The 72,089-nt window shown below is 37.9% G+C and overlaps 1 protein-coding gene across 1 annotated transcript; it reads right to left on the minus strand.

The window, feature by feature from the left end:
- Positions 1–30,639: 30,639 nt before the first annotated feature.
- Positions 30,640–35,946, minus strand: LOC114247659 (toll-like receptor Tollo). The gene has a single exon (XM_028180666.2). The coding sequence runs from the start codon at positions 35,832–35,834 to the stop codon at positions 31,737–31,739; it is 4,098 nt and encodes a 1,365-aa protein (XP_028036467.2). The 5' UTR covers positions 35,835–35,946; the 3' UTR covers positions 30,640–31,736.
- Positions 35,947–72,089: the final 36,143 nt, after the last annotated feature.

A 72,089-nucleotide genomic window follows, 5' to 3' on the forward strand; every position in this document is an offset into this window, starting at 1 on the left:
GCTAATGTAGAATCGACACAATTTGCAAAAAAAAATTGTGCTCAATTTTGTTGGTTTTCTTGATTTTTCTCTTAAATTTTGCTGATTAGTTTTATTTAAGTACAGGAAAGTATTTTAGGAAATAATAAATTACGTAAAATAAAAATAAAAATAATTATGTGGTGTCGTGGGACACCAGGTAGGAACGAAGTTCCTTCGGCTAATGTAGAATCGACACAAATTGCAAAAAAAAATCGTGCTCAATTTTATGTAGGTTTTCTTGATTTTTCTCTTAAATTTTTCTGATTAGTTTTTATTTAAGTACAAGAAAGTATTTAGGAAATTCAGTATTTTAGGAAATAATAAATTACTTAAAATAAAAAAACATCGTAATTCAAATTATCAACTAAAATAACAAAATATGTCTCTTTATTTTTGTTTGACAACATAAAATTACATAGAAATAGAAAAATAGAAATAATAATAGAAAGAGAATGGATGAGAGAACGAAAAGAAAGAGGGAGAAAGAGAAAGGTATTATACACTACTCGCTTGTGTATGCGACTGTCGCGCCTGCGCACGTTTCATTTAACGGTTTTATTCCACGCACTTTTTTCTACGGATTTTTTCTCACGGTTTTACTATCACCTTTTTTTCAGTTCGGTCGCGCAGCAAAATCCCTATCCCCTCCAAGCCTGCCGTAAGGAACTTCGTTCCAATAATTTTAAATTCAATGACTTACTACATATTAATGTTTCCGTTATCAAAGCTTTACGTTGTAGATGTCTATGGGCCCCGGTAACCACTTAACATCAGGTGGGCCGTAAGCTCGTCCACCCACCTAAGCAATCAAAAGTAAAAAGCCAATTTTTATCAACTATATTGCTCCGCAATATTCTGACGTATCTAATTAGATCACAATTTATATTTGTGCAGCATCTGTATACTACATATATTTTTAAGGCATTACGTTTACAAGAATGATCGAATGTTTCCTCAACAAAATATCGTTATTGATTCCAAAAACAAAAAAGACGATGATACTTGCTCCATAAACCAACACCCTAGAGCGACCGATTCGATCGATGATAAAGTAGAATCATTTTAAATCCACTTCGAAGTATTTTTCGAAGAATATTTATGGCTCTAGATTAATACGTTAGGTCGAGTTATCTTCACAAAGTTAACAAGGGAATTATGGGTCATTTTAAACAAAGTTCGGTCGCCCACCTACGATCCTAATGAATCAAATTGTCGGCCACCCGTTAGATAAAATACAAAGAATGATACATTTTTAATTCCACAGAGTAAATTACTTTATAATATCTGAATTACCTATCTATTTAGCTTATTAGGTTCATTATACTGAAAAATTTTAAAGGACTAAATTTTGTATTAATTATCCTGTAACCAGAAATCCTAAAGTTCTTTCAATCTTCACAAGCGAAGAAGGTCCTAAGGTATCTTTCAATTAAGTACTAATATCTACCAAATCATATCGCTCAATGCTTTATCTGGTATCACTTGCTTTACCTATATAGCGTATTTTCAGGTATCAAACAAAAACAATAGTTAATAATAATAAATAAATATTTACTAACAATCACGCCACGTTAACTGGTCCCGTGCTAAGTTCGTAAAGAACTTGTGTTACAGGTACCAGATAACGGAAATAAATGTGAGATTTTTATTATACACATACATATATATATAATATACATCCATAACCATAGAAAAGACATCTTATATTTATCATACAAATATCTTCCGTTGGCGGGATTCGAACCCGCGACCTCCTTGTGTAGTGACCATGTCACTCACTAGTACACCAGACGGCCGTTAACATGACATAGATGATATAGGATTTCCGGCGTGTGTGGTATATATCCGCGATGATGATATATATCATCACTGCCCTTTCTCTCTGTGTGGGTTTCGTCAAAAGCGACTAAAAACTTCATCGGGGAATGGGTAACAGTGTTCTCCGAGTATAATAACAGCTTACTGCAAACTAGTACTTAATAGTGGTAGGACATTTTGCACCTGCAAAATGCATGACCCTGCACGGGTAAATACAACAGTCCTACTTATTTCTGCCGCTAACCAGTTGTGCTTGCCAATTCGTTGAGTACCACGGCAGTTATTAAATACAATTGAGCCTTTGATTTCAAATCTTGACTTTGGTGATGGCTTTTAAATTTGTTATGCCTATGGATGACTTTGTACCAAGGCCTTTTTTTTAACGCTGGGGAATCCATTTACGGATACCCGGTCGAGGGGGGTAACAGACCGGGTGGACTCCGGCGCCTTCAGAGAAGAAGAGGGAAGAGGAAGACCGGCGTCCTCCTCTTCTTCCAATCCCTGCCGGGAGACTACGCCTTGAGAAAGGCGCGCGAGGCACTGCACGGCGTCAGCCACGCAAGAGCTACACCGCAAAATCGACTACCGAGTAAACCCCATCGAGCCCCACCACTCCGACTCCACGAAGCCCACGGTACCGCACCGTTCGCGCCGAAGAGGGTCCTTATGACTGCTCCTAATGCTAGAGCTGCAGGCGTCTAATAATAGTGTTAGTGGACCGGAAAGATCCGTGAGGACAGATCTTTTTATTGCCTGTGTAGGCAGACGAGCGTACGGCCCACCTGATGCTGAATGGTTAGCGTGGCTCATGGATTTAAGCAATGTCAGGGGCAGAGCCAAGCCGGTCGACAGTGAGTGGCTCCTGCGCGAGCCCGAGTTGAGAAGTAGTCGGCGACGACAACGATGAGGTGATTATCATGACGCATGGCCTTGTCCAAGTATTGTTCAAGAATAAATGAAATAAACAAATCCGCTAATTTTAAAGTTGCTATTATTTGTGAGAGGTCAGTCATATTCAACGAAGAAAAAACGTTTACTTTTTATGTTTTGTTTATGTGTGATGCTTTTAATGTTTCATTAAAGACGAATTAACCCACTTAATTTTCGATGAATTTATAAAAACGTAATTCTCATGCTTCTGGTTTTAAGCTCGATCTGATTTTATCGCGTATAACTTTATACACTCACGTGTATAAATTTATCATCTGTTTTGATCATATTATTGGCAAACGATGGAGCTAATCAATTACATATCCATAACTAAGTTAAGTGACTTTCCGCTTTAATATAGCCACTAAGCCCTGTTACTAAAGATTAGATCCTAGTAAGTTAGACTTTGGGTTATGACCTTATGTTTCCGGATAATCGCCTCGTGACGTACATAATATTGGCTTCGATACTTGGAAGTTTTGATGTGGCGTATTAACTTGCAAATATAGAATCCATACAAAACGCTTATTGATCGAATGTTGCTCGGTGCAAGTTGCAAACTGAAATTTATGAGGATGCAGTAAGTAAGAGATCGGTTACTCCAGTTCACTTGAAGCACTTTGTTTATAGCCGGCCTCAGAACGCCTTATGAATATTGATAAAGGAGTTGCTCTCAGTTGAAACTTTTTGAAACGGGACGATATTAATATTGGATAGCGGGCCACGCTTTATTCGCTTCCTTTTTACTGGTGCCGAAGAAACAGCGAATTTAATATTTTATGTTTTTTTCATTGAAGCCAAAAAAAAAACAGAGTTGGACTGCGCAAATTGAAAACGTGTTTGAATTAAAATTTTCAAACTTGACTTTCTTTGTATGATGGGTTCTCCTTTAACTAAATCAATGCCATAGAAAAATATTCATTTAAATTTAAATAGACAGACCTGTCAATTAAAATACTATTAAGCTTTATGTATTAAGATAGCCAAAACGATCACCAGATAAAAAGATGCCTTATCGTATCTTATTTTGTATTATATTCGTACGATCTATTGAATATACTGTAATGTATTCAGCTATAAGAGCCCTTGTCAAACTTAGAACGTACCCTCAACCCCTCGCTGATTTAAGTACATGGCTATTTCATTTGATCTCTTCGGTGTTATCAAATATTAACGTATCATTACGCCTCTTCTCCTTTGGGTTTCGCCAGCGATTCATGTGACTTTATGTTTTGGATTAGAGCATATTAAATCAAATATTTTATTTTTTATGCTGACGATTAACAAGCTATATCAAACCTGCGATTGGCATCTCAAGATTTGAGTTTAAAGTCTAGTTCAGTAGTACTATGGCTTGTCAACCTTTTATAAATGCTTGAGTTAATAGGTATGCAATATAGGTGTTTCTACTTATGCGGAGGATTCACAATAGGCTCTGTTATTAGTTACCACTTAAATTTGCTTGTAAAAGTCGTTCATTTTTGGACGGAATTAGTTATTTTCCCGAAAAGAACTCTTTTTTTTTTCTTTTCTCCTTCTTTTTTTTCCCAGCTTCGCCAGGATAAGTAAGAGAGCACGGGTTCAGCCAAAAGGAGTGGGATTTGCTAACAGCTGCCAAGCGCCTCCGAAAGAGCCTCAACTCCTCAAGGGTAGCTAATTCGCGAATGCATCGACTACTGGATCGGTGTCGCTGAAAATGTCCGACGAGAAACTCAGCAGGCTGATGTTGTGGACTTGGTTTTACGCCAAACTCTTCAACGAATTCGACGACCACGGTTACCAGGATCCTTATGCCTTAATAAGTGGATCGTGGATGGATTCTTAAGGACATAATGACGATACAATACTTGAAACATCATCACTAAAAAAATTGTGCCTGACGTAAAATTAGAATTATGGTTGCAGCTAGGTCGCAACACTCGATACAAATACAATGACAACAAAATTTGAATAGCGTGTTATGAATGAAGTTCTAGAGATTTTTTTTTCATAAAAGATGACTGTTTTCCAATGGAATATCACTACCAAGCTTTCTGCTCAATCATAAAATCGTATATTCACGATTGGATACTAAAATTTCTAGCACGTCTAACCCACAGTACATCAAGACGGCAATTTCATTTGATCTTGTTGGTTTCATTAAATATTAAGGACGTTTAAACTTGAGTGAAAGACTGGCATGCCAAACTCGAGGTGGAGCTAAGACGCTGCATTGACTTTAAGCGTTGAAGCTATCTTGAGTTGCGGGAAGCAAATTGGGATGTGTAGTGAATGGCATGTTTTAAAGTTTCTGAAATATCGTGAGCGCTAGAATTTAGTATTATGTAGTACCTAGTATCCTTCGGCAACGTCCGAGACAGCATTCTCAACAGAATATAAATTTACGTAGGTCTATAGATTAATGCCTAATTTACTTGCTATTTAATATTTCCTTTTTTACCAAAGAATTAATCAATCGAATGTAAAATATAATTTTGAAATGAAATTATAATTATTTACTGTTATAATGACATTAACCAGCTGCTAACTGTCGAGTTTCCAGTAAAGTAAAAATTTATTTATTTTTACAAGAACTAGAATGTAGAATTAGTCATTAGCGGTGGAATTTAAAGTAGAATATTCCCATAAACGCAACTATAAACAAGGAATCGGGAGACAAACATAAAATTTTGTGGATTCCCAACATTTGGGCTCGCCTAATGCTTTTAAAAGTTAATAAAAGGTGCGCCGGAACTATTCAGTTGCCTCATTAAAAATATCACACTGGGAATAAAAATAAGGTCGGTAAATATAAATAACCACCTTCACTATATAAATCTTGGTTTGCACTTGCTAGGGTTGACAAATTTCGGTCGAACATTTAAAAAAACTGTACCAAAATTTGATTACAATAATTTATTTCTGGAGTTTGCCATTAATAAGATATACGTTGCTTAGGCGTATTTTCCCAAAATGGGCCTTTTTTGAAATTTAAATATCACCCAATCCGCAATGAAGAGGGCTATGCTCAAAGATTTCTGGGCATACAGAAATGAGTAGATTTACAGGAGAGTTACGGTAACCTACATATCGCGAAGTAATGTACACAGAACAAATAGTCACTGGAGTCAAAAACTCATCGAGTAAGAATCGCGTGGTAAACGCAGTTTTTTTAAGAAGTGAAGTTACGATGGAAATATACTGGATGAGTAGTAGACGTTTGCAGGCTGATGTCGATGATATTATGATGATTTGGTAAATGTAAATTGCATGAAATAATACACTATTTTCTTTCGTTATCTTTCGTTTTTCAGGCTGAGTGAGCCCCATGAGCTCACCCGCTAGTCAAGCTGAAGCCAAAACAATCCCTACAAGCTACTGGCAGACAAGTACAAAAAATATTGGGATTTTAAAAGACAAACGCACCATATTTTCAAAAGAAAAATAGTATAACAAACGGTTTTCTGGCTGATCCTAATAACAACTTTAAATTTTGTTTTAAAAAAGTAAATGATTGTAAACTTTAATATATAATAATAATATACGTCTAATAAATGTAGGTAACATTTAATTTAATTAAATATACCTTACCGAAATGCCTGCGGTCAAGTCGATCCGCTCTGTCAACCCTGCAGCCACGGGTTGGCTACCCGCAATGAATACTCGAGTTTTCCACCTCAACAGTGGGGCGGAAATGTACAGTAATATGGGAATAAAATCCAAGATTTAATCTCCGCCCAAGTCGCCGTTTAATCTTGAAGCAGATATGGCAAGGGTAAATAATAAATGTACACGCAAACTCGGTAAATTGCATTGTCGGGGACTTTGTGGCGTCACGCGAAATAAGTGTTAGCGACCGTCATTATAATAGTACTTCAAGTTGAATTCAATTTACAAATAAATACTATTATTATTTTGTATAAGAAACGCTTTGAGAAGTGTTTTTTTTTAATCCAACCCAAAACGTCTCATGTGATGTCGTCTTTTTCTCGCTTATTATATTTTCCCTTTCAAGCATCGATATCACGAATGATATGATGCGACTTCTTTGTTCCTTGACCCATGATATTAAAATTTCTCTACGCGTTTTCTTGGCACTGCCTGTTGCATTTGTGTGCTTTTAATATAGATAATATTATTATATTTAAACTCTATAAATATTTGTTTTGATAAATGCTCACAAAATAACCGAAGTTATGAACCTAAATCAAATCGTAGACACAATCCGATCATCACTGTTAATATCACTCAATAAATTGAAAACATTATTAAATAAAACAAGAAATACAAACTCTTTCAATATTTTTGAGTATATAAATCAAGATGAAGTTTAAGGGGCCGATCATGTAGTAGCTTATGAAGAAGAAGATTATGATGTAAAAACAGTAAAGACACAAACTTAGGACTTTTTGTGATCATTAATTGAGTTTAGAAGCTAATAGAGAGCAGCGAACGAATCCGATTAAGTCAATTTATCAAATTGGCGTTTTGTGAAAAGTTTTTAATTGAAACTAAATTCCGGAAGGCAGCCCGCTGAGTTGCGGTCGCAAAATTGCAACAGGATTAAATAAAATATGTTTCGACGTCTATGAAGCAGTTAAATACAAATTTCAATGTTCTAGTTGACAATAGTTTTAGCAACCATTGCATACTTAAAGGTAATTTAGAAATACGTATTAATATTATAATACATGATTAATGATATGAGCGTATTTACTATTTATTTTAAGAGGTATGTAGGTAGTTAATTCTTATACGCAGTTTGCTTAGCGTTATGGGTTACGAAATTTCTCGAAACTGTACTCCAGCAGATATTGTCGGTGCAAATAGGAGTAAGACATCGGAAGTGAGACGGGGAAAAAATCTAATTAATTAATATTTTTTCCGGTAAATCTACCACTTCCAACAATTTAACAAGCCACAGTGGGATGACTACTTCAAGCAATCAAACAAATTCAATTGGATTCCGTCAAATTGACACACATAAAAGCAATAGTAGCTACAAGCTAAGTATCCTCTCATTAAACAACAAAATATATTTCATAAAAAATCAAATAAATCATTCAACATCCTATTAACACAACAAAAGCTTTTGACGGGTAAAGCAGAACCATGAGTAAACGAAACGCCTACGTAACCACAGAAGACAATACTCAATTACTTACCACCTACTGTTATATCAACATTGTTATGTAACAGTAATAAGAGAGTTCATAAATTAAGCTTAGCTACTTTTTCTATTAGATTATTCCTGGATATACCGTTGAAGAGGTCGAAATTCCTTTTTTTATTGTCTTTCTCATGAGTTTTCGACATATAGACTATAATTTTGGATGTCAGTGATCAGAAAAATATATCCTAGAAATGACCTACAGAGATTTTCACTAATATTATAAAAATGAAAGTTTTTACAGATCTACTGTAAATTCTATGAATCGACTGGTAGATAATAGAAATGGACCAGAGAGTGGTACAAGAAATGTTTTATTCGGTAAATCGTCTCATTCTTTTTGAATAATCAATTTAGGATGAGTGAAACCGCAACGCATCTACTCCTAACATATTTGGACCAATTATAAAAACAATTGGAATTAAATTTGAGGAAATCAATAGATTTATGTCCAACCTTATTTTTTGTCCTATGTCTCTGATATCGCGTATATTAAAATCTACCTCCAAATAATTGTAGGGCTAATCAACTAATATCTTGAATAGGAATAGGATAATAGAATGGAATAGGATGAATAGGCTTATCCAGTACTCTTAGTGAACCCAACTTTAAGTTGCACACACACCAATAAAAGAGTTTATTTATTCATTTTTATTGCATAGATGGTTGGACGAGCTCACAGAGCACTTGGTGTTAAATGGTTACCGGAGCCCATAGGCATCCACATCGTAAATGCCGCCATCCACTTTGAGATATGAGTTCTAAGGTCTCAGTATAGTTACAACGGCTGCCCCACCCTTTAAACCGGAACACATTACTGCTTCACAGCAGAAATAGGCAGGGTGGTGGTACCTACCCGTGCGGTCTCAAAAATCTTATAGATCTCATTGATGGGCCTTTCATTGTGGGTTCTCGTACTAAATTGGCACACTTACCTGGATAACTCTTTTTCAGTATTTTTCACGTACCTTACAAAAGCAGTAGTCAATAAAATCTATAATATCTCTTTTATCGGTGGGTGTACAACGTAAAGTTGGCTTCACTAAAAGTACGGTTGAGCCTATTATATTGTTGTAGAGGACGGCTCAAACGTTCAGTGGTTGCTGGAGGCTATAGATGTCCCACGAATTGCGCCACCCACCTTGAATTATGGGGTAATGTTAGTGTATTGACTGTACAGGCCTTAAATACTACTATACGCGACAGCTCCGTAACCAAACCGAACCAAACCGTTTTGTGATACTTACCCGTGCGGACACCTAATATTGCCATATCACTTTGTTTTGGTAATTACTAAATTGAAGAAGATATGTATTTACGATAGTATTAAACTCATTTTATATTCAAATATATATATATATATATATATATTAATTATTTACGTTTCAAAGCTGTTATCTGAAGACGGATGGTGGCATTTTTGATCAGATATATTATGAGATCGTACATATTTGGTGTGAACGTAATACATAGTCAATGTAAAATTGAATCGTTAATAGTCTTAAAGGAACTTCGTGGCTGGTCCACTGCACATGATTCTTAGTACATAAAACACTTTTTACTAATATGTGCAATTTCTGTTGATTACATTTGTTTTTTTTTTTCAACAAAGTTTACTGGCGTGGTAAATTCACTTAGAAGGATTTCAATGTCACTAACTTTAAATCGCTAGATTTATTATCTAAAGCGAGATAAGTTTTAACGTAAAACGTGTGCGGTACAAGACTTAAAAACGGACTGTAAAAAGACAAACAAAATTAAGGATCATATTACGAAAATCCATTAGGGCGACCAATAAAAATAGATACCGGTTCACGTGCGGACCAACCCTAAATTCAGTCATTCGAAATAAAAAGACGATTGTATGACGTTTACTCTCGATATTGTGATAAGGTTTGAATGTTAGAATGGAGTTTCCCCGATGGCTTGCAGCTAGTCGTAATTATAACCAGGCTTACCTAAGTTATGAATACTGTATTTAATGTTGAAAAATGAAAACCCTAAATGACTTCATCAACAGAACTTCGAATAAAAATAGTAGATATACAATGTATTTCTAGTTCACACAAATTATAGCTACAGTAATTATCTAATTAGCAATTTATTTCTTTGATGTAATCGTACATGAAAACCTTTCATTCATAATCTATTCAAGCATAATTTAGTTTAAGGGTTTCTTACTGTTATCAGAATCATTATATTATTTAACAGTTTAATTAATCAATTGTTTTTAAGCTCAAACGATAAGTTTGCTTTAAATCCACATGTGTTCAAATTTTATCTATTTTTATTTTAGTAAAAGGCATCACTTCTATATCACTAATAAAGAAAAAAAAAGGCATCACTTCAATATATACGTGCTCATTTTAATAAACAATACATTAGTAACAACTTACTCTGAAAAAGCTGTCGCTTTCCCATATACACTTTTCATCAGGTTTCGAATTAGAAAAAAAAAGATAAAAACAGATCTCGATTTTAATTTAATTAATTTATGCTTCAACACAATGTATACTAAAAATAAAATTGTACAGAACCGTGTAGTCAAAGTGATATCTTAAGAATCAACAAATCGCCGCCCACAAAACGCATAAAATTCAACAAGACCGTACCGTACCAATGACGCACTAAATTAACTACATTGACTTTTACTACAGACCTTGTCTACGACAAACTCATACACCACGGACTGAATCTGTCAAACTCACAATATCACAGTAATCACTTGTTAATGTACTCCACCTATACTTTGATCAGAACATTCTAGATACCCATTTTAATTGTGGAAGTGTCAATTGTGAACCTTTGTTAAGTACGTACTTCATTAGAAAAATTGGTACCCGCCTGCCGGATTCGAACACCGGTGCATTGCTAGATACGAATGTCTTGGACATCCTTTAGGCCACCACGACTTTCAAATCGTCAAATATATCTCAAATCTTCAACTATACAAATACCTCAACTATTCGCTTCAAAAGTCATACAAAAATGTTTTAAACCAACACAAACTATTAAGATACCAACCCACAATACAATTAATGATCAAGAACAGCCCATTAAACCGGTCACACAGACGTTTACTATCTACTATTCGTATTGACAACGAACCTAGTTCGGATTGAACACATTCTGTGTTACAACAAAGTCCTAGTTTAGGTTGTCATGACAAATGAGTGTTTTCTATTGAATTGTTTAGAAAACAAGATTTTTCCGGTTTAAAAGTATAATCATAATAGCATTATGATGCGGACGCTAACAATCGAAGCGATATAATTTGAATATCATATTCCAATCCAATTGACGTTTAAGACGGGCGATTGAATTCATACCAAGACGGCTTGTGTGCTTCGATTTTTCCTAATATATCTACTATACGTTAAAAAATCAATTTGTCTACCCAACGTTGTAACGTAGCCAGTATCTTGGGAACTGTGCCTCCTTCAAGCGCCTTGGAAGATTTGTTCTACTGTGTGAGTTGTTTTATGTTAAATTATTTTGATTTGTTATAATTATTTAGATGTTAAATGACTGTTAATATGAAAGAAAAAATCATTTACGTATTTATAATAAATTATTATGTAAAGAAAAAAATGAATTAAATGTAATCAAGTTTTTACTTAAACACATTTGGTAAGCTTCTATTTAACTATCATTACTATAAACATAGCTTAAACTTTATTAATATAGCCAATAAAGTAGGTATGCGCCGACGCACAAGATGGCGCCCGTTGGGTGTGACTACCGCGAGCGCTGATTGGTCGGTACATCATTTGTATTAATTAATTCGAATCAGAGATGACACGATAACTGCCACCGCATACGGCTTGATGATTTTCGTACGAGTTTGTTAAAATATACTCTTTGTTTTTCCGCTAACGAGTACAGGAAACGATTATTATTAATGAGCGTCTTTTGCCCTTCCAACACGCTTTCAGCAGCTAGCTATGTACATGTGTATGTTTGTTTGGGTTTAACGGAATATTTGCACATCATTATCACCACTTCCGACTAAGTTAACAATTTGAAAACGTATCTAGGATCAATAATAATACAATAATTATATAAATTCTAATATGCTGACCGTTATCGAAAAATAAAAAAAGGTGATATTGATTTTTAGTTCGATTTGCTATTGTATTTTTCTTTTGTTTAAAAAATCGTTTTTAGGTATACCTGGTAATTATAAAACTTTTATATTTGGATAATTTATATTATTTAACATTTGATTAGTATTAAATCTAATAGTCTGAATATCCTTTATACCGATGTACATAATGACTGCGTCATACTTGACAAACGTTGACAATTTGAAATGAAGCAATTTTTTTTTCAAATCACATTTCATTTTCACCTCTGACCTGAAAAATGAAATTTACTGCACTAAGTTCTAGATTTACGTTATAACGCAAGGCTCAATTACCGTCACGTACTCAAGAAAGTTAAGGCTCGTGCAGACGCCAACAGTACTGACAAAGTTTCCCTTGTACTAACTAACTGTACCTATACAGAAATTATTTTCTAACCGCGCATACGTTTATTTAGCAAGTTTCATTGGATTGCTACTTGGTCTATATCACTTGATACTCGACAGCACAGCGTAGGTACTCGTAAAATAAATTTTGCTTTTTTCAGTTAACCGTTTGAAGTTCTTACTGAAACAAAGATCTTCCGTGTTAAATTATAGTTTAACTAATTAAGCCTCATAACATAAGTATGAGAAGCCATATGCAGTTGTTTTTTTTTTTTTTTTTTTTTCCCTACCTATGCTGATAGCCTTGAGAGGCTATTTCAGCTTCGCCCTAACGTTAGTAGGTGAGCTCGCGGGGCTCAACCGGAGAGTTGCTAACACTGACCCTAGCAAGAGCAGTGCTTCGCAGAATCTACCACCGGATCGGAAACGCGACCCACTGAGAAGATCCGGCGAGAAACTCAGTGGGCTGTGTCTATGGGTTAGTTCGCTCGTCGAACCCTTCGTCGCAAGCGACGGTGACCGGTGCTTGTGGTGCCTAAAAGCACCGTTAATGGATCAGGGGGATCCGTAATGACGTGCTTTGGGCGACGTCGACGGTTTACCATTCGGTCTACTGGGTCGGGTATGTAATTTCCAGCGGCTACGATGAGAGGGTTCTCATGTCGTGCCGCCTTCTCAAAATGGCGCAGCGATGCCGACTGTAGATACTTACTAAGGGAGTCGAGCTCCAGGTCGTCGTGGAGATCCACATTCCTAAGGAACCAAGGCGCTCCGACGGCTATCCTGCAGAATCGTGATTGAATAACCTGAAGGGATTTCAAGTTGGTGCGGGCTGCGTGAGCGAACACTACGCTTGCATACGTCATGACGGGGCGTATACAAGTTTTGTAGAGAGTTACCTTATTACGGAGGGACAGTTTGCTTCGACTACAAAGCATTGGATAGAGTCGTCCTAGAATAAACGCGGCGCGGTCGCGTACCGTTTTTATATGGGGACGGAATGTCATCCCTCTGTCGAGGGTGACGCCTAGATATTTGACCTTCGAGACCCACGGAATGGGCTGGCCAAAGAGAGTGATGGGACTAACGGCGGAGGTGTTTGCGCGCCTACTACGGAGTGGGATGCTCGAAGTGATGTTCGGAGGGCGACCCCTTTTGAAGAGCACCGCTGCGCTTTTCGTGGGGTTGATGTCTATTCGCCACTTCCGGAACCACTGTCCCAGGGTGGCTACTGCGATCTGGAGTCGCCGATGAAGCAGCGACATCTTCCTACACGAGTAGTAGATAGCCGTGTCATCGGCGAAGAGCGCTAGATGGGTCTCCGGAGACCGGGGTATATCATTGATATACAAACTAAATAATAACGGGGAGAGCGCGGAGCCTTGCGGGACTCCGGCGGTCAGTTGACGGGGACGAGAACGAGTTCCCTCTACTCGATATCGAAACGAACGGTTCGACAAGAAGTCTCGTATGATGAGCACGAGTCTGTCTGGCACTCCCATGTTGTACAGTTTATAAATTAAACCGTTGTGCCAGACTTTGTCGAACGCCTTCGCGATGTCGAAGAAGAGGGCGCCGGTCGGGATTTGTTTACGCCTATTTAGTCCTATCAGAATGTGCTCCGTGAGGCGGTGCACTTGTTGTACGCACGAGTGTTTTGAGCGGAATCCGAACTGTTCGTCAATGAGAATTTTGTTCGCGGTAACAAAATCCCAGAGGCGTTTCCTAAGGAGCCGTTCGTAAATTTTTCCTATCGTCGAGAGGAGACTAATCGGACGGTAACTAGAAGTTTCGTTTGTCGGTTTGCCCGGCTTATGTATACCGATAACGTCCGCTTCTTTCCACACCGCGGGAAAGATGCAGTGCGTCATAGCGGCATTTAAAATTGTAGCCAACATTGCTATCAGTTGGACTGGCAAAAATTTTAGCGCGCGGTTGTGGATGCCGTCGGAGCCGGGTGCCTTCCTAGGTTGGAGGTTGTGGATCGCGTCTCTAACTACGTCAGTGGTAATGGGGGGTAACGCGTCCGAGGGCGGCAGGGAAGCTCTGCGCTCGACCTCCCTGTCGACTAACTCGGTGTGTTCGGGGTCCGCGTGTTGAGTGCTGGTGGTGCACTGCTCTTGCAGTGCATCGGCCAGCAGCTCAGCCTTGTCATCGTCATCGAATGCCGGTGGTTGGCCTGAAGGGCGTATGAGGGGAGGCATAGTAGCGGTAGTTTCGGATTTGAGAGTCCTAGCTAGTCGCCAGTATGCTTGGTGGGAGGGCGCGAGTTGTTCTAGATAACTATGCCAATTATCGTTACGCGCGTCGCTTAAGCGGGAGTGGACTTCGCGTTGTAGACGACGCATCCGAATCCGGTTTGAATGCGTGGGAAGACGGTCGTAGGCCCGGATTGCCGCGTTCCTAACTCTTAAGAGATTCCTAAGATCGGGGGACAGTCTGATGCGGTGGAAGCTGTCCTCCACATCGACTTCTTTTGAAGATCTAATGATCGCGGAAGAGATGTGATCGGTAATGATGTTTATGGATTCGACGGTGTCCTCGGGGGATGGATTCGAATCCGGGATGCAAGGGAGGATTGGCGGAGCGGCGTCGGCTAGGCACGTGCCCAGCTTATTCCAATCCACCATGGTCCTCGTAACAGTGACTGGGTTGTGAGGGCGACCGAGCTGCATAACGACAGGTCGGTGGTCTGAGTCGAGCTCTGACATTGCTTCGATGGAACGTAAGCGCAGAGTTACGTTCCTAAGCAATGCCAGGTCTATAGTGCTCGGACGGAGCGCGATGTTATACGGATAACATGTTGGAGTTGGGGGACCGACTATTTCAAAGGTGAGGTCGTCTATAAACGCGTCGAGACGCCTACCGTTAACGTTAGTACGATGGCAGTTCCACCTAGTGTGGTGGCAATTTAAATCACCTGCCAGGATGACGGAGTCTCCCATGCCGAACAGTGACTCGATGTCACTGCTCAGGAGGGGCTTGTTCGGGGGGAGATAAACGGATGCGATGACGATCGGCTGGTGTCCCGTCAGCGAGATACGGCACACTGACGCCTCGATATGTAAGAGCGAGGGAGTATCGAGAGGGACAACGTGCAGGGCCCGTCTATAGTAAATGGCAGTCCCGCCTTTGGAGGCGGTGAGTCTGTCATTCCTAACCATGACGTAGTTCGCGACTTTCGGGTCGCGACGCGAGGGCTTCAGACAGGTTTCCTGCACTAATAGAATATCTACAAGATTATCGCGGAGGAATTCAAAAATTTGATCGCGTTGCCGCGCGAGTCCGTTAGCATTATAGAATGCTAACGTAAGGGAATACGGTTTTTCTCTACCTTTTTGCGCCATTGATTATCGGTAAAGATTTTATAACGTACGCGACACGGACTCGTAGACGTCCATGTGATCGAAAGCGGCCGCGAGCCGCTGTTCGGGGGTTACCGACCTACGTATCGCGTCTGCGAACGATCGCAGACGGTCGAAGTTGACTGCGGTGACGAAGTCACGCACGAGCGCGAAGTCGTTGACGGCAGAGGGTTGCGGGGGACGGAACGCGGGCGCGGGGCGAGGTGCGAGCAGGGGCTGGGGCGCGGGGCGTGTCACGAGCGGGGGCGGGGGTGCGGTTTCCGTTCCCGCCTTCGTATACGGCAGCGGTTTTTTCCACGCCGACACCGTGGGAACTGCAGCCGGCACGAAGGCGCCGAAGTCTTTGGGCCGACGGTTCGGGGGGCTGGGTGGGTCGGACGTTTTCGCGGAGCCCTAGGACATCCACGGTAGTTCGCGGGGTGCCCTTGCTTAAGGCATAGGACACAGCTGGGAGGTTCGGTCGCGGTTTCCCTATCTCTAACGCAATCTAACGTAGCGTGATCGCCGAGGCATTTCACGCAGCGGGGGCGCGCGTGGCAATTACGCGCCGAGTGGCCATAGAGTTGGCACCTGTAGCACTGCCCGGGAGTGCCACGCTTGTGGGGGGCTTCGATCGAGATCCCGGATAGGCCGCAAATTGTCGTGAGACATGCGATCTTCTTTTTGGCCTCCGGGGTGGGTTCTAACGCCACGAGTATCATATTATAGGGCTGTTTGCCCCGCCCGCTGTGCATCCGGTGCACACTAACTATCGGGAGGGCCTGAGCGGTCAGATCCTCCTTAATGTAGTCTATTTCTAGCTCCTTAGGGACTCCGCGTATTACTACGCGGAGCTCGCGGTCCTCCTGAAGAGCATAGGTGTGGAAACCTATGTTCTCCTTTCGGAGGTATGCTGAGAGGGCCCTATGGTCGCCCGGCGTTGCGACCTTGATCTGAATCCCATGCGCGACGTTACGCGCATGGGTGTAGTTAATTTTATTTGCCTGAAGGGCCTGGGACACGCGATTCCACGCTGTCTTCTCTTGAAGTATCAGCGGGGGCGGGGCAGCTACTTTGGGAGCGGGCGCGGGCTTGGGACGCGGCGGTGGGGTTACGCGGCGCGCGGAGTCCGACTCCGGTGTAACTACTACTTTCGGTCGAGAGGCGGACGCGGATTTCGTCTGTTTTGTCGTGGAGTTCCGGGACTCCACGGCGCGAGTACGCTTCTTTCCACGTGTCACTGTTTGGAAACCATCCGAGGTTCCGGGCTGAGGGCTGGACGCGGATTCAAAGTCCATCTCCGATTCCGTATCGGAGCCTGAACTTGAGACTACGGAGGTCGCGACGGACGATACGAGCGATGACGTAATCGACGCGGGCGCGAGGGTGGGGGTAGCGCTAGGCGCTTCGTGAGTCGCATCGTCGGAACGTGCGCTCGAACTTAACGCGGCGGGGGGCGCGCGGCGTGCCTCCGAGGCACGGTTGAAATACGCGGCGACGGACGCGGGGGGGGAGGGATTGCCACGAGAGGCCCTAAATGCTAAATATTCGGCCCTAATTGTCGGGTACCTATCCCGGAGGAACCCGACAAGATCACTGTCACAAACACTTGCACTTTCTTCCATGTTTCTTCTTGCTTCTTGCCCGGGGGGGGCGGCCCCGGGACTTTTGTTGAACTCGCCGAAAGGCGAGGCCCCGGATAGGATTTGTAACCCCCCTGTGCTGCAGGACAGCAAGGAGCAGGGGGGGGGGAATGCCTATGCCGTGAAAACGGCAATCGGCGGGGAAAAGGAAAGGAACCCGCTCGGGCTGTATAGTGCTACAGCAGGCAGAATCGCGAGCGGGGGTCTAGTCTTGAAAAAGACTGTTGTTTTGGGAAGGGTTAGGAAATCGCTAGCCTGTGAGTGCCACAGGAAGCCTGATCGTAGCGATTGGTTTTGCCTTGAAAAAGGCAGTTGGTAAGGGTGGGTTCGCGGTTACAAAACTTTAGCGCACAAAAATGGACCTCGATACGCAGATCGCAAGCGACCAACGGATCGGCACGTCCGCACTACTGAATTGTACGCACGATGTATTCACGGTCACTACACTGTCGAGCACAGCTGTGAGTTCAGAGACGCAGCTCGCAAGCGGGCCACGGATCGGAAAGCACGTCCGCGCACGACCGAGTCGTGAGCGAGAATGATGCAGTTGTAATGCTGCCATCGATATTTGGGAGTCGTAGAGACAGTTAAAACTGTTTTTACGGTAGGTACACGTAGTTTGAATGCAAATATTTAATTGATTATTTTCTATTTACTACGTTTTTCTGTTTTTTTTTTCCAAAATTGTTGTTATCTTTATTTTGGTTTTACGTTTTGTTTTAATTATTTAGTTCCAGGCGATGCGACGCCACAATCGTTTTTCATTATTTAAATGTGGGGACATTTAAATGGTGTTCAGTTGTAAGGTTAGATTTTATTTAGTTTAAGGTCACTGTTTGTCTTCCAAATAAAATAAATAAATAAAATACGTACGGATGTAAGACCTCTGTCATCCGTGACCAAGAAAACTGTAAAGTATTCGCAACATCGAAAATATAATAAAAAAAAAATCCACGAGATTACCTAACCCTTTTAACTAGTTTTAATTATGTAATGAATTATTATTAATTTTCACGTAGGTAAATAATTAATTCGTTCACTTTAATTTTTAATTACCGCGTTCCTTGATATATTCGTGTTACAAAAACCTCTTCAGCTATTTTCTTCCTTTAAAAATTTTCAAGCTGCCTATGCTTAACTTCTCCGCAATTTAGGTAAGATATGTTATCAGCCCGCACTTTATTAGTGCTACCGTCTCGGCTAAATCTACCGGCAAGATTTTAAAAGGGAAGAACATGAAATTTGGTTTAAAAAAAATACATTTAGGTTATAAAATCTGGGAAACGAAAAGAAACCATCCTAATTACAACATGCGGTTACTAAAACGTTGCAAATCGTTACTGCTAACTAATGCGTGGGCGGGAAATAGTGAAAATTGAGTTGCTTTCGAACCGATTGACACTTTAAATTTGTTTGGTCAAGTTTTTAGATCTTACAAAATTCATCGAGTGAAAATCTTTACACAATACACTACTTTACACTGACTACAAAAAATGTGACAGTAAATTTGAATTGAACGTGATCAAAAATGAAACTTTAAAAATATTATATCAAAAGTAAATTGCCACTCGAACGAATTCTTAATTTATGCTTTTTTTTCTCATGTTGTTATGTTGTCATCATGTCTTGTGAGCCCGCACGGACATCAACCATCGTTTAGCCTATACCAGCCTCCAAGCAGAAACCATTTTGATTTAAAGGGTCTGTCGATATACTATAAAAATTAGACTAAGAACTCATACCTCAAGGTGGGAGGCAGCATCTTCTTTTTTATTTAATTATTGTTTTGATGGGTGGACGAGCTCACAGCCCATCTGGTGTTAAGAGGTTACTGGATACCATAGACATCTACAACGTAAATGCGCCACCAATCTTGAGATATAAGTTCTAAGGTCTCAATTATAGTTACAACAGCTGCCCCACCCTTCAAACCGAAAGGCATTACTGCTTCACGGCAGAAATAGGCAGGGTGGTGGTACCTACCCGCGCGGACTCATAAGAGGTCCTATCACCAGTTCCTTGTTGGTGTCTCTGAGGTCCGGTGGTCACTTAACACCAGGCGGGATGAGAGAGCGTTCACCTGACTGTGCAATAAAAAAATACGGTAGTACGAATTTTTTAACTATGTGTGCTCATATTTATTATACCCGCACACTACCAGAACACCAAAGCAATATAATTTTATGAAATCTCAATCTTAACAGAATGAAAAATGAAATTTTATTCGTTAATCAAAAATAAGAAAGGAGTTTCCCGAAATTAAATTACAAAAAACTACTACCACTTCAGTTTACTGCGAAAAGCATAGCTTACACAAAAAATGAATGCGCGCAAATTATATCAACCCGGTTTCTATAAATTGTTTAGCGATTTCCGCGAATCTATTTTGCCATATAACAATAGTATCTAAACGACTAGCAAGCAATTTACTTGAAGATTGGTTACTTATGTAACTCTAGTTACAACAAGTTTGGCCATTGCTTTGAAACGAACGTTGATGATATTAGTTAATATTGGATTTAAAAAAAAACAGACTTTTTTGTTTCCTCCTCATGATACACTACTACAGAAACGTTGATTGAAAATCCCACTAGAGTTTATTATTACATAATATATTTATGTAGATGCGCTGATGGCTGTCTCAAAACTGAAAAACGATCTGATAGCCTTACGATAGCTCGGCGGAGAATAGCACGGGTTACATGATTTTAAACGGTAACAATGAGTCAAAAAGCTACACAACGTTATTGTTGTGGCGGAGTAAATTACTCGTAGCACCACCCTATCGCTTCCAGGGCTCTTAAAATATGAGAATTTGGAAAAAAGGTTGAGCCTTAACCTTTTTCAAGTATTAATACTTGCGTACTGTGATCACCAATCGTCATAATAATATATCGACGGCGAGGCGTATTGTAAAGCTCTACAGGTAGACCCCACCATCTTTTATTTTATTGCCTTTGTAGGCAGACTAGCATACATACCACCTGATGGTAAGTGGTTGCCGTCGCTCATGGACCTCCTAATGCCAAGGGCAGAGCCAAGCCGCTGTCTACCATCCTTCTTAGTTCTGCCCAAAGCAGTCACGATTTTTCGTTCTAAGGGACAATTGTTATACAATACAACGGAGATTTTGATTTTATGTCTCAATATAGGTTTTAATTGGCAATTACATTATGATATCTAAGGTACTGATAACTAAGGTACCCACCCTCTCTACCGATTGGCTTATCGTATATTTTAATTCACAACACAACGTGGGAACCTAAGCAAGCTTCACAAGAAGCTTTAATTCTAGTACTTTGTTAAAATAAGTATTTGAAGCAACGTTGTACAAAGAAAAGAATATGGATACAAATTATAATTATATTTCAATAATGGCGAAATCTTGGGTTCAGCGTCACATAATGGACTAAATTACAAAAGGAAACGTACAATTAACTTTGTAAAATAATTTGGTTCTTCTTATTCGTCTTCGATTAAGTTCGTTTGTAAGATCCAAGACAAACAAGCTTTCCTTTGGTATCCTAAATTTACCATTAAGATACTCTATGTGTTACAACACATAGTTGAAGTTGCAGTGGTGAGACTAAAAATCTTCTCTTAATACTAAATCGTATAATTCGAAAATGCACAGAGTTAAAGTAATTTGAAATTCGTTAAAACCCAATGTTCTTTTCAATCCGTTCGTTTTTCAATCAAAATTCAACTCTCAGCTTTTGGATATAGTTTTTTTAATTCCTTAAAACTTCTAAATTCTGACAGGTGATACAGGCCTGTCTGTATCTTCGTGCTTTCCAAAAAATAAAGCATGGACCCTCGGGCGGTATCGATAATTTACTCATTCCAAGACCTATTATTACTATGGGTTGATTGCCGGTTACGGAGGCCAGACGGCGGCCGGTTAAGAGAAGAACAAACATTGTTTTGGGTCGTTAGCAACAGAAATTATGCTCTGGCGAAGGCTCATTATGACATAATTCGAGACTCAAGAACGCTTTATGTTTCACAAAATTAGAATATTTTAGCTATGGGAGAACAGTTTTACGAACGGGCTTAATACAATTTTTAAAGATGAAGAATGAATGATAAAAGGATAAATTACTGAATAAATAATACATAGTTTAAAAAAAACTAACAAAATACGCTTTTATAGAAAATCCAACTAAAAAATAGAAAATAAATTTAAATTAAAAATAGTGTAAGAAAAAATTATTTTATTGTAAAAAAAGCGTTTTTTATTTTTAAGTTGAATTTCAATTTTTTCAAAAAAAAACATATTTTTAATACTGAATTGTCATCGGTCCTTAATAAGTATGCCAAATTTCGAGTTATCCGACATTTTGAAGGGGGTCAAAATCATGTTCAAAGATTCCGTCACATACTAACATACATATATATGTCTGAAGCTAATAAAAGTGTATTAAAAAGAGTTGTATTAAGCGAGCATAACGTGAAATATATAAATATAAAAAAATGCCCAAAATGCAACCCATTTAAAGATCACCGCCGCTGATGGATGTCAGCAATGCCAGGACCGGCCAATTGCTGCTTCCTACTGAGGACTCTTCACAGACCTCGTCTGAAAACATCGCAGAGGGAATTTGATACTTGAGCCGGATGGTTCGTGGCAAAAAAAGATCTCTGGAAATACACTTTTAAGGGAAAAAACTTGCAGTGTATGTTACATATTTTTGTTGCGCATTTTAATTTTCGTTGGTTTAATTACATCCCCTGATGTTTTATCTTCATTAAGTCTTTTTGGTAGATTATAATTGTTATTTTGTGCAGTCAAAATTTGTTTTTCTTTATTTAATTTCAGGGTCCGTTATAAAAGATTTTAACATTATTTTCAACAAAAAGTTTGAACAAAGAAACGATAACGCTATTTAGAATGTCCTTTCTATCGTAATTTTGCAAAATGAGCCGACAATTCGAAATAAATTTTATTTTTTGTGTCACTATTTCTTCCGCTCTTTTGTGACGTTTTAGTTTTTTTTTGCTCAATATGAATTACAAGCGATCTGTGATACAATCGTAGCAACCGTTTTCCTGTAACAGGATATGAGAATCGATCGTGTGGGTGTTACAATAGTATCCAATTTCTCGAGGGATGTCAGCAGTGGTTTACATGGTCGCGAAAGCAGGTCTGAAGTGATTATTAGTGGAACAAAAGAACAAAAAGACAATTTGAAATTAATTTACTGTGAATAAAATTGAGACTTCAGTCTCAAGGTGGGTCGTGATGCCCTTAGGCTTCGATGACTTAACATAAGATGAGCCAGGAGCACTTTCATCTTTCTAGCGAAATAAAAAATGGAGTATCTAATATTTAAGGTTCAGCAGAACTAAATCTGGAAAGGAGATAGTGTTGGACATTCACATATGTATATCTTCCGTAGCCATGGTACAAAAAATTTTAGAATGGAGAGCTGAGCGCTTTAAAAACTACAATAAGTAAGTAATTCCCTTGGATCTTCCGACCCCGTGACCATTCCAACTTTTAATACTGACCTTTCATATACAGAACGGAAACCAACGCTTTCATATTACGATAAAATTCGAAGTCCTATTAATAATGTTAACTCAGAATTCATTCGTCTTAAAAATATTTAAAATTGATTTTCATGACTTATTGAACATCGAGTGCGTTGCGTCAAACAATAGACAATGACCTATTCAATAATTACTAACATAAACCATTGAATTATAAAACAGCTATGCTAACATTCCACAACTAATTGTGTCACGGACGAATCAATGCTTTGTTTGTAGGACTTCGAGCTTCGGGTGTTTGTTATTTAATTTTCCTTGATTTCTGTATTATGACGTGACTATTATCAAAGGACGCTGGATTTTAACTAAATGCGACATGGCTACGGAGATGTAGGCAAAGCTTCGTGCATTAAAATTAAAACAGGGAATTTTCTGCAATGCAGTACTTGTAATATGGGATGTTACTTGAATCTGAACACTGGATTTAACAGTTGAAAGAAGCGTCAAGACGAATAAGTTTTATAAATTTGTTGCTGTAAGACCATTAATGTTACAAATAAATACGTCAAGGAAGGGTCCTAGACGTATTTATTTGCAACATTAATGGTTTATTTACATGTAACATTAATCTAGGGAGATTACTGGTGGTTTGACCTCTTGTGAGTCCGCATGGGCAGGTACCACCACCCCGCCTATTTCTGCCGTAAAGCAGTAATACGTTTCAGTTTGAAGGTTTGTAGCTTCGATCAATAATATTGATCGAAGGTTTGTAGCCGTTGTAACTATACTGAGACCTTAGAACTCATATCTGTATGTGGGTGGCAGCATTTACGTGGTAGATATATATGGGTTAAAGTAACCACTTAACACCAGGTGGGCTGTGAGCTCGTCCACTCATCTAAGGAATTAAAAAATAAAAAATAAATAATATTTCAATAATACGATACAAAACAATATAATACCGGTGGTGGAGCCTATTTTAGGCTTAGGGAGGCAACATGATGTTGTCCATTTCCTGCCGTGAAGCAGTCAAGCGTACCGATCTGAAGGGAAAGCCGTTAGTTACATTATACAATCGAGGAAGCGACCTCATGCGTTAAAATATCTCTTGAAATATTTTCTGGTGAATAATAAACGCCTCCTCTCTACAAAGGCGGTCGCGAGTTCTCGGCTGAAAAAAATCTGAACTCCTCAAGGACAGACTGACGCCATACTTGGGGTTAAATAACTATCGATATCCAAAGACGCGCAACGTGAACCCAGCCTAGTCTCAAATACATAGCAACAGCCTTCGAAATGCATCTTGTTTCTCCGCAGAAACAGCTGTTCAGTGGTTGATGTTTTTGCTAAGCATTTCTGCACCACGAATTAAGGAGTTTAGGAGACAGTTTGTTAGCTGCCCATCCTGGTAACCTAGAAATGTTATGCCAGATTCACCTACCGTGTAAGCGTGCTCATGGGGTTCAGCTGCCGAATTTGGTAACACTACATCTAGCAAGAGTACTGCTTCGCAGAAACTACCACAAGATCGGAAACGAGACCCACTGAGAATATCCGGCGATAAACACAGCGGGCTGTGTCTGAGAGTCATTTAGACAGGGAACTAAGGATACTAGATACTAATAAAGATAGAGGGGAAGTATAACTACTAACAGCCTACTGAGTTTCTCGCCGGATCTTCTCAGCGGGCCGCGTTTCCGATCCGATGGTAGCTTCTGCGAAGCACTGCTCTGGCTAGGGCCAATGCTAGCAAGACTCCCGGTTTGAGCCCCGTGAGCTCACCTGCACGTCAAGGAGAAGCTGAAATAGCCTACCAAGGCTATCGGCATAGGTTGAAAAAAAAACTACTGTTATATGAATTTGATTAATGAAACTTAGCCTGATAAGCCTAATCAATGTGTTAGTAGTGTTTGAATGATTGAACAATAAAATTAAGACTGTCAGTCTACCTAGCTTGGGGAACGCATTATCTTTACTGTTCCTCATACGCGTTTTAAAATTTAAATATGACTTGTGTATGAATATTATGATTATCGCAATACACAATTACGTTTATTTACAATTATATTTAAACCACAACAATGATTTAAAATGAGGTTCAATGTCGAAACTGTTCCTTACAGTTGGCAATTATTGTTGGCTTGTAATCGTATGAGAATTATTAAAACATTAATAATATATAACATAGAGTTGTTAGTAAACATTGCCGTGATTCCTTGAAAATAGGTATATTGGTAATCAAGACAAATTCTGTAAATCTTTATCTATAATAAGGTCACTTTTAATCAACCGTGAACGTTGATTCATTTACAATTTCATTTACAAACATCACTGTTTTACATTAAACTCTATCTAAAAGATATAGTGTAAATAATTAATTAAATTTAAATCAGAGGCAGTGGACTATATTCTTTTAGGTCTTCTACTTCGCCATGCTACTATTATTTATAGAGTTATAGATTTTACAGTTTTAGCACGAAAGAGCGGGAAACTACGTTAGCGTATTGCGAGATCGAATATCAGATTACGAATAGTCCGAATTGAAATTTTCAGGTACCGTTGCTTTTTCAAGTCCCTTTAAGCAATCCATCAAACGTACTCAACAGCACATCTTGACAAATATAATAAAATACTCACATGGTAAAACACTAATGACACATGATTGTGTAACAATAAGACATTTTAATAATTAATTAATTAAGGTATGATTCACTTCGAGGTCACTATATGTCGAATTACTTACAAAAAAGGTAAAATGTTTGACGCAACCTTTCAAGCACATTTCTAGGAGCACATGTACGATATACATGGACAGCATTGGCGTTGATTAACACGTAGGTATACCGAAGTCGTAAGATCGGCACTAAAATTCCAGTTAACCTACAAGAAGTATAAATCCCAGTCAACAAACAAAGTGATAACAATTATAAATACCACAATTCATAAAAAAATAATGTTAAAATTTGTCACACCAAATCTTCTTAGATCTAAGTATCACAACTACATGTTATATCACACGAGATGAGCCCACTAAGACGCATTGTCAAACACAATGGTTCCGTAACAATATTTTAAGGCTCACAACCAAAGAAGTGCATTCACATAATGGCACAATGCGAGCCATTCAAAGTCACGCGTAAGCTGCGCTTTCTTACAAAATATGGAAACGGAAGTTGACATTTGTGCGATACGCTAACATGAGTTGACTTTAGTAGGCATTGTTCTCGTTTCCTTTTGTTAGTTGACGTCGTATCTGTGAAGATTTTTAGACTTGCATCAACCTATTTTTAATTATATGTATTTATATATACAATAGTTATATTTTTAATAGTTATGACAATAATAAAGTTTCTAAATTTATAAAATATCATATTTAATAAAAAATCTACTTCTAAACGCACAGCATACTATATTATAACACATATACAATAACTATAAATCAATATATACCACAATATACTGTCTTAACAATCAGTTATTGGTTATCCTACATCCTGTCTAATCTAAAACCAACCTGTCTAATCTAATAAAAAAAGGTTGGAAAGAATAAAATCTAAGTAATCAACGCAAGATAAAACTGTGAAACACTGGAAGAAATTACTCGACCTATTTTTGTGCGTTTATTAAGGAATATAACGTGAACCCGACTACAAACAAATAGCCAGTTAACTTATCTACCCTAAATTATACTGTTAGGACATATTGTAAGCACTCTCTAGTACTGTAATGCTACGGCATTGACCATACCCGTACCCGCACGGAAAGGTACGACAACCGTGTACAATATTATTGAGACTTCAGCCTCATGTCTCAATAGGAGTGGCGGCATTAATTTTATGATGTCTATGAGCTCCGGAAATCACTTAATATTTTCTGAAACGTGATACTGTATCTTGTTCTAATGCACAATAAAGTTTCTGCTAATGAGTTAATAGTGATTCTGAAGACACTGATGCTTCAACTGTCATACAGGTCATATATGATAATGATGTTAATTTCATATATGACTGTATCTATCAGGTAAGTGAACGAATTTATGATCGCACCGTCGTAACCTCACCTGCCTGCGATAATAATATGCAATTTTAAATTTGAATAAATAAACATTATACAAGAAATTAAGTCACTCAGACAATACTTAAAACAAGTTTTAAGGTGTGTAGATTATAATCTAAACACATATCCCCAGTCAAATACAAGAAACTAACAATATGAGCAATCAATCTGGAATTCAACTATCCATCCAGTTACTGTCAAGCTGACACGAGCCCCAAACGCTCCCAATTTGACACACCTAGGTATCGCTTGTACCATCTACGGGCCAATACGGGCTTACCAACATCCTACAGAGGAAAAAGTATACAAAAATAAACTTTAACGTTTCAATAATAAGACGAGATAGCCCCGTAAGAAAAAATTTGGACAACGAAGCCCTCATTCGCTAGATTCGTCCCGAGATTGTGGGTCATCCATCAAGCCGAATGTCAAAACTAATACAGAACGGTCCCGTGAGAGATTCGTGAGTCGTAATTATGCGTTTCTATGCATCAAACATCATCCGATCAAAATTGGCAGCTCGAGGGGGAAGAAGCTTGCGATCCAAAATGCTACAATGTTTTGATAAAGTATCGATAGAGTACCTAGTACAATCAAGATCGGAGGTGATTGACACACAATTATTGTCCGATAAGACTGTATTAAACTTTCGAAATTCACTTTTCTTGTGTTTAAATAAATAAATAAAAACTATATATTTTGCGAAATCAACATTACAACTACCCATATTGAATATTGGCGAACTTCCGATAATAACAATTAACTGCGATAGGTTTTAAATGCTACAATTGTCTGTGCTGTTAACACTAGTGCCTTTGTTTAGTATTGAAATAAAAGATAAGAAAAATCATATTACTTTAATAATGTATTGAATAACTGATGATGACAATCAAAGAACATAAATTGGTTTAATACCAATTTAATTTTTAATATCTGATAAATAAAAAAAATTGTATAATAATAGTAAGTCATAACGTAAATATGGAACTATAAGTTTTTTTTTTTTTATTGCCTTGATATGAGGACGAGCTCACAGCCCACCTGGTGTTAAGTGGTTACTGGAACCCATAGACATCTACAACGTAAATGCGCCACACACCTTGAGATATAAGTTCTAAGGTCTCAGTATAGTTACAACGACTGCCCCACCCTTCAAACCGAAACGCATTACTGCTTCACGGCAGAAATAGGCGGGGCGGTGGTACCTACCGTGCGGACTCACAAGAGGTCCTACCACCAGTAATAATTAATATATAATAATTAATAAATAAGTTTATTAATAATTCATCATTCCTAGTTTAACAACAATGAAACTAAATGTTTCACTGACATCTTCTCGATCTTTGTCGGTATATATATTGAAATAAAATTACGCTTAAGTTTTATTTCAACCCGATTACCCTATAGGATTATAAGTAATAGAAAGAAGAAATGTACCTAATGCAAATCACATCACCCTGCCTATTTCTGCCGTGAAGCAGTAATGCGTTTCGGTTTGAAGGGTGGGGCAGCCGTTGTAACTATACTTGAGACCTTAGAAATTATATCTCAAAGGTGGGTGGCGCATTTACGTTGTGGATGTCTATGCGCTCCAGTAACCACTTAACACCAGGTGGGCTGTGAGATCGTCCACCCATCCAAGCAATAAATAAATTATATACTTTAATCTGGTCACATCAAAACCAAGGTCTTAAGTAATCTTTAGGTCTACCTTCAAAACTTCATTCAGTATAAGAGACAGTGGATATAAATTATTCTTAGTTATACAATATATAGAAATCGAAAAATATGCTACCCCATTTGACAACATAAATTTCGGTAATAATTCACCGACAATTGAAACTAATTAATTTAATTATTATTTCAAAAGCATTCCCAATGAACGTCACGGATTTGTCTTGATTCACGATTTTATCATATTGACACAACAATCAACTAATTAATGTCCTCTTGAACTCATTAACTGTTGTTGGAAGCGAAGCTATATTTAGTTTTACCAAATGAATTTGTATGAGATTAATTGGATGTATTGAACTCGACTCGTGAGTTTTTTGAATTAGAGCTATTGAACCTTATTCATCATTTATGAATAAATTCGTGTGGTTCTCATTCTAATATTTACACAAACATTTGGAAAACAAAACGAAGAAAATTTTAACCATGAATACGATGACATGAAAAATGATAATAATCCCATTTCATGATGACTAATTAGATTCCAATCCAACTATTATTAGACTCATCTGTTATTAGATTTAATAGAGATTGTTTCCTTATTTTTTACCTACAAATAGTTATGGGCAATTCGTTTTGATGTTAACTTTCAATTTTACTGTCGTTCTTGCCTTATATTAATAAAACTCTTCCCGATATCCGATGGCAGGGTGCTGGATATACTAATATGAATATGCAATATTCCTCTGTGCCTACATATCACCATTCCAATTAAATTCCAATTGGAGCGAAGCGAAACGTTCAGGCTTATAGGATCAGATCAATTCACATAAATTCGGGTATTTGGCCTTCAATCACTGAAGCGCATTATAAGTTCTGTTGAATGCATCTTTGGATCAATTGTGTTTGGGTATCTATTGGGTGACGTTGACCAGATACTGACATCACTGGTGGTAGGACCTCTTGTGAGACCGCGCCGGTAGGTACCACCACCCTGCCTATTTCTGCCGTGAAACAGTAATTCGTTTCGGTTTGAAGGGTGGGGCAGCCGTTGTAACTATACTTGAGACCTTCGAACTTATATCTCAAGGTAGATGGCGCATTTACGTTGTAGATGTCTATGGGCTCCAGTAGCCACTTAGCACCATGTGAGCTGTGAGCTCGTCCATCCATCTAAGCAATAAAAAAATAAAAATAAAACTTTTGATATGTCACTTTTGTGAGTCATGGCTTTCTCCAAAATAGCACCTATCTATTTCTCTCCGTAGGTTTTGTAAAATTTCAGCTAATATGCAGAGCAACTTTCTCCGAGTGTTATACCATCGTACTGTAAACTCTAATTGGCATTTAATGGTGGTGAGGTGTATTTTAAGTCCAGTCGAAGTAGCGTTGTTACTTATTTCTGTCATGAAGCAGTCATGCAATTTCAAACAAGGAGCGTGTGTGCACTAGCACTTGTCAACGTGCTAATTAATTAAACAATTCTTCGATATCGTCGTATGAAGATTTTAGCTTACAACTCAATGCAGCATTCAAATCTGGTTATGCTCTTGAAATCCGTTGATGACAGTGTCCTAATGATGTGTGCGTTTACTTTTACCCCCTTTCTATTTTCAATAATTATTATCGCATTTTAAAACCATTTCCTTGTTTTTCTATTTGAGAAAGAATTTAGGCATTCTGTAAGCTCGTATAATTTTTTTTTCAATTATTTGTCGACCATTTCTTCAAAAAAAAAAAAAACTCAATACGAATTTATTTAGTCCAAATTGGAATTTCACAAAGCTGTGAGTGAAATCAGCCACCGAAAATGAATTGTATTCCAAAAATAATTACTCAAAAAAATGTTTAATTATAATTAAATCATAACATTTCTTGTTTTAGTATTTAATTTATTAACGAAGACTTTTCATAAGGAGCAGGGTCTCCCAAAACAATAATTAAAGAGAGATTTTTAATTATATTACGGATATTTATTTTTCATAATTGAATTCATTCAAGGATCTCATTACGAAATGCCGGTGAAATAAAATACTTGGCTAAGTATCAAAACTTCAGTATAATTTATTACGTTTTCAAGATATCTTTGTACATTTTTTATACAAAACAATAAATTTCATTACAGACTAATAATTACAATCCAAAAATTACAATTGTTTTTCAAGTTTTATAATTATTAAATCTAATATCACGATTTAGCTTAATTATTTATTAAAATTTATATTATGTAATGAAGCATATAATTATGAATAAACAATAACATTTCGAACATATTACATCGTTATATACAAACTTTAGCATATACTTAAATTATTAGTAAGCATGTTACGTAATACAGACAAGCATATTTATATTATACAGTCCTAAGCACTTTTTCATAATACATCAGAATATAATTTGCAGGTATGATATATATAATTATTATTATACTGTGAATATAAACAATAAGATGCTCGGAATTTGAACTTTCAAATCGAGTTTTAGGTATAAAGAGGACAAATTAACATCTACATTTAATAACCCTAATAATAACGTAGGGTATTCTCCCGTTGAGACAAGTACATCCAAATACCAAATGCCAAACGTTTCCTACAAAAATGCTGGTTTCGAATAATATTACATTAACCCATTCCAGAAACAAAAAAAAAACGATCAAAATCAGATTGTACATATTATAATTATTCGAGATACGATTGTATAGAACTTATAATAATAATAATACTGAAAATTTGGTGAACGATAAAAATATGCACATTTATATTATTACCATTTACGTACCTATTAAAGTCTATCTTAAGTTATAATTGTGAATAGACATTTAGTTGAAATCTTAATCTATTTGGTGTTGAATTACAGCAATACGAGAACTATCTCACTTCCTTTTTATAATGAACAAGTTAAACTGTTATTATTTTATTGATCACCCCGAACATGATTAAAACACATGTTTCTAGTAATTTTAAAACATGTGTGAAATCCATAACAACATTAAATACTTCATCTTAAATTACGCATTTAAAATTGACTGTAACATACTTTCAAGTTATTTACAAATAAGCTAGTGATTTGAATGAATTCAAAATGTGTGATATTTTTATGTGTAAAAGAAAGAATTACGGTATTGTGGAACTTGAATTTCAAACAAAGTATGTGCGTCCCTTACTAGATACTGTAGCAGTACGCGGCGTGGTAGGTGAAATATCATCCACCCTAGAATATACATGACCGCTACTAGGAGATAGCCTCAAGTCATAATTAAACCGAGGACAAGACCTGTTCTCGATAGACATATAGCTGTTGTTCGAGGTATTCCCTTCTCCGTAAGTGTTATTATCGGATGAAGGTGAACTCTCATTCAGAGATGTTTCACCGTCGTACCTTTTACAAAATTGTAAAGAATTCGTGAAGTTCTGTTTCGAACAACTATCGTTTGGAACCGGCATTGTCGTGTACCTCAACGACGGTGTATTACGTAACGATTTCTTGAATACACTCGCCTCCGAACCTTTTACTGTGATAATAGTGTCGGTCGAATTGAGAAGCACCATGAATCGGTCCCAAAAACGTGGATCGTTCCAAGATATATTTTTAAACTTATCTAATGCGAAACACAGTTCGTCGCTCAGCTGTATGTTATCTACAATATTAATAAATATTACCTTGTTCGATTCGCTACGATTTAACGACTTTAAATAGCCCAGGAATATATTCTTGAATTGAATATCGCTAAGATCGTTGCAAATGAAATTATTCGTTAAAACTATCAGTAAACGCTTCGAAAGTTTCGGCGATTTGGAAAAGCTATCTAAAGTTAAAATGTTGAGCGTTGCTTCGTTTAATGAAAAACTTTTCGAGCACATTTTTCTGAACTCAATCTCCGACATTATATTGTGATAAATGAAGCCGGTATCTTTGGTATTGCATATCACGTAATAGTCGTACATGTGATTCGGATTTCCTTCCATCACGTGATCGACATTAGGACACGATTGTTCTTTGAAGAGAGGAACACCGTATTTTGTATAAACCCAATCGCTTACTTCATATCTAAACGCATAGAATATGGCGAAGATTAAGCAAATGACGACAACTATAATAATTATTCCACATATTACAGCGAAATAATTATCAGGAAGAAACACTGACTTTGAAATGACCTCATCTCTAGACATTGTTGGGTCGCTTATCGAGCCCATGTATTCTTTACAGTGACTCAAGACGGAGGCTATTGTTATTTTGGTTGGTTTCCCCTCAGAGTCTGTGCATAGCATTTTCTCAGGGTCCCCAGGATCTCTCCTGAGCCACGAATCCAATTCCGCTATGCTTTTACAGTCGCACGAATATTGATTACCTTCAATCGACACATGAGCTAAGCTTTCTGAGGATGAAGCTAATAATTTCCATGGAAAGAAATTTACGAGCTTGTTATCATCAATTCGCAAAACTGAGAGCGATTTCAAAGATGAAAAAGTATTATTAGCGACATGAGTTATAGCGTTGTGATCTAGATATAATTCGTTTAAACTGTTGAGATGTAAAAATTCATCGCCTTTTAATTCCACGAGCTTGTTGTTTTCCAAATGAAGTACCCTTAGGGAATCGACTCCTTTAAAGGTTTGATTGTTGACTTCCTTCAATTTAGTATTGTTTAAATAAAGTACTTGTAGCTTTTTTTTGCCAATAAAAACATGATTTCCCAAGTGACTTATGTGATTTCCATCTAAGTATATTTCAGTGGCATCCATCGGAATGTGCTTGGGTACTTCCGTGTAACCGGCATTTGAACAATCAACAACGTTGGCATTCCAAGGGATATCGTGATAGCATCGACAATCGTTTGGACAAATCATTTCACAGTCGCACGCCACAAAGTCACAACATTGACACAATGCGAAACAATGACTTTCGTAAGGGCAAAGAAAGTCCGAAGGCGACATGTCTATTATCAACTTTTTACGTTTAGCACGCGAGTGGACCAGCGAACAAAAAGCTTTATCTAAATCTAACACGCGCGGGTATTGTCGACTGTGGCTCAAATGATTAATGCGCTGAATCCATTCCATTGAACAGTCACAAATAAATGTATTTCCGCTTATAAAGAACTCGGGTAAGTCACTATCTTCATCTATTTGATCTAACCTAAACGCATTCATGTCAAGATGGACTAGTTTGTTATTATTTAAAGTCACAGTTGATAGCCTTTGTAGTTTCGAAAAGGAACCGACTTGAATGTTCTGTATATTATTGTCGTTCAAATAAAGTTTTTCTACGGAATTCGGTATTGAAGTCACAGTTATTTCCGTTATGTTATTATAACTTAAGTCCAGTAGTTTAATATTAACATTAGAATGGGTATTGTCATTCTTATAAGTTGATATAGAGTTCTTATGCAAATCGAGCCACTCCAAACTTTCTGGAAATGAACGAAAATCAAAGTATGATAATTTATTCGCTGACATGTTAAGCCATACTAAACTATTCAAGGTACTGAAAATACCGTCAAACTTTGTTATTTCATTGCCGTCCATTCGCAGGAGTTTCAAATTTGTGTTTTTACGAAAACATCCGGACGCAACATGTCTGATTTTGTTTGATGCCAAATTTAATACCTGCAGCTGTGGTAAATGTTCGAAAGTGTCCTCATTTAAATTGGTAACTTTGTTATCAACTAGTCGTAAACCGAAAAGTTCGGACAAGCCGCGAAAGTTTTCGCGGGTTAGATGTGTTATATTGTTGTTGCCTATGTCGAGAGACCTCAGCGAGCGTAGCTTGCGAATCGACGCCGGGACAGATGAGAGAAAGTTGTCATTAAGACTCAAGTCTTCTATTGCAGTCATATTATCAAAGGCATTATCTTCAATGTGTTTGATTTTATTGTTATCAATAAAGAGTTCATGTAGCACATGTAGATCTGTAAACAAATGTGTTTCAATGTGCACAAGTTGGTTATTAGATAGTGTTAGCGAATGCAGATTTCTTAATTCACTGAAAGCATGTTTATCAATTATGGATATGTCGTTATGTTCTAAATTTAATTTCTGCAAACTGTACAAATCCTGGAGCATATAACGATCTATTCTACTAAGCTTATTATAAGATAAGTTTAATATGACTAATCTTAGTAAACCAACAAATGTATTCTTATTAATCCACTGACTAGTCAGTTCGTTGAGAGATAAATCTAATACTTGTAGTTGGTCTAAATTATCAAAAAGTCCCGGAGGCAAATTGTTAATAGTGTTATTACTAAGATTAATTTCTTTTAATGATTTCGTTTCAGAAAACAAATCAGGCGGGAGTGTATTCATGAAATTACTTGATAAATTGAGAACCTCTAAGCTGAGCAATCCTTCAAAGGCACCACCTTCTAAATTAGACAACGCATTATTTTGCAATAAAAGTTTCGACAGCGAACGTAACTTTGATAAACTATTATCATTTACAACAATCAAATCATTATATGACATATCTAGTGTCTCTATGACTAAGTTACAAGTTCTCAAGCTTAAGTTTTGTTCCCTCAGACTGTCCGAGAAACCGATAGTCTTTATATTTTGTAGATGATTATTTGTGAGGTTCAACACTTTTAAACTGTACAGTGAACAAAATGTTTCTGTTTTGGTGCTCCAGATGTTGTTGTTACTAAGATTGAGTTCGACTAGTTCATTCAAACCTGCGAAAGCTTCTTCATTCAGTTCCATTGTCATCGCGGACCATTCGCTGTTATGAGTGGTCACGTGCAGACGTTTCAGATCTTTGAAACTCTCGAATGCACGGGCCGGTATTTGACGTAACTTGCATCTGTCGATGACGAGATCTCTCAACTTTCCAAGACTCGTGTGTTTACCGGTCGGCTTTTGGGCGCTTGTGGTTAAAGTGCTCTCGAAAAATAGAATTTCGCTGCATTGAACGTGCAATGATATGACGTCGTCGTAGTGAGTCTTGCTGATGTTCTGTAGCAGGTGATCCAAACTGCTTATGGTCCGAATCTTGCAGAAGAGCACCGTGCTCCCCGACGTTTCCGCTTCGGAACTACGGTAAGCGCATTCGTGCGGCGTCTCTGCCGCGACGCTTCTGTCCACAGCATGGCAATAGAACAACACGCACACTATAATCCGATTAAAAGTTCGTTTCTCAAGTCTATCCGCGGCCGTCCTTTTTATTAGCATTTTACGTTTGTACACGTGTAACAACGGGATAATTTCGAGTTCGGCAGTGCCATTTATCAGGCGCATTGGCTGATCGCGTCATAAATGTTCACGTTTCGGAAGCAACATCGTGACTTACGTGACATGTAAACGGGGATCGCGATTTCGGCGGGCGTATGGTTCGAACGGCGTCTGCCCACCGACTGAGCGCCGCTTTTTAACTCCGCCCCACGACGGCGACGCCACCGACCCCGCTTCGTCCGCCCGCCCCGACGTCTGAAGAAACTTCATCTCACATTATCAAGGGTGCATAAACCGCTGAATTATGCTCGCGCTAGTTTGTCGCGCCTTAATTATAATCACACTATTCTCTCCTTTGATGTGCAAACGAGAAAACCGTATACGTGTAGTACGTGTTTTGTGTAAAATTAAACGCCGACTTAATATTTGTAGCCGAAAGATTTATTTCGCTTTTTTATAAAATCGCTTGTTTGTTAGTTCATTACTTTCTTTCGTTTTTTTTTAATTCGAGGCTTTAATATTCAGTTTCAGTAGAAGACAGAAATGTCGAAGGTATTCAACATTCTAGATTTTGAGGTTAATTTTAAGTAATAAATTAATGCATTACAAAAAAGAAGGACAACAAACTTTGTGCGATTTTGCAAAATTGATACTATAAAACAATTTTTTTACGTAGCCTCTAAGTTCCAAACTAAGAAAACTTAACATAAAAAATTCACTAGAGCAAAAAGCCTCATTCTATGAACGCGGTCATACATTTTCACACGATTATCTTTAAAAAGTCTAACATAAGCGTTCTAAGCACCTGTTGGCCGCAACTTGAACGAAACTTTTTACTCAAGCTTACCAAACGGGATAAGAGACTTGTAAAATAGTTTGGACACCACACGCCCTGAAAAAACGTCATATGGACGATGTAAAAGTTTAAAGAGCAGGCTTTTAACAATTCATTTATTTATTTTTAGTCAAACTTTTATAAGTATACTACGTTATTTAGACAAAGCGTGAACCTAAAATGTTTATTGTTGTCAAAGTGTATAAACCTGAAAGGTGACTACGTCAAAAAAATAAATAACATAGGTATAATAAGAGATAGCTGCGTCATACTCGTTATAGTTTTTAATTGAACACTCCTAGTATTATCGTAGATTATAGCCAGAAAAAAATAGCTTAGCTGGGAATTGTAGTCTTCAGAATATTCGCAAAATCCTAGTCATATCTAGTCAATAGGAACGCATGAACGTATCATGGTAGCAACAATTGTATGCCAATTTGTAGTAGTCAAGATCGGGAATTCAAAGATCAACAAGTTAAGATATGCTAGCAATGATAGTACTTTTTTATGTTTGAGAGATTACTGGTGGCCTGGAGGCCTTTCCAGTTTTAGCAGGACAAGTGAGCGAGCAAGGGCTCACCCAGGAGGGGTGGGATTTTCTAACAGCTACCCTGAGCGTCTCAAAAGGAGTCCTTTACTGGTGGTAGGACCTCTTGTGAGTCCGCGCGGGTAGATACCAGCGCCCTGCCTATTTCTACCGTGAAGCAGTAATGCGTTTCGGTTTGAAGGTTGTGGCTGCCGGTGTAACTATACTTGAGACCTTAGAACTTATATCTCAAGGTGGGTAGCGCATTTACGTCGTAGACGTCTATGGACTCCAGTAACCACTTAACACCAGGTGGGCTGTGAGCTCGTCCATCCATCAAGCAATAAAAAAAAATTAAAAAAATAGCTACTCAAGAGTAGCTGTTTCGCGAATGAATCTACTGCCGGATCGGAATCGCGACCCGGCGAAGATCCGGCGAGAAACTCAGCGGGCTGATGCTTAAGTTAGGTTGCACGTCGAATTCTTTGCCGAGTTCGACGAGTACGGCTACCGGGGTCCCTACTCCTAGTGTTAGAGCTGAAGGTGTCTAATGTAAGGGTTATTGGATTCGAATCCCACAGGCAGTACCAACTTTTATGATGAAATTCACGTCAATTTCACGGTGATGTTATAATATTGTGTAATAAAAATCAAACCTGTAAAATTATAATTTGCGTATCAGTGTAAGTACCTCCAGCCTGCTAATTTCTGCCACGAAGCAGTAGTGCGTTTCGGCTTGAAGAGTGGGGCAGCCGTTGTAACGAAAAAATGAGACTTAGCACTCATATCTCAAGGCACGTGGCGACATTAACTTGGTTGATGTCTATGGGCTTCGGTGACAACATAACACCAGGGGGGCCGTTTAATCGTTCACCCATGTTAGCAATAAAGATATATATTAGACGGTAATTAACAAAATATTAAAATATCATTGAATAACACCTTACAGTATCTTAGCAAAACGATATGAATTTGGTTTTCTCTTAAGTTTTTTTTAATACTACAAAATGATAGATAGATAATGACATATAGATAATGACATATAGATAATGATAATGATATACTAGATGGGTGGACCAACACAAGGAGGTGACTGGAGGCCAGATACGGGGAGCGGTACATATGGCGCAGAACCGGACCGAGTGGAGAAGATTGACATACAGTCACGATCCTCAGCATTGAGGGAACGACCAGAAAGAAAAAAGAAAATGAACTTAAGAAAAAAAAGGAAAGAAAGAAAGAAAATGTAGTATTACAAAAAACTTTTGATGTGGATTTGGATTTTGAATGTGGATTTTGTTGTGTCCTAAAAAGGACACGACAAAATTTTTGGATTTATTTTACAATTTTACTAATGCTATAAAAATCAATGCAATGTCAGATTTTAAATAAAAGTGAGAAAACACTATTTTTTGTTCACTAATGAAAAAAAATGCTTTTTTTCGCGGTATCCAACATTCACTGAAATATCGTGAGCAACAAGAAAACCTCTTTATAAACGATCTCAATAGATATTCAAATACTAAACAAACATAAGCCGGACACGACTCAAAAGATCGAGTCATAATCACTGTGATTACTGTTTAAAACGTTTTTGAGAATGTACTCGAAGCGATGCGAAGGCTTCATAGTATAATTGACTGTACCGTATAATTGACCGTTCGTTGCTAGTAATTGAGTTATGTGGGTATACGTAAACGAGCATGGGGCAATCTCTTGCCTGGGATACGGTCTGAACTACGGACCACCCATGTAAGGTTCGAGAATGTTCCGAAGAAACGATCGCTTAATAATTCTAAGTTGACGATAGAGCAAAATGTAGTTCGCACAGCAGCAGTGATTTCTTCAGGTTTGAAAGGGGGGTCAACCGTTGTACGAATCAATAATCGACCTCATGTCTCTAGATGAGGGCGGTATTCGTGTTTATGTCTATGGGGTCCAATAATCACTTAGCACAAGATAGGCGGTGAGCTAGTTCAGTCATCAAAATTACAAAAAAAATATATTACAAAGCTTACAAAAATTTGTTCTTTGTTACGTAAGTTTCAATTAAAATGCTATCATAAGCATAATAAAAGTATAGTATCTTTTTTTCTTATACACCAAAAATATATTACAATTCTAAGACCAAATACTTGTTCATTAATTTGTTATTATTCGGTTTTCTTGTGTACTTTCTGTAGTCTGTAACAATAACCTTGGTTTTTTAGAAAAAAATGTAATTGTCTGACCTAAACATGCTTTTGTAAATACCACTTAAACTATACCTTCGTTCTTGTAATGATTCACTGTATTTTATTTATTTTTTATTTATTTAATATATTTTGTACACACAGTTGTCAGAAGAAACACGACAATAAGGATACAGAGTACAAGGGCACTACTTATTTCATGTTGAAATCTCTTCCAGTAGGCCCACAAAAGGAAAGAAGAATTAGGAACACAAACCTAGTGCATACAGTAAACATTACATATAATAATACATATATACATATCACAAGATACAAAACAATAATGTATATTGTTTTGTTTGTTTGTTGTGTACATACAAATACACACACACATATATATATATATATATATACACATACATATACTTACTTTATATTATAATACATTATACAAATATATATACTTTTATTCAATATTGGGTGTAGTACATTGGGCAGTCTCATTTAAGTAGATTTTATATTATGTAGAAAAATGGCGTAGTATATGAAAATGGAAATCGGCGATGTTACCTCGCAGTGATACTGACTTTATCTATATTTCAGCCCACAGAGGTCCACTGCCACTTGGCATAGAACTTTTTTCGGGCCGGGGACCGAATCTCCTACGAGGTCCTCGTGCCTAGGGGGCGCGCGGTGTATGTGGGACTTGACGATCTGCAGATGATGGGAACAGACCGCGAGCCCAAGGATATTTTAGGGCCCCACTGCACTGAACGACTCCCCTGCACTCTTCATCCAAGCGTCCGATCCCCACCGAGGTCAGAACCCGGATGAGGTAGGGGGGTTACCGAGGTCAACACTGCAACCAGACAGCTCACCCCAAGGACGCCCAGCCGACGGAGCCTTCGAGGCGAATCGAAGGCTCTCAAACGTCGGCCGTCTCGGTACAGCAGCCCGTCAGGCCGCCCAGACGGTGCTGTTGGTGTCCCGGAATACCCTGCTAGACCAGAACCAGCCTGCCCGGTCGGGACGCGATACACCGCCAACTGGTTGCTCTATTATAGCGTATCTATTATACCTTGGCAGCGTGCTAGAGTGCTGGTAGCGCGCCGCGCGGCCTCTTCCCCCTCAGGTCAGGTCGTCCCTTGACCTTCACCGGAGGAGTTCACCTCCTACAGGGGCCGCAGTCGGGCAAAAGATCTTCTTTGGCCCCCGGCTCGGCGGCTACGGATAGGTGCGGAGAAGGATGAGCTCTCTCTCTCTCTCTCGTTCCGCCGCCTCCTTCTGCGAGATGGTGTACTCGAAAAAGTCGAGCATCGCCTTCCAGGACTCATCGCTGCCGAGTATCGTAGCCACGACGGTCGTGTGGTCCCCCGTGTCCTCGTTGCAGCCACTGCAGTAGTGGCACTTCGACGTCGGCTCCCTCCGGGCGACGAGGTGCAGGTAGCGGCCGAAAAAGCCGTGTCCCGTGAGCACCTGCGTCGCCTGGAAGGGAGACGTCCTCGGTCACGATTCACCCAGTCCGAGAGGACCGGGCGGATTGCCTCGACAGTTCATCCCCCATAGGCGGAGTCCACCGGGCGGCGAGATTGGAGCTTCCGCGCCCGAACTTCCGCTGCGCCGGGATGCGGCTCACCTCTGGAGCGGAGATCGCGTCGCCACGCGTAATCCGCAGCAAGCGCCTCCGCTTCCAGGTCCCAGGGAGGCGTCCCAGCGAACACGCAAGCCACCTCGAACGAGATGGGGCGGTATCCGCAAACCGCTCTGGCCGCAATCACGCGCTGCGGACGTCGCAACGCCGCAACGTTGTCGCGGATCAGGTCGTGGCACCACACGGGGCCTCGTATAGTGTCATCGACCGCACCACCCCCGTATAGAGGCGACCCACCACCATGTCGGGCCCCCCGACGTTCGGCAACAGCCTACTCAGCGAGCTGGCGACCGCCATCAGTCGAGAATCCGATCTCTCGAAGGGCAAAGTGTAAGTAAATAAATAAATAAAAATAAAAAATATTTTGCTAAGTGCTAATTTCAATTGTAAGTACATGATATGCGTTTCTTTTTTAAAAACTTTAAACCATACAGCCGACGAATAGACGAGCTTCCAGCGAACCCGAATTTTTACCACCATACATGAGTGAACATACTTTTATATGAAGCGGTCACTGGAGCTCATAGACGACACGCCGAATTCCTCACTTCAGCTATGACATCCGCCACAATACCATTGACTTACGACCGGTCATGTGTATTTTAGAAATATATTTATTTTATAAATTTAGTAACACTGACCACACCCGCGTTTTCATTAATAAAGTAACATGTTGTCTGAATAGACAACAGCTTCTGCATGTATCGATGTATAACTAGAAGAAATGCGTGTTGTTAAAAAAAATACAAAGCACAGTAAATCCTTGCTACCCCTTAGAAGGTAATCGTAAGCCGAGTGCCCTAACTGGATAGTAAGTCGCTCGTGGACACCAGCACGATTAGGATATAGTCAAGCCGCTATCTATTTTTCTATAGCTGAAACTTGCCACTGAAACTCGCCTCCCCTTTGGAGAAAACATGCTTTAAATTAATCACAACTTAAGTTTAGAGTAGGTATATCAACTCATTCAGCAAAAGAAATACACAGAATGGATACGTCATATAGCCTCGCTGTCTCCACAGGCTCTAGTTTTTGGATAATATTGTACATTCCTCGAGTTGCCTCAGTAGAGTGGCTATCGAGAAAACTCGTCCAGCCCCCAACAATAATCACGTTGTTAGCGTGCGCTAGTGATGTCCAACTATCGATAGATGAATATTATAAATAAATGTATTTATTACATTATTGATGTTTTTTTTTTAAATATTATTCAAAGTTGCACACTCAATTACACTGAACAATATATTACTTTGGAATTCAGAGTGAAATATAAATATACTGTGACGACTGTCTTTTCCGCAGACCTCCATTGCTGCATATGCTAGATATAACCGGGTACTTGCGCAGCATGTAAACGTTGAATATATAAATAAAACGACTAAATATATAAATAGATATTATATAAATAGCATTTGATAAAATTTTACGCATTTTATAATTTAACAATATCAATAATAGTAAACGCATAGTCGCATCACCATTTAAAATAACCTAAGCGGCATGCATATTAAATACGTTTCGCGTGCTGAAAAAGTTTTTTTTTTCGCGGCCGGAAAGTGGGGCGCTACCCGGTACATTATTAACTGGTTTTGTTACCGTATTTCCCCTGGATACCTCGATAAATTCATTAGTCGTACTAAGTATTTTTACATTATATCGGGGCACCCTACTAGAAATAAGGAAGATATTAAATATACTAGAAATAAACGGTAGGCAGCGGCTTGGCTCTGCCCTTGGCATTGCTGACGTCCATGAGCGACGGTAACCACTTACCATCAGATGGGTCGTGTGCTCGACTGCCTGTGCAGGCAATAAAAAAATTACAATAAATAATTCTTATTGTGATACGTTCGTAAACAACACAAAAAACCCTTTTTTTTTTATAGACCAATCGCGATCAGTTCAGTGTTGAATTTTAGAATACGGACCCTTGTTTTAATGTTTTAGATGGGCATACGAGCTCACATAGTGAGGTGTGGTTACTAGATTTAACTGGAAACGTCCGGAACATAATATGACTGGTTTGCGGCAGATGATGTTCAAATATATAACCGAGCAGAATCTTATAAACTTCATTCGGACGACTATAATTTTGACGACAAAAACTTTGAGAACCACTTAAATTAGACCTACTGCTACTATTGTCTCAAACATAAATATAAAACTAGAAGCTTTAACAGTTTCACTGAACAATTTCCCGGTAAACTAAAAGTCTAGTCTTGTTTTCAATTCTCCACAAACTTTATCACAGGTTCAAAGTTTTGAAACTCGCTAACTTGTGAATTCACGTTTTATTTAACACGAACAATAAAAGGCACGGTATAAACAAGAGAAAAGATAGAAAAGAAAAAAAACTTAAAAATACTTCTCCCCTCCATTTAGTCCTTGTTTACGCGGCTCCCATCAAGATGAAAAATCGAATCGAGATTCTGAAATGACAACGTGACTCGTGTGAATCATCTCGTGCGTTACCCAACTTAAATATGCCGTTCCGTAAATCGAATCCGTGAATACGTTTTAAGGAATTACAAAATTTCGAACGGTAAACATTAAAATTGTTGTTTGTTAAATAAACATAGTTGAGAATTAGTGTAGGAAGCATTCGGTACAATTAACATGCGAGGGAGACTTGGAGCGAAGAGTCATTAGTCATGTTCAAGTGATAATCTACGAATAACACCGTTTGTCAAACGGCTTTGTTAAAATAAATAACATATGGAAGAATTTTTGGTATTGGATCTTGGTCTCGAGATAGGTGGCGACATTTACATTGTAGCTGTCTATGGGCTCCGGTAACCACTTACCACCGGGTTGGTCGTGAGCTCGTCCAACCAGCTAAGCGATGGCGCCAGAATCTGCGAATAATTTAATCACGCATTAGAACTTTGATACATTTTACTTTAAGATGTTTTATATTTATTCTCTCAGTACATATCGATATGCACAAAGCTATCTATTGCTATTCCTAGCCATGCTTTTAACAATAATGACAAACCTAAAATTCTTTGCGAATCAACTTTTCAGAATTGCCTCAGTTTCCCATTCGCGCGTGAAACAAACAGACGTACGTCGTACACCCGACTAAATACTTATAATTACATACAACTAGAGCTTACGTGATAATCAACGCTTTTTATAGTACAGTTCTAAATCCCAAAATTTGTGTGAAATTTCGTAAAGTAAATAGTACCTAACTAACATGACAAAGAATAAAAATTTCTGTTTTAACTTTTTTTTTTAAATACAAATATTAAAACAAACGCATACAATACTAACGGCTTATCTCGATAAACGATAAAGTCAGATTACAGTGGACCGAACAAGCTTACCGCCCGTGTAGAGGACATCGGCAACATGTGAATTTTAATACAATAAATCGTATCAATTGCTCTCATTTACATTTATGCGGTTTTTGCTGATGGTGGGGTGTTTTGTGAACCCACACGCGTAGGAACCACAGTCACTATCGCGTCTGTTTTTTTTTTAATTTATTGCATAAATGGGTGGACGAGCTCACAGTCCACTTGGTGTTAAGTGGTTACTGGAGCCCATAGACATCTACAACGTAAATGCGCCACCCACCTTGAGATATAAGTTCTAAGGTCTCAAGTATAGTTACTACGGCTGCCGCACCCGTCAAACCGAAACGCATTACTGCTTCATGGCAGAAATAGGCAGGGCGGTGGTACCTACCCACGCGGACTCACAAGAGGTTCTACCACCAGTAAAAGTCTCGAAGCAGTAAGAATGGGATATCAGTTATTATATAATAAGGTGGGTGCGATCCATGGTGTCACACTGTTATCATAGCCGCCGCAAACTGCACTCCCGACTCCGACGACGGGAGAACGTAAAGTCACCGTCACGTCAGCCAGTTCTTTCGGATTCTTTCAAATCACTTTTGGTGATTTTAGGCGTTCCAAGCACCGGTCATCGTTCTCGTCAAACCTTGTCCGAAAGAGTTTGCCGTACAATTACGTTCAGTTTAGATTATTCTAGATAATGCAATTTCAAAGTCATCATTATGCAGACAAATCAAAATTCATGTTGACGTTACAGCCTTTACTCGAATAAATTTTGTGATCCCTAAGTGCTCATTGAAAAACTAGCGAGTAATAAAAACTCAGGTTTATACGGATGCAGTAAACGCAATCAAATTTCCATGTTTTTATATGGCGGTATATAAAATTTTTACATTGTCTAATGTCATTCACCCCTTTTCGCCCCATAGGGCCTGTATCTATAATTTGGGTATAATGTCGCTCGCACAAAAAGTGGATTTCAGTGACTACGTGTTAAGAATCTTTTACAGTTTGGGATTCTTGCGGGCAGAAGTTTTTTGGAGTCCAATTTGATATGCCATTAAATTGGGTTTCTGAATTTGAATTTTGAAGGATCAAGAGAACGGTTTTCATTAATATTATTATTTATTGCTATGGATGGGCAGAGGATCTCACCATCTATCGACACTATATTACTGACACGAGGAGACAAGTCCAGCTGTTTTTTTGTTGCTCTGGATGGTTGGACCATACACATAAGCATCATAACTTAAGCACCATCGGGTCTCGATTGTTTTAGGTAACGGGTACCATCCTTCAGACTCGAGTGCATGAGAGGTGGCAGCGATAGGCAGTGTGGTAAATCCATCTCCTAATATAACATACCAACAAATATGTCCTTACCTATACACGATTAAAAGCTAAAAAGTTATGGTTAGTAATGCTAGCATTACCACCATATCTGCGTTGCTACGGAATTATAAAATCGTATAAACTGTAATATATAATATAACTATATAATAATATACATAACGCACATAGATGGACCTGTCTTTTGACGCTTATATAGGTATTATGACATGCTGTATACAAGACATCGAATAGACTCGATGATATAAATCTAATGACAGCTTATTTTCAAACCAATTTCTAAAAAACGCGTACAACTAATTTAAATGCTTATTAACAGAATCTTATATATTAATATCGGTAATAAAACACCCCTGAATTGTTCTAAGCTATAATCGTTTCAGCTCTACCGAATCAGTTTACAGTCGTAAGAAATGATATTCTATTTTATGATCTATTATATACTATAATAATATACTAATTTGTAAAATAATTATATTATTACTATATTGATTTAACACTTCTTTCTTCTTTTTCTAATATCTATGTCTATGTCTAATGTCTATTTCTTTAACAACAATTTTTTATTTTTATTTTTTTATAGTAGAAGGTTACTTGAAGCAGTCGATTTCAAGTTAATAAATATTTACTTCATATACCCTGCTCCTTATTCGAGAAACTATTCTTGCTTTAGCTAGGCCTTATTCTATGAGTTCTTTACTTTTCTGAGCTTTAAATTTCTTATTCATCTATTTATTCGTTTTTCTGCAGAAAGAGTACAGTGCTTGATTTAATGACTAAGACACTTTCCATCAGTCAGTCGAGGATGGTGTAGGATTTCTACTCAACACTTTCGGTTTTCAGTATTCTAGTTAACATAATTTCATAGTATGTAAAATGGTACAGGTATTTTTTACAGTAAAATTAATAAGTTTCTATGCTTTAAAATTTTACTTATTTATTAAAGAAAACCTAGGGATTTTTGGTGGAAAATTATCAAATCAGAACAAACAAATCTAAAACACGTGATAGCCTCGAAATTTCTATTTCACTTTGGCGTAAAAACTGGACCCTGTTCCCAATCTCTATTGAATACTCATTGAGCACTAATCTGTAGACAAAACACAGCGAAGTCGTTCAAGAAACTCAGGCCTTAAATTAACGACATTAAAACAAGCTTTTCTCGTTCAAGATAAGACCTTTGTAAAGGGAATAAATTGGACGGTACTATGCAAAACTGAAGATCTTAACGGGAGGACGTTCAGAATAAAGTTTCGTCGAACGACAAAACGACAAAAGATTTCGCTAAAGAGATAATTGAATCCGGACTATTTCTAAAATTTAGTGTAAGGACGAAATTCGATTTATTTATCTCGATTAATTAATGTTTGTAAGAAACTAACATCACAGTACTGTGTATAACCAAAAAAAAGGAGTAATAAGGGCCTGAACTGATTTTGAAAAGAAAATGCTGTATTTAGACAACCTCGAGTTAGAAGTTAACGATCACAGTGGTTATTGGAACGTGTAAAATAAAAGACCTCTCGAAGAGGTCAACGGCTCTCAGGTCAGTATGGCTGTTTGAATTTCTGAGTGGATGATTGCTGGGTAATGACACCCTAGGAAATGTTTGAGAATGTGATGTTTTTGTTTTTGTACTCCCACAATATTCTCCTCCGCTTGTTATATTGATATTTGAGAATCGAATGCTCGGACAATTGTGGTTATTATTGCCTCGCAATTTGAATTATCGGGTTATGGATTTTCTATTTTTGTTGTCCATGCATATAGTTTCCTATGGTAATTTGCTAGTCTATACTAATATTATAAAGAGGAAAGATTTGTTTGTTTGTTTGTTTCGAATAGGCTCCGAAACTACTGGACCGATTTGAAAAATTCTTTTTCCATTAGAAGCCGACATTGTCCCTGATGAACATAGGCTACTTTTTTTAATTTTTTTTTATTTTATTTTTTTGGTTTCATGTGTGTTTTAATGTTTCCGAAGCGAAGCGAGGGCGGGTCGCTAGTATTTTATAAGTCCGAAGATATTTGTTCTAAAATTTTGACGTTTTGTCTCGAAACGGTAAAAATGACATTAAGAAATTTATACATAGCATAGTTTTCTAGATGTTCCGTAACTCTGATTATAATTGTATAAATATTCCTTAACTTATACCTTTAAACGAGCAATTCTTGGATATATATATAAAATCTGAATCTCGGAAACGGCTCCAACGATTTTTATAAAATTTAGTATACAGAGGATTTCGGGGGCGATAAATTGATCTAGCTAGGATTTATTTTCAAAAAATGTTGTTTTATTCGTGTTTTCAATAATCAACTACGACTCCTCCCGACATCTATTGGTGAATAATAATACTATTTTTCTTAATTGAGAGCAACTAATTGCTTTAAAGACACAACAAGAAGGTGTTATCAAAAAAAAAAAAACCGAGAAAAGCTCGGTCATCGACTAGTATGTTTGATGAGGCGTCATTTATAATTTTAGAATTTTCAGCTATTAAATTTTTTTCGCATGGCGACACATTCTAATGCTAATTAAAAAAGCCTGTAAAAGATGAAAGAGTGATTTTTTTAAAGGAGTACTTACAAATAATTTATATGTAAGGCATGTATTTGCATTGTCGGGTGCGGATTGACACTGAGGTGATTTTGTAAGAAAGAATACGTTGAAAAGTTAGATAACTAATGTTTATATTATACATAATACTGTCTAAAAACAATGTTTAAGACTAGTTTAAGAAATGTTTAAAATGAATGCAACCGGCTGATGTGCGGTAGGCAGCGGCTTGACTCTGCCATGGCTGACGGTGACCCTTCACCATCAGGTGGGCCGTATGCTCGTCTGTCTAGAAGAGGAATGAAAAAAATTGCTTGGAAATCCAAACGCACATTAAAATTTAATGTATAAATTAAAGTTTAATATAATAAATACATAATATCTATCGCACTGTATCCGATACGTTTTAGTCAAAGCAATCTATCGTTCTCCATTAACTACCCAAATCGGAATTTAATATTCGGATAGCTAAATTTCGTATTAAAACAGCAAACTTACGAGCATCGAGTTACGGCACCTCCGAACTGTGGTTTCCTTTTAACTCGACCCGACCACATCTAACTGCCGAACTAACTTCTAACACAAAACTGTGAATTGTTTATTCATCTAACGAAATTAAATCCATCAAATTGTATATCCCGAGTAATTGATTGATAAAGTTTTAATGAGGTATTAAGTGCTTACAAAAAAAATGATGCGCGTGAAAGAAGTTAAACTTCTTTTGCGATGTTTCTTCATTTTTCGTCCTTAAATCAATTTTCTCGTAATAGGGAATGCTGTGGATAAGAGTAATGAGCTCGCTTTGTCCTTTCCCTCTCTCCACGTTCGAGTGGTTCGCGCGACGCTCTGTCTATTTTCTCACTCTCGTTCTTCCTAAATCTTTTCTCTATAGCCGTAACGAATCTGTCGCGAGTTTAATTTTACTATCAACGCACTTAAAGAAGTTTCACTTCAATAAGGTAAAAAAAAAATTGTTGGTCTGAACTAGAAACGTAAAAAATGTACCATTTCACTACATTCTTCGGTTTTAATTTTGGTAAATACCGTCAATAATTTCGTGTCGTCCTCTGCGATGGGAATAGTTGAACAAGGGCTTTATTCACATAACGCCATTCGATCGAATAGGCAGATCCTTAAACGAATGCACATTAATAAAGGGGAAAATTATTCGAGTTAATTTTTGCTGGCAACGTTTAGTGTTATTACTGAATGCATTTGCTCGTTGGTGTTTTTGTCACATTGGGGTCGAGATGTTTGTTTACCGGGGCACGTATCAGAAGAAGAAAGTCTTAAGTGATATAATCATAATAGATTTATTTGGAAGTGTTGGTATTTTTAGACCTTTTGACAATAGACATAGAAACCAACCCATCTAGATTCACTATACGCCCTGCAACCAGTATTGCGGAGCTTACTGGATTCCAATATCTAAAACAATGTGTTCTCAATTCAAAATAATCTGATTGTATGTACTAGTATCTTTCACACATAACTCATAAAATGTGGTTATTGTTTGAGAGCTATAATTTATCCTTGAATCACATAGAAAATTGCATACCAGAGTTTTGCACAAAGCACTTTAAGATTTCGCAGCCGACAATCGATATGTAGATTTATGCATTTCATTGCTTATCTCACGGTCCGTTTGCCCAGTATATAACTATGACACGGTCCATGTCTCTGTTGTTGACTGCTTTGATAGCGATAGTCAAGCGTGGCTTTGGGATGATTCTATTATGTTTCGATAGTATAGCTTTTTAGTCTAACAGCCAATACTTAGTCCATTATTTGAAAAGAAATTTCTTCAATTTGGAAGGTAAATAAGCTGTTAGAGGTTAAATATTGATGTAATCCACAACTTAAATCCATACAAGTCGAAATCATCATCATCATCAACATCATCATCAACAGCCCACAGTCGTCCACTGCTGGACATAGGCCTCTCCCAATCCACACCACTGAGCCCGGTCTGCGGCTCTCCTAATCCACTTCTTGCCGGCCACCGTGCAGAGGTCATCGCACCACCTAGCCAGGGGGCGTCCTACGTTACGTCTTCCGCTGCGCGATCTCCATTCGAGAACCCGTCTGCTTCAGCGATCGTCAGTCCTACGGCATATATGGCCAGCCCACTGCCACTTCAGCTTGCTGACTCTTTGAGCTATTCTCTGTCGAATAATATCATATACCATAATCTTATCTATTTGAAATGCAGCACATTACTCGATTTACAGCAAATAAAATATGGAATTTGTATGTTGATGGATATCGACGTTATCGACCTGGTTTGGTTCATCACTATTCTGTTATTATTCACTATTATATTCACCGCTAGTGTAGACCAACGGTAAGGGGTAAACCAATTGCAAAACAAAATAATAAATCATTTAAATAAATTGCTAATTTAAAAATGCTTTGGAAATAAAAAGATCAATTCGTGGATTGCTGAACGCTGGGCGGGTTCGTGCGATTAAATTGCATCCCTTGGGCCCTCACTCTTTGAAACTACTTTGCTAATTTGCCTAAACCAATTACAGAAGTGCGCCGCAATGCCACCGGGAATCTAACAATTATGTTTATTTTACGATTCAACTGAAAATGCACAGACGAAACTTTAAAGTTTCACATTCAATGACCACAAGCTAGAATTTTTTTATGTGCTATTAATGCGTGGTACATATAATACGAAATCAGTATTTGAGACCTCTGATGATAAAAAGACTTCTGTAATTGCTTTACACTATATGGATCCGTTTAGTCCGCTACGCTTTAGAATGATTCTCGATTGAGAGTCAAATCAAACATTTGACATGCAATGACAATGCAATGCAATGACAATTTCAAACATGCATTTGAAAACACTGAATATTTAGAAATAATATTTTTAATGAATATTCTAGAAATAAGTCGTGTCTAAAATGTAAATGTAAAATCGCTCGAAGACACCCCGATAACTTAGAGAAGTTCAGGTTTACGAGAAAAGATCACGCGGGCGCTCACCTACCCGATGGGCAGATCTGGTAAAGACGCTAACCGACCTGTCAATAACTCAGGCTATAAAGATCGCCGAGGACAGGAAGACGCGGGGGAGCATAGTGCATCGAGTGATCAACACTTCAAAGTAAGAACGACCTTCAGACTGACTCAGAAGAAAATATAAATGATTATTTGATCGAAGTAATGGATAACACAATCGAGTTAATCAAATCGAATAGATTTAAATGGCTAAATACAAGGTGCCACAACAGAACCATTAAAACATTCACGCGAAGAAATCCAATTTGCGAACGGCCATATTCCCCGAATTTCGTACGAAACCAGAACACGGGCAGACGTTACGGAATTTTCTAATTGCGTTTTCAAAGACATCTCGTTTGTTAAGCGTGTGCGACAACCGGGATTGATAAAGGTAACGTGTTGAAAATTGGAAATGCAACTAGGTCGGCGGTGTTTTTATTTTTTGATGAAAAATACGAATTTATAGTGAAACGTGTTGATTTGTGTAGTTGTATGTAAATTTTATACGGACTTTATACAGTTAAAATAAACTTTGTTTCCGTAGAAAAAAAAAACAAAGCACTGTATTGTTAATGAACTGTTTCGTTTTTTGTTTTTGAGTTCCATAGATAAAATAAAAAAAAGGCTTATATTTTCTTTATGCCCATTACCTCGAAATCTTACTATTATAGTCTGTGTTGATGAAACAAAGAAGATTCCATAAAGTACTGTGAAATGGGAAACGAAAGTTCAAAATAGTAGGGATGGAAGACAATTAAAGAAAAAATGGAACTCTTTAAAAATGATATGGATTTTTTATCTATGTCTAATTTATTCATTAGTTTGATCTACAAAATGATTGTCACACTCGAATTTTTCAATTATCCGTTGGCAATTAAAAATTGATTTAAGACTGCAGAATGCAATGCGTAAATAAGCTACAAAAATATTCACACATTTACTGTTTGAACCATAATCATAAAAGTGACATAATAATGATCAGCGCAGGACCGGTCTTTGTGGCGAGGCTTGGGGGATGCCTATGTCTAGCAGTGGACGTCTGTGGGCTGATGAGAATCATAAAAGATCATGCCAATTACGAATTCTTTCACTATAGAATTTTATATGGCAAATACTAAGCTATTGCTAACAAAAATTAAAAATTTCATTAGTTCATTAATGAAATTTTGAAGCCTAATGAGGCTAGTAAATTAGACTCGGATTCGGTTCCCATTCGAATTCAATATTAGTATGGAAGATAATCGGGCCAGAGCTTACACGTTCTTATCTCGTATGTTCCAGTTCCATCTTTTGAAAAGGAACGTCTGAACGTCTATAGAAAGGACTGCTAAGAAGTAAATAGGATGATGCGACCAGTGCAAGCTTACAATATTACCTACCGTACCGCCGTAATTACGTAACTTATATATTTTTCGATTTTTATCGCACGATTCTTAAGTGACAAGGGCTTGTCCGCTTGATTCGCGTATACCAGCCTTTTATCTTTTAGACCACGACGACATCATCTCATCCAAAATATTCAAGGCTTCAACTCCCAATCTCATTTTGGGCGTGTCACTATTTATTCATTGTACACTAGCAATACATTAATATGTCATTCATGATATAGCTTTTGCGACCTGCTGTCCACTTAACACTAATTAGGCTGTGAGCTCGTCTATCCATCAAAGTTAATATAATTTAAATGCTCGCGTAATCAAAATATAAAAAAAAATGCAGACAATTTTAATTAAGTAGATTTTGTAACTTCAGAAATATTTCACTGTGAAAACATTTTCATCTGTCGTGAAATTAATTACTTTTAATTATTTAATATTTCAATCTAGTTGGCCTTATCGATATTTGATACAAGCGAAGAAGCGATTTAATTAAGATTCTCAAACAAAGTTTGTCAATGGAGAATTTCTTCGTCCCTTTCGTGAACACCATCTGTGTTGGCTTATTACAAAATAATTAGCCTTTAAGTAAATTATGCACCCTTTAGTACGTCGAATTAAGTCAAATATATTCGCCTCTAAAATAGGGTAAGAACCACATGGCCTGTTTTTTGGATTTAAGTTTTCTTTGTGTACTTAATGTTATTTATCTATCGGCAGATTAGTTTAGCTCAAACGTTTTTAATTATTTATAGTTAACTAGCTGACCCGGAAGACTTTGTAGTGTCTAAATCGATAAATAAAAGGTCTAAACTTTTGTATAAAATAAACTTAAAACAAACAAAAGCACAACGGGGCACAAATCATAGGAAAAACAAAAATGTTATTTTTCCTTAATTCCGAGCATTTTACATATTTATTTACCTTTTAAACTTTCTCTGGACTTCGACAAATTATTCAAGAACAAAATTAGCCAAATCGGTCCAGCCGTTCTCGAGTTTTAACGAACAGCAATTCATTTTTATATATATAAATAGATAAATAAAAAAATCTATTAGTAAGGAATCAACTTCACTATGGTATATAAATATTTTTTTTTTACGTACGATATTCGGAGAAAAATAAGGTAGTGCTTAAAAAAATATCAACGTTTCTAATGAAACACGACTTAACACCATTTAATTTATGTAAGTACATTCAAAAACATTTACTTCAGGCGTTTGAATGTGGAAACACATCAACGGAACAAGGTACACTTGACGCCATTATAAACAATCAATCGAACACATAATAACTCATAAAAATTTCTACACTTTGTGGCACGTAAAGAAAAACACTCGAATAGCCACGCGCCGTGCAATTGTCCAAAGGGTACAATCGTGTCCCGGAAGCGGCGGGAACGATGGTGGGAAATAAAAGAAATATTTATTCACCCGAGCGCAATCACAGAGAATAAAACGATTACTTGCTACGAATATCGCATGCGTTTTGTCAGCATAATAAGTATCGCAAGAGGCGCCTTATGAAATTATGCGCACTAGTGGCCCCGCAGTAGTCGAAATTTGACAATAATTAATTGAAATTACAAGTTTGAACATTATTATGGTTCTATTGTCGAACACTATTGTAATTAGATAATATAATCACAGTATTGGCCCAAACTGCACTATCTAATATATAAAATTCTCGTGTCACAATGTTCGTTTCCATACTCCTCCGAAACCGCTTGACCGATTCTCATGAATTTTTTTATGCATATTCAGTAAGCCTGAGAATCGGCTACTATCTATTTTTCTAACCTTTAAGTGATAAGGGGTGTTCACACCAAAATTTTTATTTTTATTTTTTTGATATATATATATTTTTTAATGTTTGTTGTTTTTTTATTTTTAAACAACATTCCCTCATCGTTCTCAGCGCTCCAGGCCTTTTTCACTAATATTCCACATTCTTAAACATTTCCAATAAGTTAGTATTTTTTTTTCTACACTAGAAATTCTCTAGAAATCTTATATATGGCAAGACAACGTTTGCCGGGTCAGCTAGTAGATCAATAATATTAAAGACAAACAATATTAATTTATTTTCAATTCGAGCACAGACTTAAAACAATAACAAAAGTTTCCCAATTGACAGTAAACAAAGAGTATATTTTTATGTATGTGTTGTGTCAAATACACGGTAGTGTGTGTAATGTTTACTTTATTGATTTAAAGTATCTTTTATGCATTATTTTAAAAAAATATTAGCATTGTGCACTCCTTCTCTATATTCTCTATCAGTGTGAGAAATTTCATAATTCTCCGTCCGCCCAATTTTCGTAAAAAGGGTTACAAAGTTTTTGCTTCACGTATTAATATATACATTTCACAATTTAATTTTATGTCTGTGAAGTTGTCTTATCTGTCGTATAAACATAAATATTTTGTTTATATATTTTAATTGAATTGAAACTATTTCAACGGGTTAATCATGTAATTCTCGACGCTTTTCTTAGCGCAAGATCTCAAGTTCCAAAGTAGTTTTAGTTAGGTATACTACTCGTAATATCTGAAGGAGAAAAAGAAAATCATTATCAATTTCAATGAAATCAATTTCTTAGTTGGGCACTTAAAATTTAGGGGAAGAATTTTAGTGTTTTTTTTTTTATAGCTTAGATGGATGGACGAGCTCACAGCCCACCTGGTGTTAAGTGGTTACTGGAGCCCATAGACATCTACAACGTAAATACGCCACCCACCTCGAGATACAAGTTCTAAGGTCTCAAGTATAGTTACAACGGCTACCCCACCCTTCGAACCGAAACGCATTGCTGCTTCACGGCGGAAATAGGCGGGGTGGTGGTACCCACCCGTGCGGACTCCCAAGAGGTCCTACCACCAGTGTTTTATATAACAGTATGATGAATTCATCGCCCATATTGGAGTATCAAGTTCAGTGTAATTAATTTTAATGTTCCATAGAAGAAATTGGTATCTACGGATGAAGTAAAAGTTTATAAGAATAAAGCAACGGGACCTGATAGAATTCATGAAATGGAAGGAAATTAGGGAGAGCGTTTTGGTACGTGTAGAAGATATACGACAAAGGGAAGATCTTCCACCGAGCGGGTGATATTGCTCGGTAGTCCGACGGTCCGAATGTTGTTGTTCGGAACTTGTATATATGCAAGCTTATCTTGAACGAGCGCTATGACATGTCCTTCTAAAATAGGGCTTGTGGAGAGTATTAAGCGGTAGAGAGCGGCCTGGCTCTGCCCCTGGTATTGCTGAAGTCCATGGGCGACGGTAACCACTCACCATCAGGTGGTCCGTATGCTCGTCTGCCTACAAAGACAATAAAAAAATAAAAATAAAAACATCACTTATCAATGTCACGTCTCTTCGGTGACACTGACAACAAGGTGGCCATGAGCTCGTTCTGAATTACTGTAATAAAAACAACAACATTCGAATTATAATCTTAATTCACTATAAGCAATTAAGCAGTAAAAACAAGGTTGGAAAGAAAATACATATTTTTGAGAGCATCACATTGCCTATGTCCATGGTCGACGCTAACCAGTCACTGGGGGGATTAGTGATATATATGAGTGTACATGCAGTCCCACGAGATGGTCGGACCAAATACGATCTTCTCTGAGCATCAATTTCCACAATGCCCTTCATGAAGCAAAGGATCGCGGCAGATACAGGGAAGTCGTACGGGAGAAACTGATGCAGCTGGGGAGTCTCGACCCTCAGTAATGAGGAAAACGACGCGAGTAGGAGGATGAGTGTACATACGTGGGTAGGCAAAGTACACAATACATCATTGAAAGCACGAAAGTGTGTAGGTGTGTGTGTATACTTAAAATTATATGTTAAATAACCACACTATGTTGTTATATTCGATCATGCGTTTTTTCCGTTTCCCAAAACTTGTACGCTTCCGTGGTCCGCAGGATCAGCCCTACGCATGAATATAAACATTATTATACAGAATAAACACACGCTATCCTTTACAGCATACGTTTAAACGCTCGCGCTATCAAAATATAAATTTAATACGAATATTAGCTTAACAATTACATCGCGTTTGCGTGCAAATTTACGAATAACTTCCAATATATGTGTATGTTAAATACATATATGTATGTATAATAAAAATCTTATATTTATTTCCGTTATCTGGTACCTGTAACACAAGTTCTTTACGAACTTACCACGGGACCAGTTAACGTGGCGTGATTGTTTAAAAAAAAAAAAAAAATTTTTTTTTCTATACAATAATAATATAATATTATAAAGAGGAAAGATTTGTTTGTTTGTTTGTTTCGAATAGGCTCCGAAACTACTGGACCGATTTGAAAAATTCTTTTTCCATTAGAAGCCGACATTGTCCCTGATGAACATAGGCTACTTTTTTTTCATTTTATTTTATTTTATTTTTTTGGTTTCATGTGTGTTTTAATGTTTCCGAAGCGAAGCGAGGGCGGGTCGCTAGTATCTTAATACATATTTAGTCGTTGTTCTTGGCCGTGTTTATCGAATTGCGTCCGTGGCCTAATGGTTAGAAGGCCTATGCGCACGTTTCGAGTCAAACGATTACGCCATGGTTTGATCCTGAAAAGATTTTTTTTTTGTTTAGTTTTTTTTTTATTGCTTATAGCCCATAGACATCTACAACGTAAATGCGCCACCCACCTTGAGTTCTAAGGTCTCAGTATAGTTACAACGGCTGCCCCACCCTTCAAGCCGAAACGCATTACTGCTTCACGGCAGAAATGGCAGGGTGGTGGTACCTACCCGTGCGGACTCGCAAGAGGTCCTACCACCAGTAATTACGCAAATTATAAATTTGCGGGTTTGATTTTTATTACACGATGTTATTCCTTCACCGTGGAAGTCAATCGTGAACATTTGTTGAGTACGTATTTCATTAGAAAAATTGGTACCCGCCTGAGATTCGAACACCGGTGCATCGCTCAACACGAATGCACCAGACGTCTTATCCTTTAGGCCACGACGACTTCAAATAGTTATTATATATCTTACGTACATGCTTATATATATACGTCCATACATATTCGTTTTTTAATAGAACTCATAAAGGATTTTCGCGGCTAAGGAATATCATAATATAGCAAAATTGGAGCTACACAATTCATAAGTTTATCGCAATTCTGACTTATGAGACTTATTGTGTGGATGGATAAATCTAGATCCACGCCTGCTTCTGTCGAAATACAAATAGGCGTACTGTGTCGGTAACCATCATACAACGCAAGATAACAGACAGATGCCTGAATTTCTCTTACAATATTTTCCGTGGCGGTGGGTGGCATAAAAGATCTCAGGAAACACGTTGTGGATGACCATGCCCAAAACACTACATTTCGGATCCTCCCGATCCACTAACGGTGCTTTTAGGTACCTCAAGCACCGGTCATCGTTCTCGTCGAACCCGTCGCTTGCGACGAAGGGCTCGAGTAAATTAACCCACACTGAGCTTCTCGCCGGATCTTCTCAGTGGGTGGCGTTTCCAATCCGGTGGTAGATTCTGCAAAGCCGGCTCTTGTTAGGGTTCGTGTTAGCAACGTCGTCGGGTTTGAGCCCCGTGAGCTCACCTACTAGTTAAGGTTACGCTGATATGGTATCTCTAGACCATCAGCTAGATAGGAAAAAAAAGTGAATGACCGCAGTGGCTCCAGGTAGTATGGATGAACTCTATTTCGGTGACGTGTTGACGAGCGGCGGGACACAGTTTGACAAATCGTTCATTTTTATTTTTAAAGTACAGACGAGTTAATGAGCTCACGGCCCACTTGTTTCAAGTGGGCATCGGAGCTCATAAACATCACAGTGCGAATTCTGACCCACCCAGCTTGAGACATGAATTGTATGTCTGGCGTTATTTGAAGTTTGGCATAGTCGCATCGCTGGATAGGAGTACAACGGGTATTTTTTTATTGCTAAGATGGACGAACGAGCTCACGGCCCACCCGATGTTAAGTGGTTACTGGAGCTCATAGACATACACAACGTAAATGCCGCCACCCACCTTGAAATATGAGTTGTAAAGACCAAGTATAGTTACATCTATATGGTCTATTTTTAGTTCATGAATTAATACCATCAAATATGCCTTGATTAGTTCTGCCTTTCCAAACTAATGGTTATGAAGTAAGGAAATCAAGTGAAGAACAAAACCATTGAAAAAGGAAAATGTTTACTTATTTATTTATTTATAACTTTATATACTAGATAGTATGAAGGCGGACTTAATGCCATAGGCATTCTCTGACAGTCTACCTTAGGGGAGTGCAGAGATGAACCTTGGTAGGTGTAGTGGGATAGTGATATTACTTAAACATAATAATATGTTTTTTTTTTTTATTGCTTAGATCGGTGGACGAGCTCACAGCCCACCTGGTGTTAAGTGGTTACTGGAGCCCATAGACATCCACAACGTAAATGCGCCACCCACCTTGAGATACAAGTTCTAAGGTCTCAAGTATAGTAACGACGGCTGCCCCACCCTTCAAACCGAAACGCATTACTGCTTCACGGCAGAAATAGGAAATGTGTACATATGACATGCATAATACTTATAAATACAAATACTATTAAACAATTATTATATTCCTTTCAAAATATCCAAACAGTTTAAATATTGCGCAGTATTAACAGCATCGTTCGATTTTGCATTTAATACACCCAACACAACTAGTTGGCTGTCACATAAAAATAAATTATTGTCAACGCGCAATTTCACACCCCCGAACCGACTAATTGAACAGAGATGCGACTAAATTTTCTTTGTGTCTGGTGTAATTTGAGCCTCAGATGGGGTCAAATAGACCCCGTAGTAATTTAACGGGTTGAACGTTCGTCCGTGTCAATTTGGAGTCAAGTATAATGAAGTGAATATTTGATGATCGCTCGGGTAGATTAATTTACACTTACCCGTTTAATTACGCCGTTTTACGAAGTTTTCCGGTTTGGGCGCCCTCCGCGGCTCCTTCATTACGTTGCTTAAGAACGTAAATGGTTTTTTGTTTAATACACTTTTCAAATTTTTGACGGTACGAAACCTGATTAATTTTTTTTTACGGTTGCAAGCTAGGACGGTAGCTTATTACCCCTAAAACATACGTGACAGGCAAGTGGAACTCGAATACTAAATATTAAAAAAAAAAACTGATTCGAATACGGAAACGGTAACCTTGGGATCACTAACCTTTAAGCCATCGAAACGATAAATTTTTTATTCAAAATGATCTAGCATAAATCTATAAGCATTAGATATATTTATAGAAATTGGGAAGATATAGTAACATCATTTTCTTTTCGATTTATCAACCGTATTGTTTTGCTATCACGAGCTTCGGTTCTTCGAATAAATAAATTTGGAAATGAGTTTTCCTTATTATTTTTATTGTTAATAATATACTATATAACTAATACAATATAAGTGTAAATTCTGAATCAATTCGCTTACCATTTGCCATAGAATGATTGTCAATATATAACCGCTCGGGGCACCTGATCCGATCAAATTACCTCGTAAGCAGGTGTTAATTACCTGAAAACTCCATGAATTAGTACAAATCTGTTTACCGCAGACCACTAATCAACGAAACGTGATGACGAATGAAAATCAATGAATATTTGAATAGCAATAAATCCGAGCTCTTATGCGAACGACAGTACACGGCAACAATGCGTTTTCACTAAACTCGCAAAGAATAATTGGAAAAATAAATAAATTAAGCAACTCGTAAAATGCACGTTCAATACTTTTTTATAAGTTATCATATTATATCATATTTTTCAAACAGTTATCGGAGCGCTTTTTTTTTTTTTTTTTTTGGTCAGGAGGAAATCGCCGGACTTCCGCCCTCCACTGGGGACGGCGGGCGGAGCATGTCGGAGTCGAACCGACTAAAACCTCCTGTCGCTCAACAACCAACGTCCAAACCTCACATGAGACAGAACTCATGAAAAGGCAAAGGGGGGAAAGTGAAGTGTTTAGTGCGGAGCACATCTCTCCCTTCACCCTCCCCCCTTTCACTGGTGTATTAAAAATATTTATCACCTTCAGCTAGATGACATTAAACGTCGCGTAATAAAACACAGACCATTTCTTTCCATACATCTGGATTCCTGGTCTTTTGCAACAATCTTGTAATAATTATGGTCCCTGAAAAAAAAATTACCACACTTTTTTTTTAGAGCCTTTTTTACTTTCTTATCGTGGTATTTGTTTCGTTACTGGTTCGCTGCACCGGTCAGTCGCAAATTTTTAAAGGGGACCAAAAAAAATTTTGTGTGTAATGTCAGTGAAAGCGCGTTCTCGCATGAGTTTACACATTGTGAATCCTCCGCGTGCATAATTTGCGCTTTCACCGACGATTATACGGAGCGTTATTACAGTTCGCTCTCTGATTTTATATCCCATATTCGTGTTTAGGAAGCTGAATACGAAAATGTAATGAAATTTGAGCACGTATGTATGCGTGAGCACCAGGAATTATTTAGTTTTTAATGTTTGCTTTCACATACATAGTTTTATCGAAAATATATATTATTATGTAGATATTGGTTTTTAGTAGATGTAAGGAACATTGAGAGAAAGTGAGAAAAAGAGGATAGATGCTCTCGAAATGTGGTGCTGGAGAAGAATGCTGCAAATATCGTGGACAGAGTTCAGAACGAATCAGTCAATTCTACAGGAACTCGGCATCAAGCAGCGACTATCCTCCATCGTTCAGGGTCGCATTCTCACTTTCTTCGGGCATGTGTCGCGGCGAGGTGACGACTCAGTTGAGCGCCTTGTGGTGCAGGGCATGATAGAGGGTACAAGACCGCGCAGCAGATCACCGTTACGATGGACCGACCAAATAAAGGCAGCTCTAAACGGTCCCGTTAACGAGTGCACAAGAAGGGCCGCGGTACGCGAGGAATGACGACGTCTGGTGAAGCGCACCACCAACCCAAGTGATGACCACGACCACTCTGCCAAGAGTGCATACGACTGAGAAGAAAGGAACATTGGGAACCCATCAAAGTAGGTAGCACCATTCTGCCTATTTCTGGCGCGAACAAGTCATCCCGTCTCTTGCTGATGGATGGGATAGTTGGGATAGTTGGTACATAAGAAATTTGATAAATCGACCGACGTACGACTTTTGTAACTACGTTATTATCTGATACCTATCTACTCATATAGTACAATCGAAAGATCGTTCCTTTTATCTTTTAGATTTATTTTGTCAAAATACATAAACACGGTCTTGAAACTATGAATTTGAGTGCTGTTGTGATTAACAGTAAAACAGAGTACAATGAAGGAGTATATGTAGTTTTTGATGGACACTCAGTATGAAAGCTTTATTTCTTTGCCACATCGCTACACTAAACAAAAAACAAATAAAACAAATTTTCGAACTTTGGCGATACCGCACAGGGCTACGGTAACATAATAATATAAGTCAGCAAAGATATTTCCTAATTTAGAAGTCTTCAGTAAGATAAAGCATTAATTGAGTCGACTATTATCAAAGCCGGCAATGTGACTTTTGGACAATTATTGGTAAATCAGAAAAACGAATTATTGACTTTGTATTCCATTGGCAGTCACGAAACTCTTCTGAACGACATCTTAGATAAATAACAGGTTAAGTATTAACCTTTATTTAATGCAGGTTTTGAACCGTATTCTTTGAAGGAGACGATTATATTCAAATCAATCTGTATTGACATATCAATAACATTTTTTTGTCCAAATGCACAGATTGCCACCTTTGATAATAGACGACTCAATTTAAGTGTTCGGAAGTACATATGCATGTATGTATATTATAATAGTGTGGGTGACAACTCAAACTGTATATTAATCACCTTGCAAATTATTGACGCTGGATTATTTACTGAACATTTTTAATTCTATAAATGATTAATTTTGCTTAAATTTGGAATTGCTGTTGGACAAAAAATATTCGTATACTCAAAAAACACTAAAATTGAATTTAAAATTTTTGTCATCGTAACGTTTGAATTCAACTTGCGTACAAAGCTTACGCTTACAATATTACGTATAAATTCCATGTAAATGTATGTGAAACATAGCTTCTTTATGTATTTAATTTGAACACCAATGGACGCACGCGTAATGGCGGCAGCATGTCGCCGTGGTTTGGCGAATATACCGTGTTCCGGAACTAGTAATAAAATGGAAAAGACAATTCAATTAAATTTATACAAAATCAATTGCAAAATTTAAGTTATTATTCTCAAAGACAGATTAGTTCCTGGTTTACTTGACAGTGACTGGTTACTGTCGCTTAAGGTCATCAGCAATACTAGGACTAGGACGAAACTGCTTAGATCCTTAATCGCATATCAAATATGTAATTTTACAACAGTATTTCTTTGATTTTATCAATTAATTTAATTTTTACTATACCCTCTCCGATTTAGTGCAATGATGGCCTAAGTAATTTAGGTATTTTATAAGAGTAAACCAAAATGTGTAGCAGTGAAATTCATTGAAAGCGCATTTGATAGATCAATTCAACAATAGGATACCCTCAGATCTTGATAGAGATGGAATAGAAAGTCCAAAAAATTTATGCTCTGAGGAACTGTTCGAAATGGTCCCTTCATCTCCTTTTTACCACCATACCACTCGCCATCAGAGTAGAGTTCATATCTCATTATATCATTATCCTGCCCTTCTCCCAGTCACCTGGGGTCGGCGCTACATGTTTTCTCCTTCCATACTCTTCTATCATATACCATTTCTTCGCTCAATCCCCTCTTACCGATATCATCTTTCACGCAATCCATCCAGTTTCTTCTTAGATCTACCTCTTCCTCTATATCCTTCCATATTCATAGTTAACATTCTGTTACCAACCTCATTTTCATTTCGTCTCATCACACTCATGTCCATACCATCCCAAATGCGCACTTCTCAGCTTCTCTATTACAGGTGCCACTTTCAGACTTCCTCTAACATATTCATTCCGTATTCTATCCATTATCGTTACTCCATACATCCATCGCAACATTCGCATCTCTGTTGCCTGCAATCATGCATGCATGAGTAGAGTTAATCTCTATTATCTGGAACCCGGCGTTCATCCACAGTGCGTTTCCAAAGATGATTCCGGAAGCATACCATTTAATTCCAGAATGTAATCCCCTCCACTGTGTTTCTTGAGTGCTATAACACATTAAACTATGCCTCTGACATTGCCAGTATCCAGAGGCAAACTCTTAATATCAGGCGATTCGTATGCTCTCAATTTTCCTCCTAGTTCCTTTATAGCTTTTATAAAATAACAATAGCAATACATAGCAAAAGCGATTTCTAAGGTATTTTCTAGTAAACATTTGATATATGTTACATCCGTGGCATATCGTATACTGCAGTGGGCAATATCCCGACTGGACATGTTATGTGTCTATGGACTGGATAACAATTAAGTATTAAAATAAAACACAACAGTTACCCTGTTAGCTGTTTATTTAATTTAAATCGAGCTGTTGCTAAATGAATGTAGTGCAGAAATAATTGCCATAATGATTTGCTCGCGTCTTATTCATTTCTAATGGAAACTTATCATGTATCCCTATTTTAGGTTATAGAATATTAAGTAAAATATATATTTTTAAGAAGAATAAGAATTAGTATACGTTGTTATCGGGATATTTATTAAGCTCATTATAAAACGATTGATTGGTCGTGATAAAACGAATTTACCAATAAGCTTAGATTCTGTACATAGTTAAAGGCAAATTAATTTACGTTTTTTTATTTCTTAGATGGGTGGACGAGCTCACAGCCGACCTGGTGTTAAGTGGTTACTGGAGCCCATAGACATCTACAATGTAAACGCACCACTCACCTTGTGATATAAGTTCTCGGTGGTAAGGTCTCAGTATAGTTACAGCGGCTGCCCCACCCTTAAAACTGAAACGCATTACTGTTTCACGGCAGAAATAGGTGGGGTGGTGGTACCTACCCGTGCGGACTCACGAGAGGTCCTACCGCCAGTAACACAAGAGGACCTACCCGCAGTAATCACAAGAGGTTCTACCACCAGTAAGTGCTTTAATATTTCAATGGAACGACTATTTTCTGAGTTCTTACATTTCTCAATTCTGTCACGATTTTTTTTATTGCTTAGATGGGTGGACGAGCTCACGGCCCACCTGGTGTTAAGTGGCTACCGGAGTCCATATACGTCTACAACATAAAAGCCCACCTAGAGACAAGAGTTTTAAGGTCTCAAAATTTGTCATATTAACATTCCGATTTGAAAACAGATCGAGGCATTATTCCAATATAAGTGTATCCTTGTTTTATTAACTGTGTGTAATTGGCCAACTTATCACCTGGTGGTTATCCGTAATCGGATACCGGCGCCCGCAGCGTCAATGCATGAATGTCGTCACGCACCTTGAACCTTGAAAAGGGGTCGAAAGCTACCTGATTGTAAAACAGCATCGCTTCAAACTGTAAATCTTGAATGATTTGCGATAGAATCGGGGAGGGTCTAATATATTCAATTCGATACACAGTGTGCTACTGAACTAGCAATTACCCAAAAAAACACATTTTGGTATTTTTTCATGATCCTTTTACTCTATAGTGGAAGTCATTCCGTAACACGCCGAAAATTGTTACCAGCCAGGGTAATGAAATATGTTCTTACCTATTATAGACATTGTAAAACCTCGACTTTATATCTTGGAACACATCAACGTAGTCTCTACGTTTATGAATTGTGCTGACTACCCATCTGTACTCCTACTCTTGTTTAAGAATAATTAACCAGTCTCCAGCCATCGTCCTTGCATTCCCCGTTACTAGCCAATAAACAAGTTGATTGACAACTTACATCGGATCAATCAAATTAATTAGTTTGCATCTCTGAACTTGAATTGGCTTCTTTACTTAATAATGGATTTATTCATTAATAGCGACCCATAAAGCAGTACAAAAATCACTGATTTCATGCTCTTGTTTTTTTTAAAACAGAAACTGCACAAACTTTCTTCAATTTTCGGACTGGTGTTTGCAGACAGTAATGGCTGTGGTTTGACTTTCCACCTAATGGCTGTGGTTTGACTTTCCACCTAATGGCTGTGGTTTGACTTTCCACCTAATGGCTGTGGTTTGACTTTCCACCTAATGGCTGTGGTTTGACTTTCCACCTAATGGCTGTGGTTTGACTTTCCACCTAATGGCTGTGGTTTGACTTTCCACCTAATGGCTGTGGTTTGACTTTCCACCTAATGGCTGTGGTTTGACTTTCCACCTAATGGCTGTGGTTTGACTTTCCACCTAATGGCTGTGGTTTGACTTTCCACCTAATGGCTGTGGTTTGACTTTCCACCTAATGGCTGTGGTTTGACTTTCCACCTAATGGCTGTGGTTTGACTTTCCACCTAATGGCTGTGGTTTGACTTTCCACCTAATGGCTGTGGTTTGACTTTCCACCTAATGGCTGTGGTTTGACTTTCCACCTAATGGCTGTGGTTTGACTTTCCACTCAAATATTAGTAAGCCTTGCTCCTCCTCGCGTCGTTTTCCTAATTACTGAGGGTCGTGACTCCCCCACTGCATCAGTTTCTCCCGTACGATTTCCCTCCATTTGCTGCGATCCTTAGCTTCATGAGTAAGTAGGTAAACCTTAGTAAACCTCAATAGTAAATTTTGAAACGGCCCAATTACGCAGAATAGATGTTCTAACCTAGCTAGCGGCTCTGGCTATTGCGTCGAGGGTCATGCGTTCGATTCTCACCTCGGGAAAACCTAAACAATGCATCAGCTCGCTGATTTTCTCGCCGGATCTTCTCAACGAGTCGCGATTCCGATCCGGCAGTAGATTCATTCGCGAACCAGCTGCTCTTGAGTTGTTAGATTTCCATCGGAGGCGCTCATGCAGCTGTTAACAAATCCTACCAGGCTGAGCTTTTTCTCCCCCGGGCCATCAGTAACCCTTCAATTATAAAAAAAAAACACCAGGCAAACATTGTGTGATGAACAGGTTTGTTTACGCTTTATCTGGGTGTTAATTAACTATATATGTATTTATTGCAACATAAATAAGTATGTTTATCGGTCTCTGGTACCCATACCACACCCTAAATTAGGGCGGGATGACCGTGCGTGATTTGTTCCCAGCTATTATTATTATTATTACAAACGTTTGAGATCCAGACCGGATTCGTTGCAAATATGCAGTACTACGAATTTCAGTAATCATAGTAACTAATCTAATCATTCTCATAAATTACTCACGTATAAATGTAGCTTACTTGGTCGGTATGGTATAATTGTACTTTGTTTTCTTTATCGCGACTATGGTCAACAGTTAAAGTTTTTGTAGTTTTTTTAGTTATGGTTTTGTGTGTGTGTGATATTTTAGTGAATTATGTAGATAAGGGTATTAATAAAAAAAAAAATGCGTTTCACACAGAAAAAAATACTCGTAAACGTAGTAAACATATTTTGACGCGTATTACTAACAATTACTGACAACGAACGCTGAGGATGAACAAAATCAATCGCCGGACTATCCGGGTAAAATTTTATAAAATCACTCTGGAGCCCGAGTAAATGACGCGAACAAACGTAACCACAGCACGTATCGTCATAAAGACTATTTTTATTGCGTTCAGTTAACATAAAGTTCATCCGGACTTCATCCCCTTACGTCTTGGAATGCAATCCCAACGCAGTTAAACATAAAATTATATCAGTATTTACTTTCAACGATGCACTCTTGGTGTGTTTCGAATGAGCTCCTCGATGTGCTTAAATGTGAAATTATTTTTATTTATATTGTGCACGGAGATTCTTGCTGAGGAAACATTATTACATTGCTTATGTCAGCGTTTATAGTGGTTTGGAGATGAGGGTTATTGAATTGTGAAAATGTAAAGTTTTGTTTTTGTTTATTGCTTAGATGGGTGGACGAGCTCACAGCCCACCCGGTGTTAAGTGGTTACTGGAGCCCATAGACATCCACAACGTAAATGCGCCACCCACCATGAGATATAAGCTCTAAGGTCTCAAGTATCGTTACAGCGGCGGCCCCACCTTTCAAACCGAAACGCATTACTGCTTCACGACAGAAATAGGCAGGGCGGTGGTACCTACCCGCGCGGACTTACAAAAGGTCCTACCACCAGTATAAATAAATATAAATATTTACTAACAATCACGCCACGTTAACTGGTCCCATGCTAAGTTCGTAAAGAACTTGTGTTACAAGTACCAGATAACGGAAATAAATATAATATTTTTATTATACACATACGTATATTTAATATACACCCATAACCCTGGAAAGACATTTATATTTATCATACAAATATCTTCCCTTGGCGGGATTCGAACCCGCGACCCCCTTGTGTAGTGACCATGTCACTTACCACTACACCAGACGGCCGACGACCAGTAAAATGATTATTTGTTTTTATCAGGATATCGAACTTAAATCTCGCCAGAGGAAATGCCACAGGAATGAAGTCAAGTAGGGTTAATCATATTGTATTTTGGGTAATGCGTTTTGTAGCATCCAAAACACGCCTGCTTAATCACAGACCACGGTAGTACCAAATCATAATACTCAACACATCCTTTGTTAAATTTGTAACATGTTATCAGATTTTTTTTTACGACATCCTTAACTTTCAATACAATATTATAATAGTCCAATAAAAACGTTAAGTAGCAATGAAACATTCGTGGCTACGAATTTTAATCTTAACAAAAAAAGGACTGTGGTTGGTTTTTTAACATATTAAGTAGTAAGTAAAACTGCTGCTTAATAAGATTTTAAAACAAAATTTCCATACAAAAGCCCTCATTACCGGCACGGCACCGAGTAGATTGAGTATAAAAAGATTGAAGGAAGCTGCCGACTTAAAATTATTCCCTACAAATGGATACTTTATATGCGGAACCCGTAGCTTTGACCGTACACTCGTTTCGCTTATTCCGATATTGGCCCCCACTAATTTTGTTTACTTATTCATTAAAATGGAGAGCAATGGCGAACGAACGAAAATGTTTCTCTTATTAGACTTTTTACTGGAAATTTCGGTGGACTAATAAAATAATTTCGGGAATTTACTTTCTCTTTTAAAAGCCGGAAATGGATAAAATATTTTAGTTACCGTAAATTAATTATGAGCATAATTTTTCATGAATAAATCATCTGAGATGGGAAAATCGAATCTCAACCCTTACATAATTTCATGTTTTTTTTATTGCTTAAATAGGTGGACGAGCTCACAGCCCACATGGTGTTAAGTGGAGCCCATAGACATACGACGTAAATGCGCCACCCACTTTGAGATATAAGTTCTAAGCTCTCAGTATAGTTACAGCGGCTGGTCCACCCATCAAATCGAAACGCATTACTGCTTCACGGCAGAAATAGGCAGGGTGGTGGTGCGGAATACCCGTGCGGAATCACCAGTAACAAGTTCTCATGTTCAGTGAAACTTATATCGAAGTCAAGAATGTTCGTTAATATTCAACTAGAGTAAGCATTCCGGCCATCGAAACCACATTCGGAAATCGATTCGGAATCTCATACATAAACGTTATAACATAACACCGGAAACTACTGCGAACGAATTCAAAACAAGTAAGACGAAGAATATTGGTCATGAACAGAGCATACGATATTTCTGAGATATTACACCAGATTTACGTACGAAATGCAACGAGTCTAGGGGCCGTTGACGGACTGCCGATTCGCGTTCTGAATTATTCATTCACGCCCCAAAAACTTTACGAAACCGAAGCGCCGCCGTCTAATATTGCATTGTTTTATAGTTTATGAAATTTGTTCCCCCCTTTTATTCGAGTTTGAGTGGACTTTTGATTTGCATTGCGCATTTCGTTCTTCATTCAGTTCATGAGAATTATTTTCGTTTTTATTTTTATTATTTTCGTAATTTCGTTAGTGTACATTAAACGAGAAAATTTCAAGAAATTAAATTTAAAAAATTAATTTGTGGTGTCGTGGGACACCAGGTAGGAACGAAGTTCCTTCGGCTAATGTAGAATCGACACAAATTGAAAAAAAAATCGTGCTCAATTTTATGTAGGTTTTCTTGATTTTTCTCTTAAATTTTGCTGATTAGTTTTTATTTAAGTACAAGAAAGTATTTAGGAAATTCAGTATTTTAGGAAATAATAAATTACTTAAAATAAAAAAAACATCGTAATTCAAATTATCAACTAAAATAACAAAATATGTCTCTTTATTTTTGTTTGACAACATAAAATTACATAGAAATAGAAAAATAGAAATAATAATAGAAAGAGAATGGATGAGAGAACGAAAAGAAAGAGGGAGAAAGAGAAAGGTATTATACACTACTCGCTTGTGTATGCGACTGTCGCGCCTGCGCACGTCTCATTTAACGGTTTTATTCCACGCACTTTTTTCCACGGATTTTTTGTTACGGTTTTACTATCACATTTTTTTCAGTTCGGTCGCGCAGCAAAATCCCTATCCCCTCCAAGCCTGCCGTAAGGAACTTCGTTCCAAAACTTCGTTCCAATAATAATAATAATAATAATAATTTATTTATATTTTCTCTCTTAAAGATATACTACAAATACAAATGGAAATTAACCTTATAATTTATTTTATAAGCCGTTGAAAGAGCTGAAGTCTGTACTAGGTTCAAAGACCTGTATTACTGATCTCCAGGCTCCCTCCTTCTTAAGATAGATTAGGTTAGATTAAGTCGTGAACAGATGCTGTGGACTAGTGTTGAGAGATAATTAGGTGTTATCATTTAAGGTCATTATGCGTGTGTGTGTGTGTGTGTTTTCTATAAAGTTTGATTTCCATAAAGAGATTCAACTTAAATGTACTACTGTAACTGCTGTACCCCTTTTAACGATCGGCAACAGAAATATAAATCGTTTCGGATCAGAGTCAACTGCAATTGCACAATTTATCCTTTCTGCAATTTATCCTCACCGCCTCTCCTTCTAATTTACTAATAGACCTGAATGAGAATTCCAATAAGTTCAGCCGCCAATAAGTCAGGCTCGGACACGTGCCTTCGTGCTACATCCGTTACACATTCGCCGACGCACAAATCGGTCCGTTTGAGCAGACAAATGGCCTCAGTCTGTTCTCCGCCATATACAGATTCCATTTTGAAAATTTACTCGTAAAAGAGTTGAAAATCGTATATTGGATGCACGCGGCAACAAGACCGGTGCCGTATTTTTTTCCGTAACCTACATTCTCGATTTGAAATTTTATGCACGAGAACATAAGGTTCCTTTTAAATAGGGATGCTTGGTTTCGTTCGACACTCGAAAGTGATGTTTTGATATTGATATTCCGTACAGCATTTTCGTCGAGCTCTGGCCGTGTCACCCTTAGTTACATGCATTCCATTTTTTTGTATCACCACAATAGAATTTATCGCCATTATGTTCAGATTTCGGTATGCCAAGTCCATTGTTTGATTAGCGATCGGCACCCGTCGCGTTCCGAAGAATGCAACTTTGTGGTATTTAACGCCAGTGGTGGTTTGCAAGGCGCTTCGTCAATGCTGTCTTTAGAATCTAAAGTCCGGCATTAAGTCAGTAATTAAGATAAATTAGTATTGATAAGACCCTCAAAAGACGTGCTAACATTCTCACTCAAACAAAAACGGTTTTGTAATTCGTCTGACACCGTGTTGTCTGGAAATGAATTTTAAATAGTCCGCCACTAAAAAGACGCTATTGTATGCGAAAATATCAGACTTATACAAACATTTGTGTCGAATTGTATGCAAGCAATTTAATCAAAAACAGTTGTCCCATTTTAAGAACACCATCCGCCTCTTTGATTAAAATAGGTTAAAAACAATGGTGCGCGTGCAACTGCACATGAAAGAAGTGTAACTTCTTTTGCGGTGTGTAGTATTGTGGTTTTCTTAACTTTTCATCAAATTTCTCTTGTAATAGGGAATGCTAATAAGAGAAACTACCTCTTCACCATTTATATATCTTTTAAATTATATGTAGAAAAATATGTTAAAAAATTTAAAACCCTGGATTCAAAATAAAATATAAGATAGTTAATATGTTACTGCTATCTACAGAAGCAATGAGAAACTAATAACAAGCCATCTAGTGGCCGACGCCCGTAAACAGAATGTGTATAAAAGAATCGCCCTAGCTCGCCTTCTCCCTCTTTCCAAAGTCGAGTGGTTCGCGAGACGCTCTATCTATTTTCTCATTCTCGCTCGTCCTAAATTGTATCTTTTCACTCTAGCCGTAACGAATCTGTCGCGAGTTAAATTTTTCTCTCAACGCGCCTAAAGAAATTTCACTTCAAAAATGACATAGTAAATGTGTGCACACGATTTTCAGTAAATTTAATCCTTATGAGGTGGAAGACGGCAAAGATTAAGGTTTGAAAAATGGCTGCGATACAGCCCCTCAGCAAGAGGGAATTGAAAATGAACAGAGTACAGTCATCTCAATAAGCGGCTTGGCTCTCA

The sequence above is a fragment of the Bombyx mandarina genome, chromosome 23 (genome assembly GCF_030267445.1).
Source record: "Bombyx mandarina strain Sakado chromosome 23, ASM3026744v2".
NCBI lineage: Eukaryota > Metazoa > Arthropoda > Insecta > Lepidoptera > Bombycidae > Bombyx > Bombyx mandarina.

Bases quoted from the DNA above. Each gene is read 5' to 3' on its own strand.
- LOC114247659 (XM_028180666.2), bottom strand. From the start codon at position 35,834: ATGCGCCTGATAAATGGCACTGCCGAACTCGAAATTATCCCGTTGTTA.